The following is a 72,089-nucleotide window of genomic DNA, read 5'->3' as shown; positions in this document are numbered from 1 at the left end:
CAGTGGCTTTGCTTCTTCTCTTGCCATTATCCCATTCCCCTGTCACTGCTGCTTGTTATGCTCTCTCATCTTCCTGAACAGCAGCCCAGGTAAAACTATTCAGTTGCAGCCTTTAGGATTTTAAGAAAAGCTTGTGCAAATTTCCAGTGTAATTTGAATTAGGCTCAGTTCTTAGAGTAACCATTGCATCTTTTGGTCCTCAAAATAAACAAACCTTGGAGAGTAGTTCATAATAGCGGGCTTAGAAAAACAAACTGTTAATTGCAAATAAAGGACTATGGTAAATCTATTAAAGATACACCCAACAGCCGTCTTTTAAAATTGGTTTAATACATGGGCTCTTCAGATTTGCAGTGCAGTCTTCAGTCCATTCATGGGTTAGATTACCATGATGAGGCAACACATTTTTAAAACATTTAAATCATTTTCATATCTGTACTTAAAAAATGCAGATGGCAGGCGCTTTCTTTCTTAGAAGAGGTATTTCCTCCTCTGGTATTCATGCAGATCGGAATGCCTCTTCATAGATGGTGCCTCTGTACAACACACATGCGTTGTGCAAAAATGAAGCATGCCATTGTCTTTGAAATTATTAGTTTATTCATATGCAAATATGTGAAGATTAAATTAACCAATTCATTTATTAAAACTCATATGATTAATTCTTTGATTGGATGACAGCCCTAGTATTTAAGAACAATGGCTGGGCTTTTTCCTATGAAATGACTCAGACCTCATTTTCATAGAAAATTATTAACAGATTGAATACCGACCAAAGTTTTTCATTGTAAACTACAACATCTCTTTTGGCTTTCATGCAGTTGCTGTTTTTTTTCTGACAAGAGTTAATATATTCCCAGTTAACCCAGAGTCTTCATAGTTCTGCTATGTCTTTGGTATATTGTAAAAAAAAATGGCTTCTGGATTTTTGGTAATACAAATTCTGTGTATTTTATAATTTGTTTAATCATTTTCCCCCTTAAAACATCTTAACTCTCAAATTGTGAATCTTTTCTGTGGGGCATTTCCCCGATAGTTAGCACGTATTTCCATGAATGTTTATTTGGAAGGAAGTTCTACTGTTTTCAGAAGAATTATGTTATTAGGAAGTGAACTGAGGATTGTAGATGTAGGATGAAATCCCTAGTGGAGCTGGGAGTAGGCGGGATTTGGGGAGAGAGAGGGACCTCAATGGAGTATAATGCTATGGAGTCCATCCTCGAAGGCAGCCATTTCCTGCAGGGGAATTGATCTCTATCACCTGGAGATGAGCTGTAAAACTGGGGGATTCCCACCTAGGGATTGGCATCACCAGCACCCACCAGTGTGTTTCCTAGTTCTTACTAACTTCTTCCCAGAGCAGTTCTTCAAGGAAGTGCAAATCCTGGTTTTCCTCAATCTGTTTGGAGCAGAAATGGCTTTCGTGTTCTGTTAAAATTTATGGAATTAGGTTTTCTCTAAATATTGTTCATACTCATAATGCTAGTGTTACAGATATGATTCTGAGTCTGGAATATTTTAAGATTGTCATTCTTCAGGTGAAGTCAGAAATCTCTTAGAACAACATCTTTCCCATTGGAAAGAATGTCAGCTTCTTATCCCTGCTGCATCTTATCCCTGCTGAACTCCACCCCCAAATAGGTAGGAATTTCTGAAACAGGGAGTTGGCAGCCTTTTCTGTGGGGCTGATGCAGCCTGCACTTTATGAATTTTCCCTCAGGTTTGACTTGACTGTGTCCAAAGGGCATTATGAGGTATGCATATGGGCAATCTGTTACACTAATTTCACCAAGTGCCTCATATTGAATAGACGGCCAGCAGCTCTCCAACAGAGGTGTTTAATACCTGAATTTCATATGTCATATGTTGACTGGCATGCAAAGTGTATACTTTAGCTCTGGTCTTCTTTCCAGTGGTGCTATCAAGGCCAGGTGCTTGTCTAAGGCTTGGTGTGCAGGGGAGACAAGGATAGTTTTGCATACTGATTGCCATCTAAAGGCCATTAAGGTTGGAGTCTAAAATAACCTAATTGCACCATGGTCTGCCCCTTTACCTCACATTTCCTTGATGTGAGGAGCCAGCTTGGTGTCATGGTTAAGAGCAGTGGCCTCTGATCTAGAGAGCTGGGGTGACTTGGGCTAGTCACTGTCCTGTTGGATCTGTTTTCAGAGTTCTGTTCTGTCAGAGCTCTCAGAGCTCCCACCTATCTCACAGAGTGTCAGTTATGGGGAGATTCAAATGAGTAGCGGTGCTGGTCTGAAGTAGCACAATAAAATCAGAGTCCATGTCAATGCCAGTGATCAACGGCTTCCACCCCACCTTTTACTGCTGGCCCCATCTGTCTCCATACACGTGTGAAACATTCCTACAAGTAGAAACTAAGCTGGCAGCTATTTTGTCCTGGGATCATAGAGTTGAATTCAAAGTTACATTATATATTACTAACAGTAACATAATCCCAATTAAAATAAATTGTGAGGAATGTGGATACACAAGTTAAACAAAGTTAGCATGCATAGTGAGACAAAAAAACGTTGTCCTTGTTGAGTCCAGAGTATGTTATAGTATTAACTTGCATTTCTGCAACTTCAAGAACAGGCTAGAAAGGGAGATTGCATTGATGGTTTTATTTCTCCTATGTATTTGTGAACTACAGCTGAATTTGAGGGGTCTGATTGGCTTGTTTAGCAAAGAATCATCATCTATTTGGATGCTGTGACACAGTTTACTAATGTAACAGGATTAACTTTTGCTTGTATATTCCCACTGTCATGATGGTCAGTTCATAGTCTGACAAAGGGTACTTGCACTCAAAAGCTCATGCCTTGAATAAATCTTTGTTGGTCTTAAAAGTGCTACTGGACTCTGATTTTATTGTGTTATGGGGAGAGAAAGGGAAGCCGCTTTGAGACACCTTCGGGTAGTGTAAAATGGGGTATAAAAAACATCTCTTCTTTCTTGATATAATATTGTTTAGCACTCTATCAGTGGATTGTTTGAAAGGCCGGTGAACACAAATAGGCTGTAAACAAAGGAGGCTAAAAACACATGAGATAGGCAAGAATCTACAATGTGGATGTAGACCTAAGAACACAGGTTTGTTTGCATTAGTTTGTGCAGACTGGACAACATTTCTTTGCACCAGTGGCTCTGGAATACAAGAACAGTGCCCTGTATCCTTATATAGCCATTTACCCTATCTGGATTGTCTGTTTTTCTCCAGTGAGGAGCAACTCTTCTTCTTCTTCTAAGCTGGGAAGTGGCTCCACTGCTTTAACTGACCATTTTAAAGATCCAGTCCCATGGCTATTGGGTTCATCACTCAGTGTGCATTTCAGCCAGCTGCTTTGTAATTGTGCAGTCAATTAATTTTGTTCCTGCAATGTGTGTGACAAAATTTATCCCATTTTGGTAGCATTTTTATATTCAATAAAACAAAATGCTCCAGACCTAAAACAGATGTCCTCATTAGGCAACTGCACGTGTCTTCCTGGCTCTACCTGTTTTCTGTAATCGTGAATGAAAACTGCAGCTCACTGGTGGAATGTCAGGTAGAATCTTTCATATGGGATTCAGAAGCATTGAATTATTCCCACGGACTCTACAGAAAGGCTTCTGTACTCCCCATCTGCATTTCTAATGACTTGGGGCAAGAGAGGTATGCCAATTTCCACATGCCCATCCATGCTTCTTTCCCTCATCCACTTCCAGCTCTGTTTTTCTCCCCTTCCCTTTTTGTTTATCCGACCTCATTTGTCTATAACAAAGTAATTTAATACTCACTGGGACCCAAAATAATGACCCTTTGCGTTGTTTGCATCAGATAAGTGGCATATTTCACAATTGGCCAAGTACTTGAGTGATGGTAGTGTACCGTATTTATTAGAGAAGAAGATACTCCCTAAAAAAGTTGTATGCTATTTTTGTCTTACTGGATATAACTTTAACTTGCAAGATGTCTCCCTTGTAAGATGTATGATGACTCCCCCCTTTTTCTCTCTTTCTTTTTTTGTATGGCATTTCAGGCAGAAACCTGATCATGTACTGGAGTAAATACTACATAGAATTTGGCATTTTTACTTGAATGGAAGTTATCAGTTCATACTTCTAGGCAAGTGTGAGGGTAAACTAACATACAGCATAATGAAAATGGTTAATGGATTTCAAAGATAAATGGGGAAAACAGCAATTTGGATTTGTTTGTATTCACTTGAGATTGAATTGCATGGGAAAAATCTTGGGTTCAATGAATAAGTCCATATTAAGAGAATAATGGGTTGATTAGGTAACCAGTTGCTAACAGCAGTTATCTGAGACTTTGCCCTTCTGTCCCCTGCCTGTCCTCTCAAACATGGAAGCATCTTGGGACTTCATTTTCACTGAAGTAGAGCATTTGGCTGTTTCTGTTCACAGTCCAAAGTAAAGTTTATATATAGCATTCCAGATTGCATTGTATTATGCGAGTCATAGTTTCAGATTGTATGTAACTATTCCATCATATGGTTTCTGAGATAGCGTGCATACACATGAAAGTTCATACCTTGAATAAAACTTTATTTGTCTTAAAGGTGCCACTGGACTCTAAATTTGTTCTGCTGCTTCAGACCAGCTTGGCTACCCACTTGAGTCCTAGGCAGCAGGTCAGCTTTAAAGTTAAGGAAACTACTGAATATGTAGCCTGAGTGTGTATGCATATACACCGTCCCAGGGGAGGGTGGTATATATAATAAATATGCTGATGTGTGTGAGTGTTTGTACAAGCAGCTACATACGTTGCTACAACGCCTTTACCATTAAAACAGAAAGCAAGTAGATACGTTACTGTAGAAAGGACATATGTATTGCTTAAACATTTCCCTCTGATCATTACTGGAAAAACCTTTACCTTCTATATGCATTTGTTCTCTGATTATACAAATATGGATGCTTATTGCCCCCAGTGCTTTTTGGAGACTATGCATTTGACCTTACTCAGGGGCAGGATGCATTTTTAAAGACGTATAGTCTATTTATGTAAGGCATATTGACAGAAATTTTATAGCTACGCTGTCCATGCTCTGTTAGAGCCAGCATATATGTACAAAACTGCAGAGGAGGAGGAAGAGGAAGAGGAAGAGGAAGAGGAAGAGGAAGAGGAAGAGGAAGAGGAAGAAGAAGAAGAAGAAGAAGAAGAAGAAGAAGAAGAAGAAGAAGAAGAAGAAGAAGACGAAGACGAAGACGACGACGACGACGACGACGACGACGACGACAATCCTAATAAAGGAACATCCTATGGGAAAGTGTGATAATCTTTCTTTCCAAATACTTCCAGCATTCATGAGTAATGCACTGCAAAGGAAATTGCTTTGTGGGTGTACCCTACACCTGTACTGAAGAAGAAGGAGAAGGAGAAGGAGAAGGAGTTGGTTCTTATATGCCACTTTTCCCTACCCAAAGGAGGCTCAAAATCACCTTCCCATTCCTCTCCCCACAACAGACATCCTGTGGGGTGGGTGAGGCTGAGAGAGCTCTGATATCACTGCCCAGTCAGAACAGTTTTATCAGTGCCGTGGCAAGCCCAAGGTCACCCAGCTGGTTTCATGTGGGGGAGCGCAGAATCGAACCTGGCATGCCAGATTAGAAGTCCGCACTCCTAACCACTACACCAAACTGGCTTGATTCCTTTTTCTGTCTACATAGAATCGTGGAATCAGAGTTGGAAAGGGGCCATACAGGCCATCTAGTCTAACCCTCTGCGCAATGCAGGATCAGGCTGAATTTTCCATTTCTAAAACTATTTACCCATATTTTTAACCTACTCTTCCTGTTATTGTTGTTGTTGTTGTTGTTGTTGTTGTTGTTGTTGTTATTATTATTATTATTATGCTCGAGGAGGGTCACAGTAGTCGCAATCCCCATTAAAAATACCAACACAACGGCAAAAAAGAAAAGAATTCCATCCCTCTCCCACTATCAATGGGGGGAGGGATGCCAGCCTCCAAGTGGTACCTGGGGATCCTCTGGAATTACTACTCATTTCCAGGCAACAGAAATAAGTTCTCCTGGGGAAAATGGCTGCTTAGAAGGTGGTATGGCATTATACCACACTGAAGTCCCTCTCTTCCCCAAATTCCATCCTCTGGAGGCTCCACCACCAAAGTCTCCAGGTTTTTCCCAACCCAGAGCTGGCAACCCTACCTTCAAGGAACATATATTTATATTATGCTACCATAATGCCACCATAAACAGAGTTACACCCTTCTAAGTTCATTGAAAGGGATGGGCTTAGAAAGGTATAACTCTGGTAGTTCATAGCAGATGGGCTTTTGAACCTGGGTTATATGGTGTGGCATTCTAACTTCTTCATTACAGTGGCTTACAAAAGTTCTAAGAGGTAATGCCATCTTTGTGGTCTAGCACTGAGAAGAAGGGTTTGTGTGTGTGTGTCTACAGATGATTCCACATGGGCCACCGCCAGGGTATTGCTGTGGATCTGCATGCTCTGCAGCAGTCTGTGTCAACATGGGGGACACATTTCAGCGGGACACCTGGTGTCCCACTAAAATGTGCCCTTCCAGGAAACACAACAGCAGCAGATTATTTCCACTGTGGGTTGCATGAGGGGGGCGTAGAACACAATCCCATTTTCCTGCAAAATGAAAATAAATGCCCCAGTCCAGTCCGCAGTGTCGCAAAGCCAATCAGGGCATTGCTTGCCCCTTCTGGGCCACTGCAGGACAGACCCTGTTGACTCCTGCAGTGGGCTAAGGGAACGCAGAAGCAAGATTTGCCCGGCTTCCATATGGCTGCCCTCGGCCTTTTCCACCCATGCGGAATTGGCCAACATTTCACAAATGTGTACATTCATCTTTTTCCAGCCAGTAGCAACAAACAAGAATGGGACACTCACAAAACACTCTCTTCTCTTTTTCACCAAGTCCCAGTTGTCATGCTAACAATTTGCAGCAGCTGTGTGAGAAGTTAGACCTGATCTTGTCAGCCAACCCACCCAATTGTGAAGGCAAATCTCAGCCCCTTCTTTGTTTTAGGGCTGATCTGGTTCGAGGTATTTTGCCACCTCAAGCAAGGTGGAAATAAACTTTAGTTGCTTGGAACATGGATGTCTTTCATTTTTCTTTAACAATATGTCCATTCATTTTTTGAGAGGGATCTTGGCAGAAAGCATTGAAATTGATTTTACAATTTCTCTTCCTCCTTATTAACAGAATGGAGTTTTGTGGCAAAGGCTAACAGATTTATGTCAAAAAGAAATGCTGAATAAATAGCTTATAAAATTAGGATTTAAAAACAGATGTAATGGTATTAACTAGTGCTTAGACAGAAACTCACAGCTGTTGCATAGTAGAAATGCCAGCCTCCAGATGGGCCCTTGGGATCCCTTGGAATTACAGCTCATCTCCAGATTACCGAGATTTGGTCCCTTGGAGAAAATGGATGCTTGGGAGGTTTGGGCTCTGTGGCACTGTACCCTAATGAAGTCCCAGTCCTCCCCAGGCCCCATCCCCAAATCTCCAGGAGTTTCCCACCTTGAATCTAACAGCCCTACTCTCCATCCCCCGTCAGTGGCAAGGAAAAACCTGGTAACCATATTGCAAAATCATGTGCTTTTTAATATAGAAGAACTGTCACAAATTGTACCACTTTGCACATACCAAAGTTGACAATGTCTCCCCCCTCTGTACCTGTTTGTAGCTATACCTGCTGACTGGTAGTTCATTTCTGAAATTTTATAAAGTAATCTGTAGCCTTAACCCATACTCAACCATCAATCTGTAGTACCATCAAAATGTAGTACAAGTTTCCCTTTTGATTTTGCTACAACTAATTAACAGGGCTATTCTCCTAAATTTGACTCTGAAAGTAATTGCTTGTTCCTTGTCAAAAGCTCTCTGAGGCTTAACCCAGGTTTGAATGCTAGGAGAAAAAGTATGTCTGAACATGTACAGAGTATGTTTCTTTCATCACTGAATAACTGCAGTCTCGTGTCACACTGTACATTAATAGTCCGGGATTAGGCTGCTTCTGGGCAAAGATTTAGGCAGGATTTTCAAATGCCAGGTGGGAGCCCCATAATTGCTTTCCTCCAGGTGTTTGTGGGAGAGTGCATTGACCTATTTGTCTTTTTTTTCCCCATTTCCTTGCCAAGTTAAAAGCCAAAGTTGTAGTTTTCTTAAAAAGCAATTTAGTAGAACAGGAAGCAATGACAATTTCATTTTTTTAAAATATTGTGTTTGATGCTTTATCAATAGATTGAACTGTGTGCCGTCGTTTTGGGGGGAAAGATCCCTTTCCCCAGAGTCTTCCTCTCTCCGCAGTTTCATTTTTAGAAGCTTATATTACAGGCAGCGGCTGACTTCCTCACTTGGTACAAGGCTGGAGTTGAAAGTAGCAGGTAGTAATTAGGCATCTAATATGTGTTTAACATTGATACTATTCACAGAGAAGTTTGGCAGCAAATTTCTTTAAAATATGTTATACTTTTTAAAAATGTTTCATTAATTGATTCATCATGATCATGAAGGTTTTGAATTAGAGTGGTATATATTTCTTGGGTATGGTGCCTGTTTGTGAAGCTCTTCACTTCATTGGGAAAAGCAGTAGGATACTGAAGGAATTTTCCATAGTAGTAGTTTTACAATGAGGGCAATGATGAAAGAGGCAGCTGAGCTTGTTCCTTTTGATCTGGCATCACATAGCCAGGGAAATTACCTTTCTTCAGTAGCCTGGCTTGGGGCAGTCTCCATATTTGGCATGAAACTCCTCTTCTGGCAGGTAGGGTCACAGGGGGAGGAGCTTCTCCCAAAGTCCCCAGTCTTCGGCTCTGCCTTTGGCATTAGGACAACACTCTACCATGCTCTATTTGTCAGTACAGAAATTCCAGCAATTGTAATTGTCTTAATTGTATTTTTCTGTATGGGTGATTTTCAAAGCAAGGCCCCTATTCTGCAGAATAGAGGGGGTGGGGTATTAAAAATAATCTTTGGTTGACAAATAGGCTAGGTATGCCATTAGCTCTCAAAGAATGGTTTTCCATCATTTATGTGACTGTCTTGTTCTGCAATGCATTATTAACAAAAATAATGCACAGCTCTTTAGTTGTAAGATCCTAAGAAAGGTATATTGGAACAGGTGATAGTTGGGAATTGGTGCTCTGTTCATAATGCTAGCAGCTGCTTTTGCTATTTATGGTTCTGTGTGCTGTTTGTTTTAGGTGTACTGTTGCATTGAGGGGGATTGTTTATATCATCTCTTACTCAGATCATCTGAGCAAATTGGCCCATTCATTTTGTATTGTCTCCAACTTGTTCTTCAAATTACACTTTTCCATAGCCTGTGGATTCAGCTGAATTTTAAAATAATTTAAGATTAAAGTCAGGACAAGAATGCTGGCCTATTCCAAATTGTAAATTAGCTTGAAATATTGTTTGGTTAAGCATTACTGGATACTAATAACATGAAGTAACTGAAAACTCTGGTATACAACCTCAAAGAGGCAAGCAAAAAATATGGTTCTGATGTATTGTAAAACAGACCATTGACTCTTGATATATGAAGCATCTAATAGATGAAGACTAAGAGATTCATGTGCTTCATTCTATTGTTTTTTAAGGTCTTTCCACACAATTGGTTTTTTTTAATTTACAGTTTTGTAATAGGTAGCATGGAATATAGATGTCTTCTCTCAAAGACGGGTTGTGATGAGCTCATACAATTCTCCAGACATCAACGGGCAGCCTTTTGTCAGTGCGCAATTATACCTCGCCACCACACATACATCTGTAACAGCTTGCGCTGTTAAAATAATTGAGTCAGGGGTAGTTGGGCGTAGAGTGGGCAGGGTCTGCCCAGACTTTGGGCCAGTTGGGACACGCACAGCAGCCCCATTGTCTCCTGCAGTGCCAAAAGGGAATGCAGAAGATACTACATTCCCTTGGCACAGGACTTTTGGGGCCAGATCTGTGCCAGGCCCATGAGGGTGCCAGCTTGGCAGCAATGTCAAATAGACACAGCAATTAACCCTGGGTCCAGACTGACACCGTCCTGGTCTTTTCCACTCATGCGAAATCAGCCTTAGTGTTTAGTAGCATTTGCTGATCTTAGACAGTGCGGTTGTTTGAATTTATAATCTCTGAGGCAATATTTGTTTTAGAACAGGTGAAAGAACATCAGTTATGAAGTAGCCTTTAGACCAGTTGTTGTGGCATTCAAGCTGTGTAACAACTGCTCTTTGTGTTGCACACCTTTAAATTTACAACAGTTCTTGTTGCTCTGTAGAGCTGTTTGGTTCTCAGAGATTCTGTAGTCTTTGGCAGAGGAGGATTCATGCACAGTTCTTACTTTAATTTATTGTTTGTACATATAAAAGCCTGTATATATAGAAACTGTATTCAGTTGACCTTGGTTCAGGGGAGCATGGATTAAGTCAGGCAAAATGTTTGCTTTACCAAACCCATATGGTTCCACCTCCTGTGAATGCTTATAGCAAGGTGGGCTAGAAAGGTTCAGTCTTTTCACGGGCAGTATATAAAACACTAAAGTAAGGTCAGGAATTGTCTAAATATGTACTTATTTTTGATTTTTGATACTCTGGGGCATCATGTTTTTCACTGTTTTTCTGGCCTGCTTTAACCTGAGAACTTAAAAAATGAATATTGCATTATACTGTTCCTCAGAGGAAATCTTCAGCAGATTGCCTCCCCATGAGCTGCTCCCAACCCATTTCACCCTCCCTCTCTGAGGCGCTTCTTGTCTTGAAGCTGCCTAGGACACCTCAGGGTTCCTGTGTCCCAGCCCACTGCACTGCAAGAGGCCCTCCACCCCCTGCCATCTTCAGCACTCACTAAATTATCAGCAGTCAGCAAGCAAGTGCTTTGGGGAAATAAAAATACCAGATGTCCTCCAGAATAAAATTGTTTGCACAATTTGTCAGAAGGACAAATGGGAGAGTTCATGACAGACCTCCTGGGGCAGATTAGTTTATAGTCTCATGGCCCACATCTAAAATGCTGTTTCCCACCTAGTCTCATGAGTTAATGCTAGCACAAAGAGCAGGGCACCGGTAGCTACTCTGTGATGATTCACAGGCTTATAGTAGAGCATCCTGAACCTAACCAATTTCAGGCTTTAGAGGTCTAAAACAATACTTGGAACAAATTGACAAGTCAGTGCTGTTGAAATACTACATATGATACGGCCTCGGCAGTATGTTTCAAGTTAGAACCCTTGGCAGGCCCATTTTGGACCCACTAGAGTTTCTCAAAAGCAAGCTTGTATAGAAAGTGTTGAGGAACTATAACCTGGGTGTTCTCAAGGTTTGCCAGGTCACTCTACATTTCCAATTGCATGCTTGAAAATCTTTTGTGTACATCTAAAAATTATGAGGAATATCCGCGGCATTAAATTTGGAACCATCCATATCAGTTTGAACAGAAGGGATGTGGTTAGGATTTTTTTTAACTCTGCCCTACTACCCCAAGGTAATGCCTGCTCAGTTATACATTTGTGCATGAACAAGTGGTTATATAATCTGTCATATCCACTTGCTCTCCTGAGATAACTAAACTGGGGCTATTTTGGGCTTCCTAACATTTGTAGAAGTAGAACCTTGAATAAGTAGGTATCCTTGGTATTTTTTAAAACAGTAGGATAAGATGGCACTTTCTGACTTATGAACATTGTTTTCATGTGTTGACACAAGTATTGCAAAGCCAGGATTTACTGAGGAGAATCTGAAGGAATTAAGATGAAGGATTCATTTCAGATTTGGAGACAAAAGCTGCTCAACTCTCCAAAGGCACTGTCATGCTGTTTTTTAATATAAGAAAACAGATAGGACTTGCCTCACATGGACAATACATTTTCTTGTGTTCTTGTGTGCATAACAGGCCCAAGTAGAGTTGATCTTGGCTCTTTATTACAGGGTTTTTTATAAGGGCAAATATGCTTTGTGGCTACAGTTTCTTGAGTGATAAAAAGGAAGTCCTCAGCTTCATAGGTGCTCCCCTCCCCCAGTTCTTCTTTGTTGCTCAGTGAAGTCTGATGAGCATCCTGCCACTTCGTTCCATGAGGCATGCAAGATGGATGAAAGTTCTCTTATTGCAGACATTCACAACATTTGTTTTGGGATTTACAGAGTACTAAGACTGAGCTATACCACCACACAACTGTACCATCACAGATACTTTTACCTTAGGGAATTCCATACAGCCACTATATAACATTTATAACCACTGAGAGTTGGGGTCCTTATCGTAGTGTTGTACTTCCAGGGAAGCAACTGTTGGTTGGCACTAGAACCGGCCTGCTGTTTGGACTAATGTTGTAATTTTCCTTGCAGTGGTGCAGCCAGATTCCATCTAGAGCACATTGTTCAGAATTCCCTTTCACTGCCCCCCCCCCCCCGTATCTCAGGTCAGCTTCCATTCTGTTTTAGAGCTTGACCTCTTGGTTTTATATTCTTCTGTTTTCCCTTCTGTTCAATGTGCTGGGATTAGAGAAGCTGGCTGTACAGCCAATCAACTGTTGCTATGGCTAAGAAACTTTGTTTATTTTACAGTCAATCTGATGACAAAGGATTGAATGTGGGATATGGGGAATAAGACAGTGCTGTGATCTCATTGACGTGATCTTCACATAATTATGAGTTTGCTGTTTCTACTTTTCAAGAAGACTTTCATAAGGAGATTCACTTGCTTGCAAGTAAGGTTGGCAGGTCCCAACTGGCAGTCATCAGAGGATGAGGGGAACTTAATAGGGAAAAAAGAGAAGGGCTCAAGCCACATTGCCAGAGTCACATAGGAAATTACATCATTGTGCCAGTGATGTTTTTCCTGAAATACCAGGGGCTTTACGCACCGGGATCTTTGTAGCAAATTGGTCACTGAATGAAAAATCGCCATTTAAAATAGTGGAATTCGTCGTTATGCATACCTGCCTTTGTAGTGGAATCCAGTTGCGTTTTGTAGCGTTTCCCACAGGCTTCCGGTCTCGGCAGAAATCGCTAGAAAGGAAGCGCTATTGCCGAGCTCGTCCCGCCCCTGGCCGTCAAGCAGCCAATGGGCAGCCGTTAGCATGCTCCCAAACAGCCCCTTTCCCTTTAAGAAAGGTTTTTTTAAAAAAAAAAACAGACCCATTGCAACGAATCTGTGTTAATTCGTTGCAACGGAGAGACCCATCCAGCTGCCTGGTGTGTTTGAGCTGTCGTTTGATCGTTGCCACGCTCCCTCCGAGTGAAAAAAAAAATCCCCCCTCCCCCCCCTCTCACGGGCCCGATTTTCGGCTGAATGAATGTGTAAAATGTGTGTGCTTAGTGACTGAAGGGGAGGGACTGAAGCCAGGGAAGCCTCTAAACTGAAAGAGGCTCGCTGGTGCGTTATCCCCGCTCGCTCGGAGAAAAAAAAAATGGCGATCGCTTCGCCGGAAGATCAGAGAAGAGAGCCAGGGGGAGGGACTTTGTAGAAACTGCAACAATGTTAACGCACAGGTCTTTTTCGCTAGTGTTGCAGATTGGTTGCAGGAGTGTATCGCTTTCCGGAGGGTGAATCCACTTTTGGGGATTTCCCTGAAAGCGCTACAAGGAAGCGCTTTTTGCAGATTGGTTTCAGGTGTGTGGCAGATTGTCGACGACGTTGTGCAAAACAGCAAATCAGTAGCGTTTTCAATTGGCAACCATTGTGCTATTTTGAAGGCGTGCAAAAAGCCCCCCAGTGTTGCCTGGAAGTTGCTAGCTAGATGATGTCACTTTCTACGAGATGCTAGCGATGTGGCCTGGTCCTTTCTCCTTCAAGTGTTGAGTCCCCATCCCTACTGGACAACTGATCAGTGGCTTGAGGGGAGAGTCTGGTTGTGCCCCCCCCACTGGGGAGTCTGGTAGTCCTATTTAAAGGTGCTCCCTGGATCAAACTCTTTCTGCATGTAGCTTATATGAATTTGACATTTAGCCTAGGCTTCTGTGAGATGTGTTTAAGTTGCTTTGGATATGCAGGGACTGTTGAATGTAGGAATATTTTAAGACAAGCATCTTCCCTTGTGTGCTTTATGGAGGTAGGAAGGTCCCACATAGAACTGTAACCAGGTCTTAGGTTGAGAGAATGTCTGAAATGAATGGATAGTTGAGAATTTAAAGAATGTATCTTCCAGGAGATCAGTTGCACTTAATTCAGCAAGGCTGATCTGAGGCTTTTGGAAGATTCTGGCCTCTGTTTGGAGACTTTCCTGGTGATTTCATGAGTAGAGACCACTAATTGTTAGTGGCTGGAACTTTAACTCTGTGCAGTGTGCCGTGCCCATGTTATAGATTTACATTTCAGAGCAGAGACAAAGCGTAAAAGAACACATAGTATGGCATTAATATAAAGGGCAGGGGGTTCATGTTCTATAACGACTTTCATTATGAAGCTGTTTCTTGACATGGCCACACACTTATATTTCATGAACCTGAAAGCCTGCATATGTCAGCTATTTTTGAGTCTTCTCTTAAACCTCACATAATAATGCTAATGGTGTGTTCAGCATGCTATTGTAAGCTAAACAGTGATACGAGTCTGTAAGACTCTTGGGAGCCTTACAAAAAAAATCTGTAATGTGCAGGGGGGGGGGATGATCTTGGAGTCTAGTGAGTTATTTTATTATTATATTTGGGAAATGGGTCTAAATTTATTTATTATATTTATATACTGCCATCCCTGAGGCTCAGTGCAGTTTACATAAAACGGAAACAATACAGATCATTCAGTAGTTGTAAACAGTAACAATACAGATGTAACAAATATAACAATATAACAATGCTGAGAACTACAGCACACTGACAGCCCTGTGGGCTGGATGAATCAGTGGTGGTTCTTATGGAAGAGAGGCTCGGGGGCCAATGGAAGGTGATTGGTTCAGGTTCTGGCCCTGGTAGAGGAGCTGCCTTTTGCAGGCCCTGAAGAACTGTTCAAATTCTGTTAGGGTTCTGGTCTCTTCTGGGAGCTCATTTCATCTGGTGCAGGCCAGGTTGGAGAAAGCTCTGGCCCTGGTTGAGGTCAAGCGAGCTTCCTTGGGGACAGGGATCATCAGGCAGTTGGAGGTGGTGGAGCGTATGGCTCTTTGAGGGGTGTAGGCAGAAAGGTGGTCCCTCAGGTACACTGGTCCCAGGCCACATATAGCCTTAAAGGTGATTATCAGAACATTAAGCCTCATCCAGAATTCGATTGGAAGCCAGTGCTGCTGTTGGGAGGATGGGCTGAATGTGGGACCTCCATGGTGTGCCTGTGGGGACCCTGGCTTCTGCATTCTGGACCAGCTGTAATTTCCGAACCAAGGTTAAGGGCAGGCCTGCGTAGAGCGAGTTGCAGAAGTTCAGTCTAGAGGTGACCGTTGTGTGGATCACTGTGGCTAGGTGTTCCAGGGCCAAGTAGAGCGCTAGTAGTTTGGCTTGGCGAAGGTGCCAGCCGCACTACTTTCATGATCTGAGCCTCCATTGAGAGGAAGGCTTTGAGAATCACGCCCAGGTTCCTGGTGGAGTGGGCCACAGATAGGTGTACTCCATTCAGGTTGGGTACGCATGCTTCCTCGCTTGGACCCTTCCTGCCCAGCCACAGGACCTCGGACTTTGAAGGTTTGAGCATAAAATGACTCTGCTTGAACCACCTCATCACCTCTTCCAGGCAGCTGGCTAATGCTTTTGGGGGAGAATCAGGGGCACTGTCCAGCAGGAGGAAGAGCTGGGTGGGATGTTTTTTGTTTTCGTTCAACATGTGTTGAAGAGATTAAGAGTTTGATTGAGGCAGGAGTTGACATAGTCAAGAGCCTACACGACATGCATGTGATAGAGGAAGATAGATACATATTCACACGGGATGTACACACAAGATAAAGCATTGGGCATGAAAAGAGGGGTAAATGTAAGAATGAAAGATAACAGGAATGCGGTTAACACATCCTTCTACCCAGAGTGTGTAAATGCAATAGTATATGTAATATAAACAGTCTCCAAGTTTACACAGCTTTTTTGTGTGTGTGTCTTTCAGCTGCTGTAACCTTTTTGGCTTCGTATGTACATCTATAAACTGTTCCCTGTAAACTGCCCTGAGCCTTCGGGGAGGGCGCTATATAAATATAATAATAAAACAAAATAAATAAAATATGTAAGCTATTCCAATGCATATATTACAAAATACACATGTAAAACTGATTAATTCCATGTTAGTTTTTCCCAAACTAACTAGCGTGGTATAGTTGTAAAGAGTGGTGGCTTCTACTCTGGTGAGGCAGGTTTGATTCCTCACTCTTCCTCTACATGCAGCTAGCTGGGTGACCTTGGACTCATCACAGGCCTGATAGTGCTGTTCAGACCAATCAGTCCTGTCAGTAGCTCTCTCAGCCCCACCTACCTCACAAGGTGTCTGTTGTGGGGAGAGAAAGGTAAGGTGATTGTAAGCCTCCTTGAGACTCCTTTGGGCAGTGAAAAGCAGGGTATAAAAAACAACTCTTCTTCAAAACACAGAACTGACCTTAACTCTATGCAGTGTGCCATATACCATTGAGAATGTACAGCAGGTTGAAAAATGTATCTGTTATAAGTGATTCCCAGATAACATGTTAATAGTTTTCTGGATAATTTGCTTTAGAGCAGTGGTCCCCAACTCCCGGTCCGTGGACCGGTATCAGTCCGTAGATCTGTCGGTACCAGGCCATGGCTCCTCCTCGTCCTCCTCCCTAGCTGCTGCCTTATGGGCTGCCCTGCCACTCTGCCACCTTTGGTACTCTCTGGTGGCTGCCATGGCTGGGGCTTCCCCTCGGTGTGGCACTGCGCAGCTGTCTGTTTTTAAAGTCTTATATGATCCTGGCACCTGTCTTTGTCATGCTTCTTGTGTTTTCATAAGCAAGGACAAGAAATTGCGAGAGCCATGCCAAATCCCAGGTGGTTGAGAGACGGGCAGATTTGGTGTACCTGACAAGAGACCAAAACACTAATTTTTAAGGAAGACTTTGGGGTCACTTGCAACAGATTTGGCTAGGGAGAGAAGTGGTAAGTGAGGCTAGAGCAATCTGTGTTAAAGCCGTCTATCAGGAGGGAATAACTGAGCAGAACAATTGGAGCTAATAGACAAAAGTCACAACAGTGAAAAGCCACTGCCTGGGGCAAGGAACAGTTAGATGAATACGAATGACACTCTATCCCATTTTGTATGTGTTATTCTGTCTGGTGCGCAGTTTCTCTCTTTTTGGGGGAGTTTTGGTCCACAGGCTCAGTGAAGACAAAAAGAAGTTGTTTACATTTGAGTTGAGTTGCAAAACTCTAGATGACGTTAACAGCATTGATGATTTAGCACTTATTTATAACCACCCACTGAACAGATGATAGACAATAGCACTGCTGGCAAATCTGTTGTTTAAAAGAGCCAGGCACAATTTCATGCAATCATGGTTTCTTCATGTTGTTGTCTCAAAAAGCAATTAGACGTTTAATTAAAATCAGCGCTGTCTTTCTCTCTTTTGTTACTGGCTACAACTGTAAATACCCTCGAACCATCAGACATGAGTCTATCACCCCCACTGAAACTCTGTGTTTGCAAGTGAATCACAAGTATTGCCAAGATTCCACAGAGGAGAAATGTATTGGCATTCAGTTAAAAAGCTATATAAATCTTAAATTGAATCTTTGAAATTGAGTAATAATAATCTCCACATTTTCAAAGCTATTTTAAGTATGTCTGTCTCGCTATACAGCAGAAAAAAGGAAGATGAGTGTACTTTTTGATTGAAATGCATTATTTGTCATATGTAAATAATCAAGAAGGGAATCTCTCAAGTATTGTAATACAAACCATATTTTAGGCTGGATGTTTGGGAGAACAAGATCCAATTGTTGCAAAATATAGTTAAACTTGTAAATAGAAAACTTTAGAATATGCTGAGTTCCTCCAAGTATGCTGACCGTGCTAGGAAAGATGGCTATGAGCTATTTACCATAATTAAGATGTGCCACTATCTCTGTTAATTAGGGCCCTGTCTGTTGAATGAAATTGGCTATATTCTCTTTTCTTCCTAAATGTTTTACATATATACATGTCTAAGACTACTTGGTGAAGGGAAACATTGTTTAATTGAGTACAGATGTCCTGATTGAAATCTAGTGCAGATATACAAGAAATATAGAGCAGATACATTTCCCTATAAGGTCTGATCACATGGCCAGGGATTCTACAGATATAAAGCTTTAATAAGAGAGCCATTATGTTGGTGAAAGAATGGAGCAAGCAGTGAAACATTTATTTATTTATTTATATTAGATTTTTATACTGCCCTTCCATATGGCTCAGGGTGGTTTACGTATAATGTCATGGAGGGATACATGGAACGATCTAACATATAACATAGTCAAAAGTAACATCAACAGTAATCCAACACTGTTTCTGAATCTTAATCAACAATGTAACAGGAATGACAAATAGGCCCCCAGAGAGACTGGCTTAGGGCATGGATGTCTGAGGGGGGGGGGGGGTTGTTGGGTTTGGTCAGTCTCAGGCAAATGCCTGGTGGAGGAGCAAGTTATATAGGTCTAGTAGTGCCTTATATAGACAAGGCATGACCATCGAATCCAGTATGGTCTACAATGATTCTCCAGGGTTTTTGTTGATGTGTAATATGTGTCAGTAGGTCCTAAACCTGGTTCCTTTTACTCCTAAACTATGCTTTACTGAACAGTCTGTCTGTGTTCTGAGAGGCTGCAAACAAATATGGGAGCAAAATCTGTAGTGAAGGTCAATGATCAACTATGATATTGAAGATTCAAATGACCAGCCGTGTTGGTCTGAAGTAGCACGATAAAATCAGAGTCCAGTGGCACCTTTAAGACCAACAAAGATTTATTCAAGGCGTGAGCTTTCGAGTGTAAACACTCTTTGTTAGACTATGATCTTCTTACATGACAGGGAATATATAGCAAGCAACATTCAGGGGAGGTAATAGCCTTTGATCTCTAATAGCAGCATTTGGGTTTCTCTGTGTAAAGTACACTGAATTCTAGGGGATTGATTGGCTGTTTTGACAAAGGATTTTCATTGGCTGGTTATGACACAGTCTACTGATGTAACAGAATTGATTTTTGCTATATATTCCCTGTCATGTAAGAAGATCTTTGTTGGTCTTAAAGGTACTACTGGACTCTGATTTTATGATATTGAAGGAGCAGGATACCCTTGGATATCTGAAGGTGAAGAAGTTCAAAAGCCTAAGACTTAAATCATTACTAGCAAGAAATAATGTTGGCCAGGTAATTGGGTTTGGGAAACCTATTTCCCTAAACAATGGAAATGTACCTTATTTTAAACCAAACATCACATCAGTGGATGTTGTCATAATAGTGATGTTGTCATAGGGACAACTATAGGGCATCTCAAAATTATAGGGTCGTCAGTGACCTCTTCCTTCCCTTAAAATTACCAATTTAACAATAACAGAAATACATCACGGATGCCTCTACATGAGACCTGCATTCCTCCATGACGTTGGCATTCTGGAAAATGTAGCTCTCTGGAGCATCAGAATTCATACTGTGGAGATTAAGCACCCTGGCGGTTTCACAACATGGTGCTCTGTGGGTCTGGGTTGCAGATTCCCAAGTATCTTTGGAACCTGTAATGACTCCTTGGCAAAAGTCTGACAATCATAGTATTGAGTCAGGCACCCTGAAGAGCCACATTTGCCCAGGTTTCATGCTGTCTAAGACACTTCCTTTGCTGAATTCTGTACTCCAGAGAGAGTGGAAGGGTGTCTTGACTCAGAAGCCTTACTAGCTACAGCAGCCAGAAAGTACATTAAAAAGAATGAGGCTGCCTATGATGATAAGGGGGTAGAGCCAGTATGCTTGGTACAAGTAGTACAAGCTGATTGTCAAAACTCTGGAGGAAGAGGAACATCTGGCATTCATAGTATTAGGAGTCTGTTTTCCCAGATCTTGATACCATCATCACCGAGTATAATATGGTAAGGCAAGTTATAACAAATATAAAGTCATTGGCAACCATTTGAATTGGATTTGAAAGAATAAGAGTTTAAAAAAAAATATTTCAGTGCAACAAGCATTGCGCAAAGGTAGATTATATTACAGTTTATAGATAACTCTGAAATACTCATTGTTTGGCTGTATTTCACATCGTCCTTCCTGTGCTGTCAGGCATTTGTACGCATCTACAGTAGCCTTTTTCATTATCAGAGACCATCTCAGCTAATTCCTTATTCACCTAATGCCTTATCCACCCATCCACCCTATTGTTTGCGGTGACCTCTTTTTAAATATGTGGGGTGTCATTGGAAAAATACTACTCACTGATGAGGTGTTCTAGCAGCTATCTCTGGTGAATAATGATGGATACATGAACCTTCAGAGGATCATTTGGGCTCAATGGGGTCTTTTTGGATGACAGCAAGAACAATGGACATGAGTGTGTTTTGATCATCTTTATAAAGAATCTTTATAAAGAATATAATCATGGTAAGCAACAATGATCTTACGTACTTGATAAATGGTTCATCTCATCCTGCCTCTGGACACTATACTTTTCTCAGTCACTTTCAGCTTTCAAATGCCTAATTTTGGGGCAACTTGAGAAACTAGACTTTAACTGGTCAATGTAGGATCCATTCATACAACATTCTGGAGAAAATGAATGTGCATGTTGTGGGGATGTGGGATCACAGCAGAAAAGTCTGCTTAGAACCTTGATGTGTTGTTGAAAAGTGTACAGAGGTCCTGTGTATATACATTGAACTTCCAAGCTGGGGACTTTGTTTTTCCATTGTTTCCAATAGTGCAGATTGTTGCTTCATATTAGTAAGTGTATAGGTCTTCAGCATCACTTTCTACTTCTGCATGGAGCACAACTTGCTGTGCCTCGCCCCCCAAATACATGCTGTTTGTCTTTCCAGAATATCATATCTAAGACTGGAAATCCAGTGAAAAGAGTACTGGATTCAGACCTGTGTTCAAGTCTAACTTTTGCCATGTAGAGTAGTAGAGTGTGAGAGTAGAACCAAGGAGATAAGGGGGGAGGGTCAAATCCCTGTTCTACCATGAAGCTCATTGGATAACTTTAGGCCAGTCAGTCTCTGTCAACTTAACCTTCCTCACATGCTTGTCCCTACAATAAAATGGAAGAAGTAGAGAGTTGTGTAAGCTGCTCTGAGCCATGGAGGAAGAATGGGATAATAAATACTATATTCAGTAAGAAATCCATAGACCAGTCTTTTTTTTTTTATCTCAGTACTCTGTTTCTGAAATATAATCACTTCGGTAATAGGAGGACAAAGAAAGGTTGACAGGATATTTTTTACATAAAAAGTGTAATTCCATGGATAAAAAGATGCCTTTTTATAAGTTTCAGCATATAAATATCACCTTTTGGTCATGTTGTATTTTGTATCTGAATTTAAAAATATGTCTTGGAACAGCCTCTCTAAACCTTTTTACTATTGAGAAACCCCTGAAATATTCTTCAGCATTTGAGAAATTCCAGAAGTGATATCAGCAGGCCACACCTTCCTGCCATGCCCCCAGAAGGCATATGTCACTAAAAGTGACATAACCCAGACACTTCCACGAGATGTGACATCACCAGGCCACTCCCACAGCGCAGGAAGTGATAGCACAAATATTTTCAGATGATTTCTGAGCAGAACTGCACCTATACTCTGGGCTGGCTACCAGTTTGTTGTTCTTCACCAAGGGGAGCCTGGGATGGGAGCCTGTAGAAACAAGGTCAGGGCAGGTCTATGCCATTCCATCACCTCCCCCACCCCCCCATATGCCAGAAATGGCTCAGCAGCCTGCTCCGCTGGGCTAAAAACAGGGCTGGGGCAAATTTATTTATTATTTATTTATTATTTTTCACATTTCTATACCACCCCTTGTGACAAATCGTCTTGGGGCGGTTCACAACAAACCAATAAAATACAGCATAAAACCCATTAAAACTCCTTAAACATACAATAGCTAAAAATAGAAGCCAAAAGGCAAGTGGTGGCATATTCTTTCCAACCCAATAACTACACCAGCCCAGGTCAGCGTCAATGATCCTATAATCCTGTCCATCCAGGGGTGGATCATACTCATGGGGGGGGGGATCCACAGATGCCATCTCCGGTCACTGCCCTGGCCTCAACCAAATGCCTGGTGGAAGAGCTCCATCTTGCAGGCTCTGTGGAATATAGCAAGCTCCGTTAGGGCCCTTGGCTCTTCTGGGAGCTCATTCCACTAGGTTGGGCACAGGGCCAAGAAGGCCCTGGCTCTGGTCGAGGCCAGGAGAATATCCCAGGGGCCTGGGACAGCCAGCAAATTTGTACCCACAGATCGCAAGGGCCCACTGGGGGCATAAGCAGATAAGTGGTCCCTCAGATAGTGGGACCCAGGCTGCGTATAGCTTGCTCCATCACCCTTTCTAACAGTTAACTTAAAATGAGAGTACTTAGCTCTCTAGATCTAGTCACTACTACACCATGAGCCTCAGCCAGCAAGAATTTATTTGTCCAGGGCCCCTTCCCAACCTCTCCAAGTCCATCATTGGTCATTTTCAGCTGTTTCTTGTCTTCCAAGATTTCTTAAACCAACTTAGTAGAATACTTCCTCATTACCAGACCACACAGTTTCTACTGCCCTTCATACTCTTAATTATAAAATATTCCCACCAATTTGCTCAACTGAACGGGGGTGTAAATTACAATCCAGTTTTACAATTCAGCCTTTTTGTTTGGGAGTGCTTTTTTCTTTCTCTGATTAATTTGAATGGGCTTTTCCTCATGGTTGTAAAGCAAGTGTGGGATTGGGGTGAATATGGGAAAAGAGCTGCTCTTTGACAAGGGAGAGAAAGCCTTTGGAGACAAATGGGGAACAAATACAGTCACTGGGAGTGACTGCTGCCTAGGAGAGGCTAATAGACAAAACTGGCATTTGAAGTGTGATTAGGATAAGCAAACACTGGTTCTTACCCATTTGTTAGTCACAATCTTATCCAAGCAGTTCAGAGTAAAAGTGCAGTTTTGGCTTTAATTGATGTTTTACTAATCTGGGGGCACAGGCCATCATAATCACATTTTTGCTTTGACAGCATAAATCCCTTGTGTAAAATTTATCTGTTCTATTTCAACATAAAAGTTATTTTTTGGCTAGCCTAACATAAGCTGAATGTTTGAGCTAAGGACTGGGTTGCCTTGATGGGCTAAATGGAGCTGATTTCCTGGCTTGAAAGCGCGATTGTGAATGCTATCTTGAGGAAAATCAATAAATGTTTCTCTTTCACTAACTGGAACCACTTGTGTTTCTTTGAGGCTCAGTCCAATAGGCTTGCTTCAGTAGGGAATTCCTTAAATATTAAGAAGTGAGTAACTTACTCAAAGACCAAGCAAGAAGTGGCCTTCCAGTCTGTTCAAGGTGAGCAAGCAGCCTACTGCCAATACAATTAATGTATGACCATGGAAGAATTAAATATTTTTAAACATTGATAAAGCAAAAACATCTATGTTTCATTGACCCATCTGCCTTTAGAGTGCTCTTATGGTGTTTGCCACTATAGTTTTTCATTGGGATTGTGGAGTCAATGTTCTTTTTTTTTTAAACATATATTTTCTCAAGTGGTTGACATGTCCACAGTTTCCCCACCCATTCCCAGCAAAATACTGTCTTCATGTGCCCCTTTTATAAGTTGAGCTGTTTCAGTACTTGTCACTAGAGCTGCCAAGTAACACCATGGGTCCTTAGACATAGAAAAGAAATTAAAAGAGGAAAGGTTGTTTTATTTGTACAGCTCACTAACAGCTACCACTTTGCAAGATCCAGATGAGGAGACATAAATGTAGAGCTCGGTGGGACAAAAGGAAGATGACAATCATAGACTTCTGGAAACAACAACCTAAATCAAAACACCCATCCTATGTAATCTTGACAATCAAATTATAGTCAAAACTTTCAGGTTTAAACTTGGCTAGTTTTCTTGAAACGGTGTATGAAATTTAGTCCATTGCCTTCTCGGCCTTTCTCTTCCATCCAGGAAAATATCAAAGATTTCCTGACCAACAGATTATGAATATAGGCTTCCGTTGACCTTAGATCAAGGCATATTACATACATTTCCCAGTGCAGTTATGACTCTTTCAATATCATATGCTGGCTACTGATGTGGTGGCCTGTGACCACAGTGGCAACATTTGAGAACATGATTGTGGTGTATTCTCCTACCACCCATCCTTCCAACCATGAGAACAGGCACTGGTATTTTAAATTTTGACTTGGATCTTTGCCATTATATAAAGTTCACATTGAGTTTGAAAAGTGGCATTCTAGGACAAATAGTTTTGTTAAGAAAAAAAACATTCTTGATGGAAGTTGCTCTGTTTTAAATTAGAAAAAAAACACTGATCTGTGTCATAGCTAGCAATTGCTGTGTTCCCTCTTACCTCAACTGACCAATTTATAGTTCTTCTGTTAGTTTACCTGAAACCTGGTGTATAGCACGGTAACTTAGAGGGTGTCCAAAAATGCCAACCAAAAAGGTTAGATTCAGTTCTTATATTGTTTTAAAACTTGAACAGGGTTTTATTTTTGGAATGAAAATTAATTGCATTAAGAAATCAGTCCAAAATGTAATTTCCATTGGTAATGTAATTTCTATCCTTTCCAGTAAGAATGTCAGCCTCCTGGTGGGGATCTCTCGGGATTACAGCTCATCTCCAGACTACAGAGATCAGTTCTCCTGGAGAAAATGAATTTGTTGGCGGGTGGACTCTATGCATTGCACTCCACTGAGGCCCCTGTACTCCCCATTCTCCACCCCACAATCTCCAGGGGTTTTCTTAATTGGATCTCGCAGCTCTACCTCCCATCCCTCATTGGTGGCCTTGAGGAACCTTGCAGCCCGAATTTCCAGTTGGGTTGAGGTTCCCTTCAAGAGGCCCACTTCCCCCTATTTCAGACAAACAGCAAGAAACATCCGGATACTTTTCTTCAGCAGGTTTGGGAAAACAGCTATGTGAGTGACCTTTTCCTTCTTCCCCAGGATATTCTAGCAGGGGTTGGAGGGGGCGTTTTTCTTTTTCATACAAAAATGGTATTTAAGAGAATCTAAACTTTGTCCCTTGTATGGCTTACTTCACTACACTTTCTTTCAGCATTTTTCTCCTGGCTGGACTGATTTCCCATGTCAGAGCATGGCTGGGAGAAAATATGCTTTAGGCTAGGGGTTTCCAGAGTAGGTGATACTGCTCACCTGGGGTAGTGGAAGGATCCAGGGGTGCAGTGAGTAATTTTGGGGCAGCAGGAGGCAGCAATCTGACTTTTCCTGCTGTGACTATATTTGCTGAGGAGGAAAAAGCCTTGTTGCGCTTATGTGTCTGGCCCCACCTACTGCTTCCTGTGTTCTGTTGCCTGTCCTAGTTCTTGAGAAGAGCTCAGTGAGGATGCGCTTGTGGCCTTTGACCTCCCTCCTAAGAGAGAAGGAAGGAAGGAAGGAAGGAAGGAAGGAAGGAAGGAAGGAAGGAAGGAAGGAAGGAAGGAAGGCCTCTGCCAAGAGTGTCACCTCATCAACCCCGTGCAAAAGCCATTGAGTCTCAGGCAGGAGGAGAGGTTTCCAGCTTCTTCCCTCCTGCCCTGTGCTTCTGCCTTGGGTGCTTTTCCCAAGTTGGGAAGTAAAAGGAGCTCCTTCCCCAGACTCTGTCCTTCCCATGCTCCACCCCAGATCCCCAGGAATTTCTTAACCCTGGATGGGCAACTCTTCCCCAAAAGTCTCCATCTTCAGGAGGCTGTTTGCCATGGGATTTTCTACTCCTTGCTTCTCTTTCTCTCTCTTTCTCCCCTCATCTGTCTTTCTACTGAGAACCCAAAGAGACTTTTACAAATGACTTTTACAAAGAACTTACATATCTTTTTCAGAATAAAATATGGCTGCTTCACAATAACAAAAAAAGAACTGTAGGTAATATAGTGTGTTTTGAATGTCCGAAAGAGTTGTGTGAGTGTGTGTGTGTGTGTGGGGGGGGGGGTTACTAGGGATATGGACTGGGAACCAAGAGCAGGGGTAGTCAAACTGTGGCCCTCCAGATGTCCATGGACTACAATTCCCATGAGCCCCTGCCAGCCCCATACCAAGAGGGTAGCAGCTGAAAAAGTTTGGGAATCACTGTAGAATGCCGTGAAATGACATAGTGGGGGTAGGTGGTGAGAATGCTTGTTACTGTTATTGTTATTCAATTTATTTCCCACCATATCTCATGGGAACCAGGACAGATTACATCATAAATTCAAATCTAGATAAAATATAGCAATAAAACCATAAAATCATTAAATTAACATTAACATCTAAAGCATATTACAGTCACCCTCTGGTAGTTCTTTTCGTACTAAAAAAGGCGAGAGGAAGTCAGAGGATCTTCCTAGTCCTAGATGGCATATGAATAAGGCATTGGTGGGAGGTCAGTGTAATTCAGATGTTACTTTCAGCCTCAATCATAGGCCTGGTGGAAAAGCTCTGTTTTACAAGCCCCGTAGAACCATTCAAGGTCTCACAGGAGTCTGATGTTATTTGGAAGAGCATTCCACCAGGTCGGGGCCAGGACTTGAAAGGCCCTGGTGCTGTTTCAGGCCAATTTAATCTCCTTGGGACTGAGGATTCTGAACAAGTGCTGCTCACTAGAACTTAAAGCAGTCTGGGGGATGAACAGGGAGAGGTGGTCTCCCACTTACAATGGTCCCACACTGTTTAGGACTTTAAAAGTTGTAACCAAAACCTTGAATCTGATTTGACCTCCAATCTGGAGCCAGTGCAGCTGGGAGAGCATAGATCTTATATATGTATTCCACTGTAGCTGCATTCTGGACCAGTTGGGAGTTTCCAGAGCAGCTTCAAAGGTCACCCTCATAGAGCGAGTTGCAATAACCCAGTTTGGAGGTGACTGTTGCATGGATCACAGTGGCTAGGTTGGATGTGAATAGGGTGCTAACTGCTGTGCCTGGCAAAGATAATAAAAGGCCTGGCATGCAGCATTTGTGACCTCGGCCTCCATGTTTAGCTTCCTTTGCCAGCACATACTGTTTGATTAAAATAAGAACCCTTCTTTTGTTTCACAGGAAAATTCATGTATATTTGATCCCTCCAGGGATGCAGTGTTTTAAAATACAATGGAAGCATCAAAGAATCAGCACTTCTTTCTGTCTCTGCCCCACCAATTGCCGTGGGTTCATAAGACAGGTGGCTGAAATATTATTGAAATATTATTTAAGTACTCTGAGCACTTATGGGAAGCATGTATACAATATTACTGTTATCTTGTGTTTGATTTCTGTTTCTTTAGTGGGCAAAGTTGAAGGAAGTTGCTGCCGTGTTTTCGTGTCATTATTCAACCTTAAGAAAAGGGAAATATTAAGATTCGATGCAGCATACTCATGGTGATAAATGATTAAGCAGCATTATGGCCCCATATGGAGGCCATTAAAAAGCCTTTCCCTGTGACAATGCTGCATGTGTTTTAAAGCCCCTTGCTGTCTACATCACCTCAACTACTGTATTTCAGTGTTGCTAGGATTGGTATATCAATTGGGAGCTGTGTATGAGACAGAAGGATTTATGGACTTCTGCTGTACATACTACTGTTCCAGGGAATGATGCAAGTAGTGAGTTGGTTCGCAAAGAAGTTGTCAAATCAAAGCTATTTCAATCAAAATATCACAAAGGGGGGTACAAGCTTTTGAGTTCTCTAGAACTCTTCATCAGGCTAGATGCTCCATACAAAAATTAAAAAGAGAGGGGAAAAATATAAGTTCTAAATTACATTCAGAAGGTGGGATAGTTCTTTTAAAAAATTTTTTTGTGCTAATGGCTTTACTTTTATTTCCTAATAATTTATACCCCAAATGATATTTATCCTCATCAAGAGGCAGATACAGAAATATTTACAATGTTTTCCTCACAGAAGGACATGTGGATGCCGGACTCTTCTCAGTGGGGACAGGAATTCCCCACTGCCAGGCTTCACCTCTCTGCTGCCGATCAGCTGGCCATTGGGGGGAATTATCCCCCAAACAAGGGAGGAACATCCAACATTTCAGCCATGAGCTTGCGTGGTGTAGTGTTTAAGTATGGCGGCTTCTGATCTGGTGAGCCAGGTTTGATTCCCTACTCCTCCACATGCAGCCAGTTGGGTGACCCTGGGCTAGTCACAGTTCTGTTAGAAGCTGTTCTCTAAAGGGCTAGAAAAGTAAACAAGCTCCTGATCTCTATTGGCTGGCTGTTCTGTAAGATTGGCATTGCTACTCAGTAAGCTTGTGAGTGGGTCAAGGCAGTTGGCAACCTGGGAGTTGGTGTGGGCTGCTGATCAGAGGAGTGTAGCTAGTGTGTGAAAATGATGGAACCTCATGTTGAGAGCACTGATTAGATACATGAAAACATGCATATGTGTATGAGAAAGAATAGATAATTTAGTTATCTAGATTAGTGATCCCCAACCTGTGGGCCGCAGACCACATGTGGTCCTTCGACTAATTGGAGGTGGGCCCCGAAGGACGCCTTCTCCTCTACCCGGCCCTTTACTTCATCCCCCCCCCCAGCCCTTTACAACACACTTTGGGTGTCATTGTCTCCCATCACTCCCAGATGGGACTATCTCGTTGCAGAGAAACAAGCTCAGGGTTCCCATTGATTTGTCATTGTCATGAGTTAACATTTCCATGAAAATAAAATGTTCCTTATGTTCGTTGTTGTGGCGTGTCTATATCTTATTTTGAAGGGATGTTTAAACATTACCATAGCGATCAGAGAGCGTTAGGGCAGTGGTTGAGAGTAGAGGAGTAAACTACCCCCCCACCGGGCCTCAGCAAAAGGCATTGAGTGGTCCCCGGTGTTGAGTGGTCCCCGGTGATAAAAAGGTTGGGGACTACTGATCTAGATTACAATAGGCACTTAATTAATATTTCTTATATATTTGTTTTATATTTATTTATTTATATTTTTATATTTATATTTACATACCGCCCTCTCCCGAAGGCTGAAATTATTAAAATGAACAGTTGCCTTACAACATTCTAAACTACAAGCAGTAGCAAAAAAAAAAACCCCACAACTTCTCACGCAAACAAACAATTGACACTTAAACAATTCTCCCTTGTATTTCCTTTTGATTATGGCTCATCAGGAAGTACATGGCTGACTGTCTCTCCTCCCTTCCTAATATTACCTTTGGTAACAAGATTTTGTTCCTCAGTCTAAGTGTAAAGTGGACATAAATGTAACTGTTCTGTGAAAGCAATAATGCAAATGAAATATTTTGCGTGAATTTGGCTTATTTTGTCCGAAAAGGGAGGGGTGGGGGCTCTTTAGCTGTTGCCGAGAGCTGAATCTACAGAACCACATTCACTATGGTTTATGTACAAGAGCAGTCGAGTTGGAATTGTAAATAACTATGAAATATGCCCAGGACATGAGTACGCTGACTTGGGCAAGTTCATCTGTGTGTCTGAATCTTGTGTCAAAAACGATAGGTCATGCTAGGGGAAGTCTCTGCATTACTTTTCCTGGATAGCTTCCAGGTAGTTTGGATAGTAAATACCCAGAGCAGTGAAACTGAGGACCTGATTCCAACCATAAATTTAAGGAGATTGTTTCTCACTATTTCTAGCTGTTTCTTCTTTTTCTCTTGAAAGGAGGAGTTGATTTACCATGCAAAAGACTTATTATTGTCAAAGCCTCGGAGCAGGGCTATGAAAACAGGAGAGTTGCTGTCAAACCTTTATTTTATCTTCCCGCTGCAGCACACGGCAGGCCTGCTGGTGTTATCGCTTGCTTGAGTTATCTGCAGCTGTTTGATCTGCAGGCACTGCTTTCTGGCCCAGCTGGTCTTTGCCTTGTGACGGGCTTTGGATTGTGGAGGGCAGTATAGACATGGAGTGTCGAGTAGTGGTGGAATAAGAGGGCTGATTGTCCCTCTTTAATAATATTACAACATTTTAAGATTTGGGATTTAGTTCAAAATTGATGGCCTTCAAAGGCATGAAAGCGTTTAAGTTTTTGCCTCTATCTCTTAGGAAGTCTGTAGAGAGAAATTGACTTTGTTGGGTGGGGGCAGGGAGGGAGGGAGATAATGCTGAAAAGTGCATTTATCAAAGGAAAAGGTAAATTGCCCATAACTTTTCAGCATGATTGACAGAAACCAACAAGATAAACTGGTTAAATAAATGAATGGGAAGATGTTACAATTAACATCATATGGTGAACAAAGTGGCTTGGCTCCTTGTGAATGTGCATCTCCAGATACGTTTACACAGAACAAAAGTAATAATAACAACTTAGCATGCTGTTTGAACAAGAAATAAGGACCTTTAATTTGTGTAATCAGAGATTAGATAGAGCTGAGTCAGTGAGACTGTGCTAACAGATGCAAGTGCTTAAAACAATGTCAAGGTGTACCTGATGACTCTATATCTGCATGTCTGCAGTCTGTTCTTAAAATGCATTTATGTGTCTCCCAGATGATTGCAGGAGGACGAGAGAGACAGCCATTTGCCTTGGATTTAGGATAAGGTCTTGCTTCCACCAGTGCCTAAAGGATATCCAAGGCCTGATAAGCACTTATGTCTACTTGTCTTCTTTAATTTATTGGGATACTTTAAACCTCCCTGGTTATCCTTAGGGTGCTCTGGGAAGAAGCAGACACAGGCGTGATAACAAGCTGATATAGCTGTCTCTCTTGCCGGTAAAGTCATGTCTCTTCAATGAGCTAAAAGAAAAATGCACACTGACAGTGGCAGAAGGAACAAAAGATATCCACTGTTTGCAGTTGGAGCAATTAGGCACGGACTTATCAGCAAGCTCAGCAAAAATTCTCGAAGTTTTGTTTACGTTCAGTCTATCAAGAAAACCACTGCGATAACTTTTTGGCCTTCTGTGCATGGCTATTTTTGCTTGTACTATCAACTGCTGTCAGGAACTTGTATATGATTGAGTAAAGCTACAGTATGTATGTATGTATGTATAATTTGATTCCTTAGATTTGCCATCTTGGGGTGGCGTATAGCTAATTCCAGCAGTGGTTACAAGATTAAAAAATAGAATAGTATAAAATAAAAAATTAAATGTCAGTCATCAGCACCAATAATAATTTAGTTCTGGTCTATGGATGTTACAAGGTGAGGAAAGTGGTGGAAATGGGGAGGGAAGGGAGGCGTGATGGATGTTTTGATGGATGTTCTGCTGGCCTTAAACATAAGCCTGGTGGAAGACTCCATTTTGCAAGCCCTGTGGAATTTAGTAAATTACCCCATGGGCACAATCTGTAGAATGTTAAGTGCATGGAAGTTCCACTGGTAAATGCTCCCCCCCCCCGAGCCCCGAATGTTGGCCTTAGCCTTGTCCTGAATGTATGTACTCAAACACAGATAATAAACACTGTAATGATGATTGACTTCTGAAGTGTTTATTTATTAATAATTCAGTGTACAGTGGTTATATTCCTAAAGTTGGAGGGAGGGAGGAAAGAAGGAAGGCAAGGTGTGTGTTTTCCGGTTGACAGTGGGGAGAGAGAAAGACTGCTCATTGGATGAAGAATAAAAACAGGTGTTGGGAAGCTGTTGAGAAAGGTTGAGGGAAATTCTTTAAAAGGGGGGATCAAGAGAGAGGTTTTAAGAAAATGTCTGAGGAAGTTGTTAGTTTTGTAGAAAAAATTATATTTAGTGAGTGTTCCTGTGTGGAATATAGTAGAATGTTTACAGATTCCTGAGTGTGGAACTCATACAAGTGTATGAAGACAGAATCCTAATAGATTGTGTGAATTGTGGGTAAGGGTGTGTGTGAATGAAAAGTAGAATTCTGAGTGGAATGGCTGTTATACCTTACCTACTATCATCCACATATTATATCTATTTGACATTAGATGGAGCTTTAAAATGGTACCTGAATGAAAACACCCGGTGTAATGGTCAAAAAACAATAAGGAGAAATCAAGCACTCATTTTATTTCGTTTAAAACATTTTTTAAATTTTAGGTCAGAATCTTTAGTGTCATCCCTCTAATCCCACCTACATGCTGACTGTAGGAACAGGAATAGATAGACACTTTATTGATTAAGAGGGATAGAGCGGGAGGTGGGGATGGCAGTGGAAACTCAGTAATAAGAAAAGCAGAGGAAAGTGAGATCTGCCTTTCGAACCCCTCCGAAATCTAAAATACTACAAGCACAGTTTAAGAACACGAGCTTTTCATAGTGAGGTAGAGAGCAAGCATCACCAACAAATCACTTCAGTGGAATCTCAGCGCTGATATGACCTAGCATTTAATCATAGCTGCTAGGTTATGACGTGCAAGTAGTGTTTACTACCCTATCTACAGTGGATATAGAAGGAGGAGACAATCAGATGGGCGGTGGTGGTAAGAACAGAATTAAAAAGGGAGGGGGGAAGGTCTTTCATAGAGTAATAGTAAACTATTGCACAACAATAAAAGTTAAAACTGGATTAAATTTTGGAGATCAGGAATTCCATATTCCAAAAAACATTTTGTAAGACTTTATTTCCAAATACTCATTTCCTTGCTATCTAGAGAACCCTGTAACATTTAAATATCACAAAATCATATGGTGATGTGTTAATTTAATACTCAAAGAATATAATTTCTAGAATGTCAGAATTCTGTAGATGCCAGCCAAATACCATCCCTATTAACTGGAAATGTTTCCCTTCACACTGCCTGTATATACAATATATATGAAGCACTGCTACCTCTATGCAAGTGGGAAGATGATTAATGATTCAACGGACATATTTTTGTTCATTCTTTTCTGCAATATTTTGAAGGTGCTTCTTTAAATCAAATATGTATGAGGTTACTTTGTTCCTTCCTTAGATTTCTTTCAGGAGAACATAATATATTTTCCTCTTACATTGCAGTCAAAATCTCCTGCTTTTCTCAGTGAGAAGTAGCACCCCGTTTTCTCAAGCAGCAGCAGATCCTATCTGGCCGACCAAGTGGGCAGGAGAACAGAAAGCAACAGTGGTGGTAGTAGTAGAAAATGCCATTCTCACTGCAGGCAGCACTGATCTCCCGTCCTGGCTACTTTAAAGAAAAGGTTAGGAAATCTGCTGATAGATTTCTCACATCCATCTGTTTTGGCCTTGTGATAGAAGATACGATCTCACTTTAGGGTTAGTATCTCCTGCACAATTCTCCTGTATTTTGTTGTGTTTTGCTTCCTCCATATACCTTGCACAACATTAAGAAGAAGAAAAAATACCCTGATAAACACAGTTGGCTCTCCATTGCTAAAACCAGAAGTGAAATAGAGTGAGTTATCAAGATCTCACAATACTATTTATAATACGTTCCTTTTATGAACCCATAAATGTCCCTTCAAAAAGGATCTATCAAAAGAGGTATAATCCACATCTTTCCAATTGGATTCAGATTGAATTTTATTAAAAATCACCATTCATTGCCTTTATTAGTTGGGTAAGCCTTTGTAATTAATTTTCTGCCTTCTCCATAGTAGGCAGTTTATTAGAATCATTTACAGACAAAAAATCCCTTTCATGCAATGCTATGGATTTAAATATTTTAAAATTGAATTAAAGTATACATAAATCCTTTTAGATCATAAAACATCTTTGGAGGCTTGTGACTGAATCTCTAAGAAGGTCAATGAACCCTTGAATTACTCTTGGATTATGGATCTCTGCTGTTAGAAATGTTAATACTGTATTTCCAAAGTGACAAGTGAGATATAAATAGGAAGACAGGGTCTGGGAGCAACATGCTGCCTCTGTTATAATCAGTGCCAAAACTCCCATTTACATTAATGGACCCTGAATTTCTATCATGACGGCTGTATTTTCAGCTGTTGATTTAGGTATATGGCAGCCTTTCTCAACCTGTTTACTGTTGAGAAATCCTGGAAACATTCTTTATGCTTTGAGAAACCCCAAACATTGTGTGATTGTGCAGAATATGGTTGGGAGGGGGGAAGCAGAATATGGTTGGGAAGCATAGCTGTGTACACGCCCACATGGGGCCCTTCCTCATCATTGGCCATTTGGTGGGGGGGTCCCTTCCAGGGCCCAATTGAGGAAGCCTGGTATAGGGAAACAGAATCACAGAATCATAGAGTTGGAAGGGGCCATACAGGCCATCTAGTCCAACCCCCTGCTCAACGCAGGATCAGCCCAAAGCATCCTAAAGCATCCAAGAAAAGTGTGTATCCAACCTTTGCTTGAAGACTGCCAGTGAGGGGGAGCTCACCACCTCCTTCGGCAGCCTGAAATATAACTGAGTAGTGGTAGCGAAAGAGGGCTGTCAGTGGGAGGTCCCCCATTTATCTGGGAGACATGGCAGTCATAACTTCAATGGAACAAAAACCAAAAGTGGGGGGTGGGGACTGGAACTGGAACCATAAAAACCCAACTGATGACAGTTAGAACCTTAAAAGGTTGAATGTCCGTATTAATATTAAAATTATGTAACTTTTATTGTGCTCTGTTGGTACCACACTCCAGTTTAAGACATTAATTCACTAGACACTTTTAGAAAACTAATACTATCCAGAACCTAATATGTGCTCTCCTGCTCAAATGACCTGCCTGTTTATTTTATTGGAAGGGGTAGCTTCACATGTTAGTCAACTTGCTTTTGTGAAACTGACTCTTCCTTTGAAGTTTCTAGTTAACAGGAGCACTATCAGTTGGGGGAATATGCTATATTTCTATGCCAATATGCATACTATTACTATTGTAATACTGGACAGAATCAGCACATATAGCCTGCTGGGAGTTGGATTGCAGTGGAGAATGAAGTAAGCGGGAAAAATCAAGGGAAATATATTTTTCATTCTAGATTAGTCCTTGCTATGAAAAGATGTACTATTACAGTACATCTTTTTGTGACTCTTGCCGCAACTCCTCCAACAGAATGGCTTTTCCATTTGCAGATGAGGGGAAGAAGATTTTTGTTGATTCATTCCCTCCTACCGCAGACACTTTCCCCTCTACCCTGTTGGGTCAGGAAACCCGATGGGAAGGGTGGGCAAAAAGACTGCAGTGAGAAGGATGAGTTGGGGAGGTTGCATTTGTTATGCATGGGAATCAGTCTCATGCCAAAATATTAGAAGTTTATTTGCTGTAACAGTGGTTGGATCTCCAGCTACACCAAAGGAACAGAAGGGCATGACTTTTAGGGTGATGCATGACTTGGGAAATTCTGGGCAGCCACTGAAGCTTCTGCTAAGTTGTTGTGTTTTCTCTGATGGAGGAACAAACCTTTGCTGCTCAAAATGCTAACACTGTCTCTCCCTCTTTTCTCTGTGTTATACAGTGCTCTATTAAATTGCAGCCTTAAAGCATCAGACTTCTATCCTGCCCACTGCTTCCCAGAAAAAAGTCTGAATGAAGCCAAAACCCTCCCCAATGTTGACTTTATGGGTTCATGATTCACTGTGATTTGGGCCACTGAGAATACCACTGCACCACTAAACAAACAAACACACACACACACACACACACACAAAGTTCAACTCTTGCATCAACCAGTAACAAAATATGTCCTCCTCTGTTCGATTTGAGTAATAAGAAAAGATTGGTTTTCAGATGAAGTTCAATTTGACTAGCCATAATGGTTTTTCCATAATGCTTTCTAGTGCTTTTGAATGCTCTTTTTCCCAATAATGGCAGCATTTTCAGGATCATTGTTATCTTTCATGTGCTTGGAAGGTTTACTGAGGCTTGTTTCCTCAGAGTGGCTTTTAAATTAATCCCCTTCAGTTTACTTTTGTTGCAAATTCAGTGTTATGCAGCTACTTGCTGTTTAACAGGATAGGGATTCTTATATTAGGATAACCGGTCATTGCCAGATTGATCAGTTTAATATTCCTGCCACCAAGATGAGCCCGCAAAAACCTGACCCAGTCCTGCCCCAAATGTAGAACTGCAGTCAGGATCTACCACACCCCCAAATGATGGGCCCGAAGGTTGCAGAGTAAAACCACCCCCCTGTATCATTGTTGGAATCTGCAGGGTGTGTGTGGGGAGGTTAGAAGCCTCATCTCTCCCACCTAGACACCCCTTCCTCTATCAAGGTGGAGGATCCCACTGCCACACATCTTTGGGCATGACGCCTCTTTGGGTGCCCTGATGGGAAAAAAGAGGCTGAGCAATGTCAGGCCATCCTTTTAACTGATGCCTAGTTCACCCACACCCTCTGTTGCAATGCCAGCACACACCCTGCCCAGAGAATGCCAGTGCTGGGAGTTCTCTCCCACCAGCCAGGTCCCTGTCGGCGTTCCTCCCCCGCAATGGCAATGGCCCCCTTTAGATGAGTCTTGGGGGCTTTACATGGGTTCATGGTGGTTCACAGCAATAAAACTTTCAATAAAAGCAATTACAATAATAAAAATTATAATACAATTCTATTAAAAACCTCATCCCCACCCCAACCCCTTTGTGTCCTCAAGCAACTACCCCATGTGTCCTCAAGCAATTATCCCAAGATGATATTGCAATAGGGGGTAGCCAAGAAGGAAGATGTGGAGGGAGGCAGATAATACTTTGGGTTGCCCGGATCTCAGCCATAGGCCTGGTGAAAGAGTGCCATCTTACAAACCCTGTGGACCTTTGACAGTTCTGTAAGGACATAGATCTCAACAGGCAACTCACTCTTACCAGGTTGAAGGGAGGGAGCAAGCTGGATTTAGGGAATTGCTTCCACCTTAGATCACTGTTTGACTATCCAGCATCTAATAGATAAATATACCTCCACTAGTCCCGCCTCACTATATGCTGTCTTTATAGACTTCAAAGCAGCATTTGATTCTGTCTCCAGACTACGTCTCTGGGAAAAGCTGGAGTCCACTTCAATTGATTAAAGGCTTCTGATTCTTATTAGATCTTTATACCAGAATACAGATATAGCAAACAAGGACATCTACCTGGCCCAATTAATACCTTCAAAGGGGTCAAGCAAGGCTGTGACTTAGCCCCTACACTTATTAATTTCTATATAAATTATATGATCCAAGTCTTCCAAGATCCTGACTTGTATCCTCCAATATTAGCTTGTTGCCCGATCCCTATACTGCTTAATGCTGATGATGTAGTTCTTCTTCACTATAGAGATTAGGCAGATGCCTAAAAACTTGCCCTATACTGTGAAAAAGAACATCTTGAAATTAACTACCAGAAGTCCAAGGTCATGGCATTTGGCAAATGGCCAAGACTTAGAATATGGTAGCTAAATGGTAATAAAATTAAACAAGTGACCAAATTTAAATATCTAGGTGTATATATTCAAGCCTCTGGAACAAAGAGCATCCATTAGACCGTTTATGCACTGGAGGTTTCGTGCCAGGCTGCAGACTGGAGTTTTAGTTGTGGCAGGTTGCCCCACCTCTTCCTGCTCCCACATGGGGGAGCATTTGGCCTGGTGCACCTCATCTGCCCCCGATTTGAGCTCCTGCACAGGAGCTGGGGCAGTGAAGTTCCCAGTGCGTAAACGGTCTTATTCATATACATCAGAATTAGGGCAAAGATCAGCAAATAACATATTAAAATTATATCAAACAAAGGGCAGATTCTTTATATTAGGAGCCCTGAAAATATATTCTGCTAAGTGTCTAGCCCAACTCATTTATGGTGCATTTTAGGGTTCTCCAGAGCCAAGACACTTTTTCAGCTGCTATATGGCTCCTTTTCAGGAGCCCCAACATCTAGTTTTATGCTACTGGAAAGGGTGCAGTCAACATTTCTAAGGAAGATCATCCAGCTCCCCAAATGCATTTCAAATGTCAGAATGAGATTGGAAAAAGGTATGCAAAGTGTGGAAGATAAGATCTATATGCTATCGATCCTCTATTGGCTGAAGCTAATCTATGACCCAAAGCGATTGTCTGCTTTGATCTTAAGAGATAACTTTCAGTCAATTTGGCTAAAAACTGTGAAGCGCAAACTATCACAGCTCGGCTTTATGGAACAACAGCTAGCCAACTTACACCAAGATCAAGCTAAATCCATAATTAAACAAAGGGCCAAGGACATTAGTTGGCAAAGTGATCTAGCCAAAACACCAGAGTTTCTGTGTCCAGATAGGATCCGATACAAACTTGTTCCAGCCCCATATCTGTCAGACCTAGAACTTAACACCCATAGAAGGGCCTTCACCCAAGCAAGATGCTCAGCTCTTACCTACAGCTATGTTAGAGGGGCGTGACAAAAAAAAACACCCTTGCTCAGCGACTCTGCCCTTGTGCCAGCTGATGGATAGAGTCAGACGAACATGTGCTTCTGTTCTGCCCCATCTATGATACCATCAGATGTAACTTGATTCAGCCAATTTTGAACACCTACCCATAATCTTCCCCAAAGGAGAAAGTCAAGGTGCTGCTTCAAGACGAAGACAGGCAAATAACTCTCTGCACAGCTAAATTTTTCACTGCCGCCATGAAATTGCGTACTATGTATGTGGATCAGAAAATTTCTCTGTGATCCAATCTGAAAAGTACAAAGAGCCATTTGTCACTGGCAACTTAAACTATGTTTTAAACATTGAATGTAACATCTTAAAGTTTTTATGTTGTCAGATCTTTTAAAATAAGGTACTATTACTCTTTTTTTCTTTTTTTAAATTGTCTTATTTTAATTGCTTGTATTTTAAATTTGGTCTGAATGACCATAAATAAATATTGATTGATATCAGATATTATCAAGCTTGAAAGTGTCCAGTATAAATTCCTTCAGGCACTCCTCCAAATTCCATGTTGTGTAATCAACATTATGGTAAGTCTGGAAATAGGAATATTAATTATTCAAGTAAAATCTGCCTGTCAGCAATAGTAACATGGCTGAAATTAAACTACAATTCATAGGGTATAGCTTTTTTTTAACCCTGAAAGACAACTTCAATCAACATGGACTAAGGCTGTCAAAAGTGAAATCTCCACACATTTTCTATCTAAATTAGATAAAGATCAAGCTGCACCATTAGTTAAACAACATATACAGGACAATCAACATCAAGTGGACCTGAGTAAAGCGCACACTTTTTTGGCCCCAGTTAAAATGAGATATATTCTGGACCCTGCCACTCAACTGTCTCAGCAAGTAATAAATAAAGAAGGTCTGTTACCCTTGCAAGATGCACAGTCTTGCCCTCCACTCTAGTAGAGGCTTGATATAAGAACATCCCCCTCACACTAAGGCAATGTTTTTGTGGGAGTGGCCAAACTGAAACACGAGAGATTATACTGTTCCACTGCTCTGCTTATGCAGATATTCATGGCAATTTGATTGAACCACTCATTAAAAAGTTTCCAAAACATTAGGACTTAGATTGAGCAAAGAGACTACTAAGTGATGAGACCACCCAAGTGACAATTCAGAGGGCTAAGTTTTGTGCCACCGCCATTAAAATCTAATGTTCCAAAGTAATATAGTTTTAAGTTTTATTTTATAATCTGTTTTAAATTGTATTACATTTAATGACCATATTATTTTGGTCACTTATGCTTCTGTCTATATATAATGTGGTCTGAACAAGTGTAATGAAGTTTGACTGACTGACTAGGTTGAGAGCTGGCTCTGGTTGAGAGCAGGTGTCCATCCTTGGGGCTAGGGATGTTCTTCAGATATGCAGAGCCTAGACTGCATAGAACCTTAAAGGTCAGCACCAGAACCTTGAATTTGACCTGGAATTCCACTGGCTGCCGATGAAGCCGATGGAGGCCAGGTCATGAGTCATGAGTGCTCCATGGGGTCCCCATGAGAACCTGTGCCATTGCATTTTGTACTAGCTGTAATTTCTGGATATCTAGCCTATATCATTGTACTTGTAGATTAAACCCATTACTGTGCGTCCTTTCCTCTGCAGCCAATGGGAACAGTATCCTACCCTCCTCCAAGTGACAACCTTTCAAATACTTAAAGAGGGCTATCATGTCCCCTCTCAACCTCCTTTTCTCCAGGCTGAACTTTCCCAAGTCCCTCAACCTATCTTCATAGGGCTTGGTCCCTTCGCCCCAGATCATCTTCGTTGCTCTCCTCTGTACCCTTTCAATTTTATCGACGTCCTTCTTGAAGTGAGGCCTCCAGAACTGCACACAGTACTCCAGGTGTGGTCTGACCAGTGCCGTATACAATGGGACTATGACATCTTGTGATTTTGATGTGATGCCCCTGTTGATACAGCCCAAAATGGCATTTGCCTTTTTTACCGCTGCATCACACTGCCTGCTCATGTTTAGCATACAGCCCACAAGTACCCCAAGGTCTCGTTCACACACAGTGTTACCTAGAAGCATATCCCCCATCCAGTAGGCATGCTTTTCATTTTTCTGACCCAGATGCAGAACTTTACACTTATCTTTATTAAATTGCATCTTGTTCTCATTTGCCCATTTTTCCATTGTGTTCAGATCTCATTGAATTCTGTCTCTATCTACTGGAGTATTTTCCAGTCCTCCCAATTTGGTGTCATTTGCAAACTTGATGAGTAGTCCCTCCACCCCTTCATCTAGATCAGGGGTAGTCAAACTGCGGCCCTCCAGATGTCGATGGACTACAATTCCTGGCAGGGGCTCCTGGGAATTGTAGTCCATGGACATCTGGAGGGCCGCAGTTTGACTACTCCTGATCTAGATAATTAATAAATATGTTAAAAATTACCAGACCGAGCACCGAGCCCTGAGGTACCCCGCTACTCACCTCCCTCCAGTCTGATGAAACACCATTGACAACAACTCTTTGAGTGCAGTTCTCTAACCCATTCCCTATCCACCTAACTATCTGAAAATCCAGATTGCAGTCCTTCAATTTATCCATCAGAACATCATGGGGAACCTTATCAAACGCTTTACTAAAGTCCAAGTAAACGACATCAACCGATTTTTCACGATTCAGCAAACCTGTTACTTGGTCAAAAAAGGAAACCAGGTTGGTCTGACAGGATCAAGTGTGGCTAGGTCTTCTGGGGCCAAAGAGGGTGCTGGTAGCTTTGCTGGTGCAGATGATAAAATACATGGTGAGCTACATTTGTGACCTGCATTTCCATTGATAAGGTGTCGAGGATCACCCACAAGCTCTTGACAGTGTGTAAAACTGTTAATTGCCCTCTGTCGAGGCAGGGGGGACATGTTTCCTCTTCTGGCCCTTTCTTCCCTAACCAGAAGACCACCTTGTTAAGGGGCTTGAGTTTTAGCTGACTGTACCATAGCTGCCCCACCAGACCTTCCAGACATTTGGCCAGTGATTTGGGGGTGGGGGGTGGCATAGTCGACAAGTTAAATAAAACAAATAAATAAGATAATTTTCTCATTCTACTTTGCATTTTGCAGCATAGATAATTCTAGCTAGCAGTGGGCATGAACTGGAAAATTCCAGTTTGGCTTGGGGTCTGAAGAGGACCTAAACTGAACAGGAACAGAAACCTACAAACCAAACCACCTGGGACAGGGGAGAGAAAGGGAGGGCTTCAATGGCTTACTGCTGTGAACGCCTAATGGTGGGGTGTGTGTGACCATTCCCTGCTAGGCTCTCATGCCTGCGATCCTTTTCAGCCCTTTGTTTTCCTCCCTCCCCCATTAGGGGAGAACTTCAGAGGTTTATGAAGTTTCATCTCTTTCCTTAATGATGTAGAAAGAATTATTCTGGCACGTTGTTATTAACAAAAGAATTTTGGCTCACACATGCAGCCTTTAAAAAAATCTGTAGACTGTCATGTATCCATTGTACTATGAGTTATTTCACAGACAAATAGAGTAGTATAATGTTTTTAACCCAGGCAAATATTAAAATAAATAATTAATTATATCAATCATAATGTGAATTCTGGTTATATATGAATAAGAGGCTGTCCTTGGATTTAAATGCAAATGCAATATATATTGAGAAACGGTCTAATAATTTTATTTGTTTTCTTAACTCTGTAAGATGACTTCAGAAACAATACAGACCTTGCTTTCTGTTTAAAACAGTAATCATGATAATGCAAGAAAAGTAGGCTACTGTGCATGGATTGTGCTTTGAACAGAGAAGCATGTCGTGCATTAAATAAGATAACAATTAGTTCCCCATGCTGTATGTCTGCTGTATGTTCTACATTGGGTCCATGTGCAAATTCTGTAGAGTCAATTTGGACAGTGGTATTTTGGGGGCATGGATAACTGAATCTAAGAAGATTGCTTCAGTGCATTAGGTCATTTGAGGGATCCAGTTGAATTTTGTCCCAAAGAAATAATCTATGCATCAGTGTAAAGACATTGTGGACCCAGCTGGATTCCCCCCCCCCCCCGGCACTCATTTTTGCCCTCTTTTTTGTGTGTTCATCCTGCCACACTTCTCCATGCCTATTTTCTCTTTGCTTTCATTGTTCTTTCTGAAGTGGGGAAATGATCTCCCACAAACTTTGGATCAATTGATATGTCAGATCTTTACTTTATACTTTCTCCATGGAGTGCGGGGTGGCTTACATGATATATCCTTCCTTTTTGTCCTCACAACAACCATTAATTCTCTTCTTGCTACCTCCAAGTTGGTTTGCCTTATGTGTAAAGGAAGGAAAAGCAGAGGTGTGTAATCACCGTCAGGACAACTGCCAGCTTCAAATTTGCCAGAGATATTCAAGGAATTACCGGACATCACATAACAAAGTTTGAATCCAGCGGCACATTTAAGACCAACAAAGTTTTAATAAAGTTATAAACTTTTGTGTGCATGCGCAGTTCTTCACAAAAGCTTACACCTTTAATAACAAAGTTTACACCTTCACCAAAGCTTACACCTTTGTTAGTCATAAAGGTGCCACTGGGCTCCAACTTTGTTCTGCTGTTTCAAACCAACATGGTTGCCTGCCCGATTTTTTTTTTTTGCATTGGTTCTCCTGCCTTTTGCATCCTTATTATTCCACTTTATGGTTGACTTCCATTCTTTTAAAAAAGGCTTTTGGTTGGAGTGCTTTGTCCAGAATTTACAGGAGGCCTATGCAGGACAGTTGTTGTTGTTGTTGTTGTTGTTATTTCGATTTATTTCCCGCCACTCCCAAATGGCTCGTGGTGGGTTACAGTGTCTTAAAACCCCATTAAACTCCCATTAAAATACTTTAAAATAGCACAGCATGGCGGCACAATAATAAAATCCCCTTCCTACCCCCCCTTCCTAAAAAAGGGGTGGTGGAGGAGAAGGTGGTCAACTGTGTTCAAGAAGAATAATGTTTCATTGTCTGTTAGCAAACCACAAGGCACTCGCCTTTCTTTTGACTGCCCTTTTACCAAATGTCCCAATTCATACCTGCTCTTTTGCCCTTAAAGTTCAGTAAGAGTGTGGGCACAGCAATTCAGTACTACGCTGTGCACACCTTATTATGTGAACTGGTTCCCCTGTCATGACTTTGGTACACTTGCTAGTGTGCCATAATTGGCAGCCTGGGATCTCATCCTCTGTGGTGCCTGAAGTGAAGGGGTCAGGATTGATATCTAGAGACTACCCTTAACTATGGTGAGGTGTGCTTTGAGCTACTCATTTTTCTGTGCATAGTACTCTGATACAAGGGGTGGTCTGCAGCTTGTAAGGTGGCCAGTATACTGGCTAATTTGGCAGTTTCTCCGTTCCACCTCCTACCTATTCTCTTCTACCCCATTTTGTCCTGATGCTGGCATAGCTGTGAGAGTGCAGCAACGACATCAGAGCTATGTAGCATGCTATTGCAATTTGACTTCCATCATGATGCACCATCCTAACATCCTTACAAGGGAACTTAGTAACAACAATTTCTCACATAACTGGCATAATTGAAGGTTAGAATCATGCTGTAAAGCTTGTTTAGGAGTGACGTGACTGCATTTTCATGGGAAATGTTTGATTGCTTTGTCTATATTTGTTGTTTGGTGCATTAATCTCATCTCCAGGAATCTCAAAAGAACAGAAAGTTCTGCAGAACATCATCATATAGTCAGTTATGCATATATTGTTGGGTTGGAACACCTGCTTTTAATCTACTCTGGGTGGTGATTCGTGAGCAAGATAACCATAAAAGAGGTTCTATAATGGAATCCCTGCTATGTTCTGTAGAGCATAAATGCCCTTCTGATGTACCAAGAGGATCCTAATGTTCTTTCAGAGTGTTGTACTGATTGTTAAAGGGCAGCAGTGGTTGCTGGTTTGACAGCTGCTAATGTGACATGTTTTGTCTGTTAGGATTGCCTCATTCTTGTCCACAAAGGGGTGAAAGCTTCAGTATTTCCTGGAGGAACTGATTGACTGTAGAGCAGTGTTCCCCAAACTTTTTATCACCGGGGATCGGTCAACGCTTGACAATTTTACTGAGGCCCGGGGGGGGGTAGTCTTTTTCCAAGGGACATCGCTACTGCCACCTGCTCTACTTGCTTTCCCACCGGCGCCCCTGATTTCCCACCGCCCTCTGGGGGTCACTGCCAGCAGCAGCTATGCAGTGCCACGCCAAGGGGAGCCCCAGCCATGGAAGCTACCGGAGAGCACCAAAGGTGAGCCGGTGGCAGAGTGGAAGGGCAGCATCCAGGGAGGAGGACAAGGAGGAGCTGCGGACCGGTACCAGCTGATCTACGGACCGGTCCCTGTCCCCGGACCGGGGGTTGGGGACCACTGCTGTAGAGAACTTCTAGAAGTTGCCATCTTCTAATATGAATCTGCTGTAAAATCCTTTTAGCTTCCTGATTATTTTTTTAATCCATTGACCACAATGCTCAGATGTTTTATGCTTGTAAAAGTACTTTCAACTGGCTTAGTTTGTCCTCAGTGATGTCATCATATAGCCAAATATGATTGGCTCTGTAGGGGCGTGACATCCTTGCATGCACTATAGGATTTCTGGGGTCTATTCAGGAAGGTAAAAGAACCCCTTAACAAGAAAAAAAGAGAGAGAGAGAGAAAGAGAGATAACACTAAGGCAAGAGCAGGAGTGGGGAGGAAAACTCTCCAGACCTTGATTTGGAATGGCCATAGCAATATTAGAGAACAGTTGGGAAGGGTCTTTTTCTGAGGATTTGCAGTTATTCATAGTTCTGGCCCTTTCCAGTCACTGCCTTCCAGCTACCTCCCACCAGCGCAGCTGCCCCACCTAACTTGTAGCCACTGGTATAACTACTGATGTAGCTGACAGTCTGGTCTTTCTTCCCCAATCTCTCATCCTTCTCATCCATTTTCCCAGTGCCTTAGGCAGAGGTTCAGCTATTTAGTTCCCAGGGAACAACTTGGCCCCTTGGACATTGCTAAAATTGTATTTGAAACAGTGAATAGTCTCCAGGAGACCATCCATGTCAACTGGATGGCAGCAGCACTCAGAGCAAGATAGGTGAAATGACAGAAAAAGGAAGCAGGAAAGAAGAGTTCTTTGGTTTGGAAATTCAATTCAAGCCAAAGAGGATTTGGGGCTGTATTAAAGATGAGCATTGCAGAGCAGCAAAATTTGTGATCCAAATCTAGGAAACACAAGTTTCAGCATCATCTTTAATTCACCAGCTAGCCTGACAGTAAAAAGTGAACTCATCGCTAGGGATGGGGCAGGACCTCAGTGGAGTATAATGCTGTGAAATCTGCCGTTTTCTTCAGGGACCTGATCTTTGTTGCCTGGAGATGAGCTGCAAAACCAGGAGATCCTCAGAACCCACCTTGGGACTGGCATCTGTATCTGTGGTGTGAAACATCATTATTGGGTCACCCCAGTCAATTTTCTTTTGCATGTAAAATCAGAATGACTCTCTTTTTAAAACCTTAGTTGGCTGATCTAGGGATTAATTTGTTAATAGTCAAAGGCAACTTGGAGGATTTTATATTCTTGAAGATTAGAATCATAAATAGCTGTTAACTAACATGGGTAGGAAACAAAACGGGTACTAAGTGAATCTGAGTGCTGGAAAGATTTATGATTCTGTAGCAAATCTCTTTGTTATCTGTCTCATCTGACTTTGTCACGAGTACTGAGGGCAAAGCTGGGTCTGCCTCTGAGTCAGCAAATCCTTGTTCCCTGATGAGTTTGCATGCATGATCCACGTGTTCTTTGTATTCAGGCCACATTTTAGATATATATTTAAAATATGTGCACACCTTGAAAATGTATGGAGAAATCTTGAAGGCAGCATCTGATTCTAATGTTAACCAGTATTGGAGATAAGATACGAAGCATGACAGACTGTTGGGTTAACTCACTGCTGCAGTTTGCATGGACAGAGCCTTAATAAATTATCTGTAGAGCTAAGGCTTGATTATAAAATGGATGGATGTAGTGAGAATCCTTCTGCAATACAGGCGGTGAATTCTATGATAAAGCAGGGTGATAACTATGGGTATTATAAAGTTTATTTCACACCATCCAAACCTGCTAATATCTTAAGCTGCAGTCTCTAGAAATGATTTACTTCCATTTCTTCAACTGCAATAACTGCTAAAATAAATACTGGAATTTGGTTCCAAAATAGGGCAGGCAGTTTTCACTTGGAACTTGCTCATTGCTCTATAGGGACTAATAAAAATTTAAGTCCTGTATCTTGTGTAAATCATTAAGTAACCTTATCTAGTATTGTGGAAACAAATAGTCAGATTACCTACTTTCTTTGAAGTAGGAACTTTTTTCCTGGGGTAAAGCTTTTTTAAAAAACTTTTTTCTCTCCATTAAAGCTCATTCATGTCACTTTTTTATTAGCATTTTTTGTTTTCACACGTGGCCCATATTATCAGCTTAGGGACAAAATACTGCTTCCTCCTTTCTTTATAAATGCCAAGCTCAATGAAAATATTATTAATCTTTCTGGGATGTTTACCCAGTTTTACTAGTAGCAGATCTGTGGCGTCGGTGTTAATGATTTTGTGTAGGAAAGAATGAAAGCCTTCTGCTGACCCTGAGGCAATGCTGGCGTGCCAAGTATTACTCTGTAACACAGACTTTTTTACTACTGACCATTAGAGTCTTGTGGATGGGTGTTCACACTCCAGGTTGATTTTCTTATCCCTTTATGTGGGCAGGGAAGAATATCCATTTTTGGAGAAAAGGAAATTTTCTCCAATCCCTTAGGTCCTGGCTAAAGTCCATTGAATAAATAGGACTGCTAAGTGTCCAGAAGAGAAAAAAAAGACCCGTCCTTTTAGTAGAGATATAATAGGTTGTTATTAACCTTCATGCAATGAACAGCTTCGACTGCTGTTTCCACTTATTAAGCCAATGTTAAAGAGACAGGGCATTTTTCTACAGGCCTATAACAAAGGGTAAGTGGGTTTTAGGCATCTAAAAAGTTTGACTTTGATTAGGATCACTTGGAGGCCCCTTCATAGGGTACACACCCTGAGTAGGGCTGATGGCTCTGGGTTGGAACATCCCTGGAAATTTTGGAGATGGGTGCTTGAGGAGGGTGGGCTTTGGAGAGGGGATGGCTTCAAGGGCTTCCTCAAAGGGCCTTCCTCAAGCTGTGCCTGGGATGTACCACATTCCTGCCCTATCCTTGGTACACAACTGCATACCTCTGGTCATTGCTATATATCCTTGGTCCCTTATGCCATGTGGGTAGAAAGACTTGTTTTGCATCTGGTGTGTTTCAGTAGGAAAAAACTGCATCTGGAGCTTTTGAGATTCATAAATATCAGAATTCTTATGCCAGCTGAATATTCCATCTTTTTGTTTCCTTGTTATCTCAGGGAACTTTGTGCACACACCAGCTGAAATCTCCTTATAAAACCCATGCTGATTCCCATCAAAGTTGTTTTCCCTTTTTGATTATCAGTTGCTGTACTGCTCTGAGGTGAGGAAAACCAGGTCCTCAAAGCAGTAATCACAGGCCTGTGCCTGTCAGATAGAGATATGAAATTTATCAGATGGTGTTGGAATTTGCTCTCGCTTTCATATCATTAACACAACTGCCTGTCAAGCTAGCACCAGGTGAGGTATATGAGCTGCTAATTACATCTGCCTGAGGATATTGGCAACAGAGTGCCAGGCTGTTGTTGACTATCATTGTGAATCTAAGTGACACAGTTATTTCTTATCAAAATGTCAGCTTGTAAAGTAAGCACAATTTATTTTTGGCTTGAGTGTGGGGGAGGAGGTGTGAATCAAGGAAATTTGCAAATTGGAATCCCCATTTATGAGCTGTCAAAAATGGTTTGTTAACAGAAAGAAGTTAGGCTTGTCCAGTAAATTATGTAGATGAAAACAAGGTGAAGATTCTGCTGACCAAGGTCCGTTTTGTGTGTTGCTTTTTCCATCATGATTATTGACGCGTGTCATTAAAAAGCCAACTTAATACTCATTGGTTATGGGTGGGCTCTCTTAGCTGTGGTATGTACTCGGTGAAAGATCAGCAGTGTTCCATTAATGGGTTATTGTGCAAGCATTGTTGCTACAGATGGCACAATCCTTTCACATTGATAAGCACATACCCTGTCCTACTTTGGAAATGTATTCCTTAACTGCACATTAGTTTATGAATTAACATGTCATATAATAAAACAAACAGATGCAGACAAATATTGGAGATGTTTTAATGAATTTATTGCAGTGTGTTACACAATGACCCTTCATTTGCCGCCCTCCCTTCCCACCAGCTTGACTTTATGTAGGTCTATAAAATCAGAGTCGTGTAGCACCTTTAAGACCAACAAAGATTGATTCCAGGTGTGAGCTTTCGAGTGCAAGCACTCTTCCTCAGACTAATCTTGTCTAATCGAGTGCTTGCACTCGAAAGCTCACACCTTGAATAAATCGTTGTTGGTCTTAAAGGTGCTACACGACTCTGATTTTATTGTGCTACTTCAGACCAACACGGCTACCCATTTGAATTTATGAGCTGCACTTTTTCCTCTTCTTTATTTACATCAGCATGTGGTTGATAGCACTCTGCAGGTTCAGTGGGGTTCTCCTTGCACAACCAGCTTATCACTATTTTTCAAAAGTCCTTCTGTGGAAAACTTAACAACTGGTATCACTGAGTGCAGGTGGAAGCTTAAGGGACATCTTGCTTAAACCTGCACTGATCCTGCCTTGTGTGGAACCCTCACTGTAATACACCGGAGAGTGTCACATCCAGTCCAGCAGGGGTACAGGCCCAGAGGCTTCAGATATGCAGTGTATCTAATGAATGGTGAGACCTGTAGGTATAAGATGCCACCCTGAGGAGGTTTACAGGGAACCACATTCCGATCTATACTCCCAGGTGCATGTTCTTAGGATTGCAGTGTTAGTATGGGTCCATCCAGTCCCATCTTTAAACCGCCCGTGGCGCCACGGGCGCCACGGACTAAATAAATCGTTAAGTGGCTCTAAGGCAGGATGTGTCCATGATGAGGAAGGGTCCGGATTGGACCCTTCCTCAGGACAGACAATTGCAGGGACCAATCGGCAGGCGCAAAGCGCCTGCCAATTGGTCCCTCTGATTCCCAGCCCCAGCAACTGCGAGCCGTGCACAGCGCGGCTCGCAGTTGCTCCTGGCCTGACGCGGCGAGAGGCGCGAAGTGCCTCTCGCCACGTCAGGCCGCCGCCCGAGGGAGCCCCCGGCAGTTGCGCGGAGCCTGGCAGCCCTGCCCGGCGGCCTGATGTGGCAAGAGGTGCGAAGCGCCTCTTGCCGCATCAGGCTGCCGCCGCCGAAAGACCGCCGCCCAGGGCAGCCCACGCCGCATCAGGACGCCGCAGAAGAAACACCGCCGCCCGGGGCAGCCCCCCCCCGCCTCAGCCCACCGCCGCCACCGAAAGCCCGCCGCCCGGGGGAGGACCCGGAGCCCCCGCCGACAGTAAGTGCCTAGCGCCCGCTGTATTAATCATACAGCGGGCTTGATTACTAGTTACTCATAATCAGGTAGGAACCGGTGTCTACTTGGGAAGCAAATTGGGAAGAGCCAGTTTGGTGTAGTGGTTAGGAGTGCGGACTTCTAATCTGGCATGCCGAGTTCGATTCTGCGCTCCCCCACATGCAACCAGCTGGGTGACCTTGGGCTCGCCACGGCACTGATAAAACTGTTCTGACCAAGCAGTGATATCAGGGCTCTCTCAGCCTCACCCACCCCACAGGGTGTCTGTTGCGGGGAGAGGAATGGGAAGGCGACTGTAAGCCGCTTTGAGCCTCCTTCGGGTAGGGAAAAGCGGCATATAAGAACCAACTCTTCTTCTTCTTCTTCAAATGGGAATTGTTGTTCCCACTGTGAGGCAGGACTTTCAAATGCCTTTTCACTCTTACACGTTTCTGTGAGATAGTTCTTTTCTCTCTGATGCAGAAATCCTAGCTAAGGTCGATTATGCACTGGGTCTTTGAAGCTCAATAATAATAAAAAATCTGCACCTGACCATGGTGCTCACTCTGATGCTTCTTGCTCCCCCCCTCTCCATCTGCACTGTTCAGGATCAATCATGGAGTCACTCCAACAAAAAGGCTCTCTCTAGTGTGCCCCCTTAGATTGGTTGTACAGTCAGGAGATGTTCTACCTGTAATCTTAATTGCTCTGCAGAAACATATTGGAGAAGATGGTCCTCTGAATACCTGGTTCCAAGGCAAGTAGGGCCATAAAGGATAAAACCAAACACCTTGAAATGAGCTGTGGAGCAGATCAGTTGCCAGTATAATTGCTGTAGTATCAGAGTCACATACCTCTTGTCCCTGGCCCTAGCAGTCTAGCAGTCTAACAACTTTGTTGTTAGAGGTAGGGTTGCCAGTAGGGTTGCCACTCTTGGAGAGTCTCCAAATACATCCTTGTGGATTTTGGAACTTACATGATTGGAACAAGCCACCAACATCTACTGCCCCCCCTGAATCCCTCCCCATGAAGCAAATACCCTGAACTGGCCATGGGACTGTTAAATGTTGATGTTGTTAAATTGTTATAATACTGATGTTGTTAAACACTGTTCTCTGTTATCACTGTTACTACTGTTACTCATTTGACATGGTTACCGAGGTATACTGTACTGTTCCTAGTTCCCCATGTTCCGTGTAAACCGCCCTGAGCCACAGGAGAGGGAGGTATATAAATATGATAGACAGATAGAAATTAGAATAATTTTCACTTAACAGATAAACAGAAACAAAAGTCAGATGAACTGGATATTGGTGCAGTTCAACTGTTGTTTCTTAGATTTGTTATTAATGATGAGAAAGATACATAAGTGGGCATGCTTTCGCGTGGAGAGCAAATGATGCTATAGTTAGTGGTGTGCTGATGCATTATTTAAGGATGATTCGCAATTAGTGGCTGTTATAAGTTCCCTGCTGTTCTTATGTATTTTTCTTCCCATGTCTGTTATTTGAATTCAGCTTTATTATTTGCAAATGGAAAAGGCTCTGTGGACACTGCTCTGTTTTTCCAAAGTGAAGAGAGAAAGTGGAAGCTGCTACTATGGTTACAGAGAGAGAGAAAGGAAAAGTGTGTGTGTGGGGGTGTGTTTCAGTAATGGTACCTAGGTGCTGTCTGTGTGCAGTGGATTTATAAATAAGTTGTGTGATACAATCAGTTTTATAGCTCACCCACAGGAGAAGATGACTGGGGAGGAACACTCTGTGTAACTCCTAGTTCTTTTGAGAGATTGGCTGTCCTTTGCAGAAGAATACAGGGTAGTCTACAACTGCACATACAGAAAGAGAGAAAGAGAGACTGTGTGTTACACCAGTGACTTGCTTGGAAACTAGGAGCTATACCTGTTGGACATATCTAACCTCAGCACATCATGACTGTGCCCCTGGACTGTTATTTGGCTTTTTGTAGATTCTAGAGTATTAATTGGGAGGTATTGAGGAAGCTTATTATTAGCAGTTGGGAGAAATCTTTACCTGGAAAAGGATGTTTGAGGAATGAACTGTTTCACTGCAGATGGGAGCTGATAAGTATAGGAGTGATATTTTTCACAGATAACCAGTCTTTGACAAAGACATTCTCTGCCAGAATAATCTCCACAGCATCCTGACAGCTAATGAAATAAGGGCCCCTATTTCCTCCTTGTTTACCCTAATATTGTGCAATGCCTGATCAGTGTAGCGCCAAACTGCATACCTCTATGACAGACTTTCTCAACTAGAGTTTCATGAAATCCTGGAAGGGATGTATGTTGGTCTTCCCTCAAAAGCAATGCAGAAATTCCAAATGACTCAGAATGCAGCATTTTGTATATTAATGGGTACTAGATGGAGCATGCATATTACTCCCATTCTGCAGACAGTTCATTGGCTACTTATCTGTAATCAGACTCAGTCTAAGGTTGTGGCTATCACGTACAAATCCTTTTATGGCCCCTCTTATTTTTGGAACTTTCTTTCCCTATGCTATTGCGTGACAATTTTGCTCATCTCAGCAAGAAGGGCCAACCTACTAATGTGAGAAATCGACAACTGCCCCTGGATGTTCTTTCTCCATTGTGGAATAGCCTGCCTGAAGAGGTCTGGAAAGCTCCCATTCTCCTGCCTTTCCACAAACTATGCAAATCCAAACTATTCTGATCAGGTAACTAGGCTGACACTGTACAAGATGGTTCACAAACTTGCTTGCAGTCATGATTGGAACTGTGGTCTATACTGCTTTGCGTAGTTTATTGTAAGTAGCATCTCATCATGCAATTTCTATACTGCTGAATGTATCATTTGAATACTTATGCTATGCTATAGTTCGTTCTCATGGTTCCAGACTTCTAAAACCTTAACGCATTAGTTATTGTCTCATTTTGTTGATTGTACTGACAGTGTGTGTAATTTGCCTTAAGCCCCTTGAATTAACTGAAGAGGAATTTTGTGCAGGTGGTATAATAAGCCAGAATGCAATTTCCATAAAACCAAATAACTTCTTTCTGAAATGTTGATAGAATTTAAAAACACAAATTCTGGCAGGTGTTTTGGCTAATCTATAACCAAAGAAATACCCTTGTAGGAAGCAAATTTGAGAAAAATAAAATAATGCATTTTCCCAAGAGAAACAAATAGGAACCTAATATATGATTCTCATGGTCTTTTAGGATTTAATGAAAAATTTATGTTGAGATCCAACATTTTAGGCAGTTAACCCTTTTACTGCTCCTGAGTGGACTAACTTTGCTTTTTAAAACAACATTAGGGATCAGCAAAATAGAGTGTGGAATTGTAAGAGTGTGAGCTCTCAAAAGCATAACAACTCAATCATGGTTCCAGCTGGTAGTTTCCCCCTTTATGATTTCCCCCTCCCCAGTGGCCCATTTCTAGCTGACTTTTTTTTTTACCTGTCATTCCAAGCAGCATTTACTATATTTAAAATACATTTTGGATCATGGCTCTACTTATCACACGAAGAAGTGGGAATGCAAAGAAAACAAAATAAACATTGTAGCCCTTTCTGTGAGAGTGTTTTCACATATATTAAATGTAAAATAGATTACCACTTTTTGTTCCTTTTCAAAGTTAGTATAGCCGGCTGATATCGAATTCTCAAAAAGGATGTATTTTCTTCATGTACTATGTGGATCTTACCTATTGTGTGTTAATTTCTCGATTTCCTCAGGTAACTCTTTTTCTCTGAATCTGGACCAAGATATATATTTCTTAATATAAAAGACAATCATAGTTACATGTTTACACCAGCCAACAGATATTTATTCAGGATGTTTCAGTATGCTAGTTAATGCCTTGTTTTTTTCACTTTTTAGAAGAAGTACACTTATAGTACTTTCCTGAATTGTTAAATTATGATATCAGTATATGGTAATATTTTGGCAAAGATTTGGATATATATTGGTTCAGAGAGTAAGAATCATGTAAATTCTGTCCGTACAGTATTGTTGACCCTGGTTGACCCTGGTTCAAATCCCTGCTTGCCATAAAGTCACTGGGTAACTTTGAGTGAATCACTCTCTCTCTCTCTCACTTGTCTTCTCCACAGGGTTGTTATGAAAGTGGAGTAGGAGCTTTTGAAGTAGAAACCCCCAGTAGCAAGAATGGAAACTGAGACGTAGAATTGGGTGAAACATTCAGCTGTGAATTGGAACATTCACTGTGGGGCATTCTGTTGTTCCTTGGCTGTGGTCCTTCACATGATGTATTGCGTAGAATCTTCCACTCTCTGTGGTCATGCAACCCTTTTACAGACTTCATTGCTGCTGTACAAGTGGTATATTTTGTCAGTCAGACTCAAAATAAAACTGGAAGAACATAACTGAATGCAAGCAGCTACATTTGGAATGTTTACTTGGATATTAGAGTGCTGAGGACCAAAGAAAAAGCATATGAACTGAGAACAAGCCCCCAGGGATGGTTTATATTGAATTAGTTTGGAAATCAGTCATCTGGTGTTGCTTTTTTGTTTCATTCCAGAAGTACTTCTTTTTTTGCTGCCTCTGAGATTGCATATTTAGTGATAGATACATGCAATTAAAATGACTTTAATTTTTCACAAATATGGGAATGTTAAGCGATAAGGGACCTCCATGCTCATGTTGTTTGACCTGCTAAGTAACACTAAATGTGGAAATTCATTCATTTATGCGCCCATGTATCAAACACGCAAGTTCTTCCTGAGCTGTTTCATTTTACGTCTTTAAAAAAGCCAACAACCTGAGAATTCAAATCTTGCTCACTCGTAATACTATCACTTACGAGTCACAATAGCTGAGAACTAGGCCACTGCCATTCACGGCTTACAAACGGGGAGCAAAGGTGATCTTACCCAAAGACATACTCAGAATCCCTGAAATGAGAGTGAGCATCCCAGAACAAAATTGCCTTGTTGGACCTCTTGATCATATAGGTACTTCATTTTGGACTGTCTATTGCTCTTCCATCAGTTTTATTGACTTGACCAACTCTGCTTATATTTCTTTATAACCCCTTCCCCCTGCTTTCCTCCAACCATGCTTGTGAAAACAGTATTTGCCAGCATTTTTACCACAAATGCAAGTAGGCATGCGGAACAGTTCTGCATAAACGCAGTCTCTAGGCTTACTCGCCTTTCTTAACTCTCTTGATTACACACTGGTTGAGCTTCTAATGATATCACCTCTCTGCTCCCTGAAAAACTTTGTATCAAGCATAGCACTGGGTCCTACAGCTTAGGTCCTATTTGATATCTGTGTGGTGCTGAGTTATTGCAATTTTTGGCTGATTTTGTCCTGTCTGGAGGGAGCAATCATAAACAGGTGAGAAGTAAGTCCTATGTTATTTAATTACTCTCAGGAAAGCATCTTTAGGACTGCAGTGTAAATACCATGGATGTGCTTGTCAGCACCTCCTTGGATGAGGAAGAGATGGAGGAAGCTTGTCTCAGCCCTCAGATGCTGCAGGAAGACCCACCAGACAAGGCAAAGACTCCTTCAACAGGAGTTGTCTCAGGCTGGCCAGTATGCCAGGCCCTCCGCCTTGCAGCCCAGGAGCTGAAATAGAGGCCCTGCAGTCAGCAGAACCCCTGGAACACTGGAGAAGGCAGGCCTGGAGTGACTCTGCTGTACACAGCTGGCAGTCTAGCACCAGTCAACCTCTGCCTATGAGTTGAAGTCACTGCAGGATGGGGGCTGGTAGCCCTGAAGGCTTCTCAGTCATTGATAATTTGCATGTCCCTGGACTGAGGAGCAGGCTGAGGAGTTGCAGTTGACCTTAAATGATGCCTGATAAAAGTAGCCATAAAAGGGAGGGCCAGTGTGGAAGTAATGTGTTCATGCAACTTTGTTTGGCCTTCTGGCCTATGGCCTGGCTTGTGCAATTTGGATTTGTCCTTTTGGTTTGAGGCTATGATCCTGGACTGTGTTTGGACTATACTAATTTCCTATTGCCCCATGTGCCTGCCTGAGCCTGGACACTAAATCATTTAATTTATCAGGGAAAAGGCAGTACCTTCTGGGGTCATGGTTGGGTTAGTAAATTTACTAACTTGTCTAAAACAGTGGTCCTCAACCTTTTTATCACCGGGGACCGGTCAACACTTGACAATTTTACTGAGGCCGGGGGGGTAGTCTTTTGCCAAGGGTCACCACCACCTGAGTCCCTGCTCCACTTGCTTTCTCGCCGGCGCCCCTGACTTCCCGCCGCCCGCTGGGGAGCACTGCCAGCAGCAGCTGCACAGTGCCATGCTGAGTGGGAGCCCCAGCCATGGCGGCCGCTGGAGAGCACCAAAGGTGAGCTGGCAGCAGAATGGCAGGGCAGCCCCCGAAGCAGCAGCTGTGGAGGAGGACAAGGACGAGGAGGAGCCGCGGCCTGGTACCGGTCCCGGACCGGGAGTTGGGGACCACTGCTCTGAAATGCATATTTAGTGCCCCCTTCAATATATCTAACTTCTAAAATTTCCTAAGTCACTAGCACATAGTTTTCTGCCTTTCTGAACATCTTTGGGGACTTGACATTTATTTTTAAAATAATGAAATGCAGGATTCTCAGAATATAAATTCTGCATCTAGTATCAAATTCCGTACTTCGCAGAGAATTATGACATACACTGCCTTGACCAGAGACCACCTGTACAACAGTAAAGTACTTTCCCCCAATTTAGTTAGTGGAAATTGAGCTAAATCATTGCCACTTAGCTGAAATTGCTTTTGTGTTCAACTCATAATGGCTCAGGATGGTGCTATGGATTTTGTTCTCCCTCTGCCTTCAAATGTAGGCAGAGCTCTTTGTCTGAAGCCCTTGAAATCATGTAAATGCGGCAGTACAGCAAAATGGTCTGAACCCACAGGTGTTCCTCTCTGAACAAAACCATTACAGGTGGTCTCTATCCCCCCTTTAGTTGTGCAAGGCACCTTGCTGCTAGGATCTCTGAAGTTTTAAAGAGTGTAAATTCAGATGGTTTTGCTAGCATGTCATGAAAGGTTTAGTGCAGTAAAACTAGGCTGAGGAAATAAACAAATAAAATTCTAATTTGTGCTTCATTCCACTTGAACCTAAATGATGCTTTGTTTTACTGTCCAGATTTTTCTTCATTTTATTTTCACAGTCCAGTTAGTTTTTTCTTGTTTTTTCCTCTTGTTTCCAAAGTGCTGGGCAAAGAGTAAATGGATTATGGTGTATATGGTATTTCCTTTCTGTTATTGTATGAAACACAGCACTAGAATATGTAAAGGGGCAATTGTTTTGAGGGGCTGTAACATTTTATGTAAACTTACAATGATCTTTTCTGTTTTCTGTCTCCTTGCAATATTTTTTAAACTTCTGGCACTGATGCAAAAGAAAAATCATAACATGTGAGGGAAGGAGGCTTAAGCTGTCCACACGACCTGTCTCTTTCTTATGACCTGAAAAGGCTCTGGGAGCCACCGTTTATTCTGCTGGGAAAAGTTCTGCATACTGAATGAGGTGCCGGGGGGGGGGGGGCTGCATTCCATTAAGCGACAGAGCAAGGGGTACCAGAGGTACCAGGAATTTCCCAGTAGAAGAAAAGTGTGTCTAGTGTTTGAAAGGGTCCCTTTACCACTGCAAATTTATTTATTTTTTGCATTTATACTCTGTTCTTCCTCGAAGGCTTAGGGGAAATGTTGCTTAGCAGATGGTTAAAGATTTTCCCAAGAGGCACCTTATGTTCATTTTTTGTGATTAAAAAAAAAATCTTTACAAAAAACCTCTCTAACTACTCAGATTTCAAAGAGGTGTTTGTCCCATTTGGTTTTATTTATGGTTGATTAGTTTGCAATTTTCCTTTACAACAGGAACTCCAAATCTTTCAAGGTTTCAGCAAACAGTTTTTAAAAGGCTTGTTTTAATATGCAATTTTTAGCCCATTCAGGTGACCTCCTGCTATTCATACACAGGGAGTATATTAAATAGTAAGAATAACAAAGCTGAACTAAAAGAGAGTCTCTTGACTGTAGTAAAGGATTGGCAACATTTCAGCTGCTAGACCTCTATAATGTGAGTCAAAACCATACCAAAAGAGAAATCAGTCTTACTGTACCTGTGTGAGACATGATAGGCATATCATTTTTCATACCATGTGAAACTAGTGAAAGGGAGAAGGAAGAGGTTACAAGGTCAAAGGAAAACTGCTTTGAGCTTCCTCTTAGTAGCAAGAAGCAGAATGTATCTGAAGCATACAGCAGGCATGGAAAAATATATATAATTGAAAAATCAATTAGGTAAATAAACGAAGACATGGGCTGCTTTCCCCTCATAATAGAATTTTGTTGGGTTTCCTGCAGTATTCCTTGTGTTTCTAGCTTGGAAAATCCATGATGTTGCTTATCTGGATTTTTGTCCATCATATGAGACATTTTTATTGAATGTTAATATCTTATTCCTTTTTGGATGGTGAGTGAGGGTTAATGGTTATCAGATTCTTTCTCCTACTATCAGCACTGTGTTTTGTTTGAGAAATGTGTTTTTAATATTCTGAAACGGATTTTGTATATCAGTGTTACAAGAGCTGCAGGAAACTCATCCCTCACTCGTGCTTCCACCTGGAAAAGGAATTCCAGAAGCGTCCAGAAATCAGAAAGGGTAACTTTATCAGTCTCGAAGTGATAGCATGAGAATATGTAGACTGAATGGTACTAGTACTAGTTGCCATTGGAAAAGTATTTTGAGTGTATCAAAAATAAGCCCTAACACAGAAGGAAAGGATGTGGTCTGGTACAATGTTCTTTGTTCTTGATGAAAGAGACAAAAGAAATTATCATGGGCAAGCAAGTAGAAAACAGATCGAAACCAATGTCTTCATGATACCTAGTTCAGACTCTTTTCCCCGCTCTACTTAATAAGCAGGATTTTCATTTTGCGCTAGCTGATTGGAGAGGGTGACAGGGAAGAGGACCAGAGGAGTAGCATGGTGGTAACTACCCTGCAGCTTTCCAAGCTACAGGCATTACCTTAAGGTGGAGGGCTGGCAACTTCAGTCTTTCTGCACCCACAGAGGCCAGCAGGGCTGTGGCAAACCTACACTTGGCCCACCCACCCTGCTGTGTTAAACTCAAGTGCAGCACCATAGAAACTGCAACATGCTGTCCTTCCAAGCTGGCCATTAAGACTGGACAAGAAATAGTTGTCGTAAACGTAATGTAGTATATGGTTTCCTTGCCCCTACGGCAAGTTCTTGAGCTAGGGTAGGAAATTTTCAGGTTAGCTGCATAGGGGAAGCAGGGAACCGGTAACAGCATCAGCACCTTCTATGTGATATAAAGGGATGGTAGAAAATAGTTGCAGAAAGTGAGCAGATCTTATAATATTAATGTATTAACAGCGGCTAATCTGTCTAAAGAACTGTGCCATTAAACAAACAAAGCACATCTCGGTATGTATCTGTTTATCACAGATCTATCTAAATATCCCCTGTACACATCACCTGACATGAATTTAGGTATGATGCTGTAACATATCTTATTCTGACTGTTGAATCTGTGGGTTCAGGAACACACAGACACTGGAATCATTGCAGCTTTTTATTGGTGCCATAACATAGAATCATAGAGTTGGAAGGGGCCATACAGGCCATCTAGTCCAACCCTCTGCTCTACGCAGGATCAGCCCTAAGCATCTTAAAGCATCCTAAACATGATACAAGTAGTACCAAGACCACACAGAAAACCACCACAACAAACCTCCCAATATATACAAGAGGAAAAAAATTGATCATACGTGGCTGCAGGTGACTGGTTGCAAACATATCTAAACTGATTGGATTCCTGGAGGATCCCATTACTAGCCAGCCAATCAGGCCGCGGCTATGCTGTCCAAATCCACTGGCTCCTGTGGGGAAGCAAGCTGCCTCTGAGCTAATCAGAGGCTGTGGATCTCGCCCCTGCCTTGGACCTTGCTCGGTTCTTGGCAGGGCTGCATACACAGCACTAACATTTGTGGCAATAGTGTAAATTCTGGTGGTATAAGAACATATGGATCAAATTATGAGGTGTTGAATTCTATATCTTCTCACAACTAAAGTCTTCATGGGGGCCCTTTAAATCGCATTGGGGGAGGTTTGTTGGGTAGAGCCATCAATTTTTATAGATATTTGTGTGTTGCAAATGTTGGTGATTTTATTCATATCAGTGTATTCCAACCCACTGCCCTGGACATCTAGTCTAGATGTTAAAATAAAGCTCATCAGTCTGAGCACGAATACCAGGATTAATTGTATTAATTATTTGAAAGGAAATCAACAAGAACAGAATAACTGAGCTGCAGCGTTATTTAGAGTTGCACTCTTCTGTCCATTGATGACATTCTTAGGATTCTAGTTCATTCTTAGGATTGCACTGTTTATATGTTGTCTGAGTTACTAACCTCTGACTCCAAAACAAGAATGTTCTGTTGCTATAGTAACTCCTTTATAGGCTCACAATTTGTAGTGCAGGATTCATCTTTCCAGTGTGATAAATGGGCTGGAGAAAATAATAAAGATTGACTTGTAGATCAATGTATGAAATGATAATCTTCCAAGGTGAAAGCATAATAACATAAAGCAAGGTAGAACCTGCATAATATTGAAATGTCTCTATGTTATTTCCTCAATGTATGTGTCATACAGCAGATATTTCTCCTCTGGGAGTATGTAACCTTTTTTTTTAACCTTTGTCTTTTATAAGTAGCTTCAAAGGGTTACAGTTACATAATGCATTTCACGATTCTCAATAAACTTTTGCAATTGCCTGTTTATTAACAGGTTTTATTCAAGGCAGGTGGAAAGTGAAACCTGATTTAAATTATGAGGGATTCATCTCTTGCTCATCAAAAATGTTGTTCCGTGTATCTGACAACCCTGACTGTTCCTGCTTATAGGTGAAATCCTGAGAAACTGATGACAGTTGTTTTGTTCAGTTCTTACATGTCAATTCAGAATATGGAGTGGAACCATCATAAATATAGATTTTATTTTTATTATATTTATTATATTTATATACTGCCCTCCCCGAAGGCTTAGGGTGGTTTACATGAAACAGAGTCAATACAGATAACTCAGTTTATGACAATAATATAGTGGTTACGGCAAGTAACATAGTAGAACAATAGAATAGTAAAGGACATTAACTCAAAGTGTATGATAGCCCAGTGGGCTGGGTGGATCTGCAGTGGTTGCCATAGGAGGGAGGCTCGGGGGGGGGGGGGAGGCTATAGGAAGTGATGGTTCAAGCCACCCTCAACCAAATGCCTATTCAAGTTCCACTGGGGCTCTGATCTCCTCTGTGAGCTCATTCCACCAGGTGGGGGCCAGGATGGAGAAAGCGCTCTGGCACTGGTTGACGTCAAGCGAGCGTCCCTGGGCCAAGGGTCACCAGAAAGTTGGAGGTGGTAGAGTGTAAGGCTCTTTGAAGGATGTAGGCAGGGAGGCAATCCCTCAAGTACACTGGGCCCAGACCACGTATGGGCTTAAAGGTGATAACCAAACCTCTGCATGATGTCGCCAACCTCCCGTGTCTGGCCAGCAAACTGCTTGCTGCATCAACCATTTTAAAGCACGAGTTGGTGAATCCCAAAAAGTGGATTCACCAGCCTAAAAAGCGCTATCTCCCAGCAGACAACCAGCATGCCAGCAGAAGAAATGTATGGAGGCAAAGAAGCACTACCTCCACCTCCAGTGTCCTACCTTTGCACCTGCCTCCCTCTCCCTTCTTCTGGGGATGGGAATTTCTTTCTTTTTTTAAAGGCAAACTACCTGGAGCAAAAAATAGGTGGATAAGCATGCAGGTGATACCAGAAATAAAAATTATTTTCCGAAGTTGTAACACGAAGAATGCCTCTCTAAAGTCCCCCCCAAAAAAATCATGAACAAGATTAATGTTTAAAAGTGATTCCATAAGGGGTGGCATTCAAATAACACTATACATCTATGATTATACGCATATGTGTTTAAATGGAGAACGGTGAATTAAAAAATTAACTTTCTAATTAAAATTACTGGGATAGTAAAGTGCTGAAGTCTGTTTCTTGACTACATACATTATTTTTCATAATGGTAGGAATTAGGTTTTGGCATTATAGATGGCCAAAGGAATGTTAAAACGCATGTCAGACATCTGTATTCTACTCAGAGCAGATACTTTCTTGGCTATACAATTTTTGTATCTGGATTGTTATGTATTTCTGTTATGTTTCCCATGCCTTCTTCTTTCTGTAGCCAGTAAACCTGTGAGCTGTTTTCCCATTTTGTGTCATTTAACTGCACATCTCTTGCTGTAGTAGCAAGTGATTTAATTTTGATATTCCTAACCAAATTTGTGTCTTGACCCAGATGGCCCACTCTAGCCCAATTTCATCAGATCTCAGAAGCTAAGCAGAGTTGGCCCTGGTTAGTCCTTGGATGGGAGACCACTAAAGAATTTCAGGATTGCTATTCACAGGCACACTATGGCAAACCACCTCTGTTTGTATTCCCTGACCTGGGCTGATTCTGCACTTTGTTTATTCCATTGTGGATCCTGCTGATTTCAGAACAATTTGAACTCGGCTCTTCTTCTATTCCCTCCCATTGAAACAGAAAGTATTCTGCACTCAATTGTGGAAGCAGCAGAAGTCACTTTCTTTTCTTGAAGGGGGGGTTGGAGACAGCAGAGAAGGGGGGGGGAACTAAGAGACAGATCTCTGCTGAGAGAAGTTAGAGCTTCTGGAGCGCAGTCACTTTAAGGGAAGCCTTGCAACTTGGAAGACTGAAACCCTGGCCAATCAGGGAAGACTTCCTTGGAGGCATGAGACAGAGTTATTTCACAAAGAGCACAGATCTGGACATTTACTCATGGTAGTTTTTGAAAATTGAGGCTTATATCCACTCCAGGATATCACAGGGGAAAGATAGGGTCACCATGTATTAATCATGTTTGTTGCAGAGGGAAAATTTAAAACGCCCCAAATCAGAATGCAGTGTAGACTGGAGGGATTCATTCGAACTGGGAGTGGGTGAAAAGCACCGTGCAGCTTACACCCCGGATGGCCCAGGTTAGCTTGATCTCAAAAGCTAAACAGAGTTAGCCTTGGTTAATATTTGGATGGCAGACTACCAAGGAATTCTGGAGCCACTATTCAGATGAAGGCAGTGGCAAACCACCCCTGAATATCGCGAAAATATTATGGGGTTGCCATAAATCAGCTGCAGCTTGAGGGCACTTTACACACAATCAATTGTGGTGCTTTTGAGGAGCATGGTAAGATCTGCAAGAATACCTGTCTTGTTCCACAGTTATCTCTCACTATTGCATAACTTGTAACCTATAAATTTCCAAGTGCTGCAGTTAATGTCAAAGACTGATACAGTTGGAAAGACTTTCAGAGAAGAGCTACAGAACTGTCCTGGGAATAGAACAAGGTAGCCGGAGAATATGCATGTTCCAAAAGCTTCCTGGCTTCAGTACTAAGGAACTACGTAATAGGATGGGAGATTTCCAGGTTCTTTATTTACATTTGAAGTAAAAATGTACTCAGAATTTATGATCCCTGAACTAGATGGAGAATGTAAAATGTTGCTGCTGTTAATCAGTGATCCCATACAGCTGACAGGTTGTATTGAATGCTGGCAGTCCAGGCATTAGCAGAATGTCTCCCAAGGGCTCCTTCTCCTTATGTTCCATTTGAAACACATAGTCTGGATCTCCTGAACTGTTGCTACTCTGGGAACTCTTACAGAAGAACTACCAGTCAGGAGTCAAATCCTCAAGTTGGGAGGCAGTTTGTATGTGTGTGTGTGTGTGTGTTTGTTTGCAAAGAAGGATCAGTAGGTATGGCAAGAGTTAAAATATACAGCTTCTGCCCACCCATTTCCTTCCTACAAATGAACCTAGTTTATTTTTTGGCTCTGAAAACAAAAATAAGCCATACCAAGGAAAGGAAACGCTCATTTACTGAGGAAATGTTGTGGCTCTGGGAAGGGTTAACAATCCAAGCTTCCACTTCCACTTTCTCCCTTAATAGTCCCTTTTCATTTTGTGTTATTTTCTTTCTCAAATGCAGAATTGGACACACTATTCTGCTAAGGTAACATATAATTATGCAAATACACACACTGGTGTAATGGAATAGTAAACTATGTATAGTTATTATGTACTAAAAATTGAAAACCACTTGGAAAGTCTGGTAATCTCCATTTTAAAACTCCATTCCAATAACACCAAGGTCTGAATTGGAAGGGATTCGTATTTATGTTGGTTAGAACACTATTTATAGAAGAAATTGGCCAAATAATTGGGTGTTTTAAGGTGTTCTAAAGATCATTCAGGACAGGAAGTGCAAATAAAACACAGTTGTTACTCAGCTTCCATTGCAATATTTATAAAGGAGTGTGCATGGGCAGGAGCATTCTTTGAATTAAAGGTATGGATTTTTATGTATGAATTGTTCTTCCCCAATTTATATTCCTTTTCTTATTCTAACAAAATATGACAGGAAACGGCACAACTTGAAAGTAGTTCCTCTCATACTTCTTGTTTAAAATACCAAAATATACTGTCAGGAAAGAAATTGGGAGATGTGTCACAGTGAAATGTGTGTAAAATCTATATAAGGCATACTTGATTGTTCTTTACACGAGTGTTGAGTCATTCTCAGTTACATTCAATGCATGTTCAGCTGAATGTGTTATTTAAACTGCACATTTATACTGGTATTAATCCCCTGTGAAAATGCATCTGCTCTTTCTTACAAATTTGTTTACATACATACATGCAGGGCAAATATGTGTTTACTGTAACACGTGAATGTGCCTACAGAAAGGTAAGCAAAGAGAAATCCCAAGAGTTCTGAAAAGCAACTCATGTGAATATAGGGGTGCCAGCTCAGGCCTGGGAAATACCTGGAGAGTATGGGATTTAGGGCAGGGAGGAACCTCAGTGTAGTATAATATGATCCCAGGTCCCACCTGAGGACTAGCATCCCTAGGGAAATGCCGGGGTTTATAGAAGGCCCAGGGAATAAAATACTTTTTACCAACTTGTTCAGTATCTGTTTGTGAGCTAGCTAAAGTATTTGTGTGTTTGCATTAATTTCATTGAAAAGCTATAACTGAAGAGTCAGAAGACTTCCTGTAATCTAGTTGGTCAAGACATGTCTTTCATACATTAGTATGCAAAACACTTAAGCTGTGTACTCTTATTCCAGTGAATCCCTCATAATTTTTACAATGACAGTGCTGCTTAAAACAAATCTGCAAGGTTGAATTTATAATGGTGGAACTAGCTGAAATATTTGTACTAACAATGGGGAGCTATGAAAAGTATTAAACAAGCATTCTTTAAGCATAAATATATGAATAATCCCCCACCCCACCCATGCATTAGTTCAAGTTCACTGGCCTTTGACAGGCAATCCTAAACAAAGTTATGCTCTTCTAAAGCAACTGAAATCAATGGGTTTAGCAGGGTCGAACTTTGCATAAGATTGTAGTATAATCTCTTTTCACATGGCTTATCCTGGACTGCAGTCTTTGTACTCTTCTTTTTAAAAATACATTGGTAAATTGAAAGTCTGGCAGACACAAAGGAGCAGTTTGTCTACATACATTTGATTGTTAAATTACATTTGATTGTAAATAATATAATGAGAGAGAGCCCAGAAGTGTTTGGATGTGCAGTCTCATCTCCTTCTTGTGTGTTTATCCATCTGCAATTTCCCAGAACTTATTTAGCCTAAATGAAAATGAAAACACCAGTGTCTCCTGCCAGACTGTTTTGGAAACAGCCTTTCTTGCAGTCTTTGCAGGGATCAGATCTACTTTGGTTTAAATGTTAGTAATCAATTAACATTGCAAGCAGGCAACAGCAATTTCCCTTTCCAGAAATGTAACATGTATTGAACCACTCTGATCTCCTTTTCCAGTGGAGAAAGTGGGCCAAAGGTCTTCTAGCATTAGTCAGCCTCAGAGGAAAACTCTAATTACTTCCATTAACAAAAAGTAAGCTTTAGTTGTCTTCTTTATTCATTTATGAGTCCTTCTGAACATTAGACTGATGCATATGGATGCATTTCTATATTTGAATACAGAAACCAGTCCTTCAAATTCTATATTGGAGCCCATTTTCAACTTTTTGATTTACTTGTAATGATAAGCTTTGGCGTTACAAACATGCAATCAAGGAATTTATGATTATTTACATGACTGTATTTTTTTTAGAGCCCAGAAAATGTTTAGATTGAAGTAGTTCAGGGGCTGACTGAGAAATTAAAACAACTCTGGAGAAAAAGCATCAGACTGTTACTACCAACATGTTCAGTTTGAAAAGAGGATCCTTCAGTATGACCCATTATGCACGGGGGTTTTAGCGCACATTCGGGGTGGAATGGCGGCGACTAAAATCACGGATAACGCACGGAGCCGGCTGCAACCGGCTGCAGCTTCGGTGCATGCCGCCGAAAAAGCCGCGTCAGTGAAACGCGGAAGAAAGCGCAGCTTCCGGGTGAGCGGGGCGCAACCAGAAGCGGCGCCCGGATCGGCGCGTGCATAATCGGTTACTCTGGGTTTTGCCGCCGTCGCGCCCCGCCCCGTGTATAACTGGTATGCGTCGCGTCTTCCCCCTCCGCGTTTTCCATGTGACCCGAAATCGCCGTTTCGGCGGCCGTGCATAATGGGCCTATAAGGTAATTAAGGCTCTTTGAATATTAGGCCAAGAGTCCAGTAGCACCTTTAAGACCAACAAAGATTTATTCAGAGCATAAGCTTTGAGTGCAAGCACTCTTCGTCAGACTATGATCTTCTTCGTGCTCCAGGACTCTGATTTTATTGTGCTACTTCAGACCAACACGGCTACCCATTTGAATCAATGTTAGGCAATAGTCATATCCACTATGTGAATGCTTGAGAGTATTTAAGAACTAAGCATAATTTCTCTGGGCTCACTAAAATATGTAACTTAGAGACCCTTGTTCACACACAAACTATCTCAAAATTAATAAAATAATTCATTTGCATTTCTGGAATAGACCGTACCGTGGTTAGAACCTGTGAACCCCAATGAAGTACAACCACACCCCATATGTGTCCATTAACTAATAACATTGGAATGTATTTTCAACAGTGTTTTAATCCATCATCCACTAAAGATCTCCAAATACTCTTGCTCTTTGAATAAGAAGAATTACTCTTTGCATTTGCATACTATTTTTCCAAGTGAGGACAATATTAGTAGGGTTGTCCACCTCCAGGTAGTGTGCATTCCTGGCTAATGTTGGCTTCTTTTGAAGTCTGAATAAAAAGCCCAGGATACATAGATCTTCATTTGCAAGTTACCCTTAATTAACAGTCCTTGTTTGGTTAATTTGTGATGACTGTGGAAGCCGTGAGAAATGGAAACCTGATTTACCATAATCTGGTCTTACTCTGAAGCCATTATTGATTTAAAAATCACACGAAGAAAGTAATTAAAATGAACATAATTTCTGAGTTCCAAAGTGATCGTTCAAAAGTTACCTCTTTTTTTTTAACTATATTAAAGAGAAGGCATGGTTTTGTCTTGTTTAGGCCCATAGAACACAGACTCACATCTGTGAATGATCTAAAAACAGGTATGTATTTAGCTTTGATCACTGAACCAATGGACAGATAGGTTCCCAACTATATTCACAAAGGTATACTGATTTTCTCTTTGAATGAAATGTGATGATAAGCAGTGCACCATATATCTGAAAAGTGGGGAAATAAATATTTATATTTGGTCATTAAGACAGTCACTGGGGTTATCAGCATTCACATTCGGGATTGAACCTTCATGAAATGTTGGAGATTTGTTTTGAATGTCCATAGAACTACAGGGATGCAAAAAGGGCTTAGTGAGCTGTGGTGGCTAAGGCCTCGTTTACCTTTCCTCTGTGTGTCTGCAGGTAAAACACCTACATTGCAGGGCAAAAGTTAGCTTGCAACTTTTCTCCCTGTCATTTATGCATAGGGAGATTTTGTATGGAATTTAATAACGTGAATTCCTACCTGAAGCTGGGATGCTCGATCACCCCTCTGTAGTGTTTAAAATTCATTTACATATTGGAAGCAGAACCCTCAACATGGCCTGATGTTTATTTCAGATAGTTGGAATGGAATTGAAAATATTCTGCTCTTACATATTCTCCTTTCCCCATTCTCATCCGTCGTGCATCATCTTTGTTATTCTTAAAAATCAGTTACAAAAAAGTGGTATTTCAATCCTGTTTGCGTGGAGGAGAGATTTGCATTGTATCTCTATCCTAACCTTGTGCATTTTACCTAGCTAAGTCAATCTTGTGAGATTCAGATTGCAAATGACTCAACGCAGCTGTGTCTCTCCCCACCCCCCATTTGCCCAATGTAGCAACAAGGAAAACAATCTGAACAACAGATTCTGCTAGGGAAAGCTGGGAAAGCTGCATGGTGTGTACCTATAGTTTTCCAGTCCTGTCCATTTTTTGCCTCCCTGCCTCAGTCTGTAAACCAAGCATGTTCATCAATCTTAATTGGATTCTTGCGTGTCATCCCACTGCCATCTGGGAAGTGTAGTTTTAGCCAGTCAGTTCTGAGCACATGCCAACACAATTAGTGCTGCCATCTGTGTGGGTGCAGCACAGCACCATGCACTCAACATAGTGATCCTAGGAAAATAAACCAGAAATCTGGTGCCACTGTAAAGACTACCAATGTTTATTTAATGGGTTTGGTAGAAAAGTCACATGATATAAATTACACTATGAACCTTTAATGTAAGTAGAAAAGGAAGTGTTGATGTAGAAAGGATAGGTGTGAGTGCTGTCATAAATCAACAGAATTAGCAGTTGCACATAGTGAGCTAGTGAGAGGATATTTGAACAGGTAACCATATCGTTTAAGTAAAAATAAACTCATATTGGTGCAAGGTTTTAGTCTGATCAGGCAACTGAAATTTCCAAAAAGTGGGTCCTATGGAGCTATTTAGGGATGGGCCAACAAAAGGGAAGCAGCCTGTCCATTGTCTGTGCTCTGGGGAGGGATTTAAAGTGCTTGGTGCACCTGTCGTTATCTGTTGTTTGGTATATGCAATCTCTCTCCCCCCCCCCCCTTACTCAGGCAGCAGAGACTAAACTTTTCAAATTTGGCAGAATCAATTTGGCCAATTTCAAAAAAGTGAAGGGTTATTTGTGCTTTAGATTTGACCCAAATAGGAACTTGGAATTATATAACTGATATTACTAGGTCTTATATTACTAGGTCTTATATTGCCTAAGTGTGTCCATAGGATATGAACCTATGGACAAAAATCATCATAGAAAACCATCAAATTGTGAATATCAGCAGCTGCTGCTTGGCCAGCCACAATACTCAATGGTGCTAGAGTGCAGATGGAAATGTATGAAAATGCTGTGTTTTATATTGAGCAAATTACCAATGTGGTTGTATGAATTGTTTGCTTCATCACAAAACAGGCATTATGAAGAAGGTTAAGTTTTAATGCTGACCATATTTTTTGTGAAGTTCTAAGCATTTCTGATCTGCAGTGGTCAAGCCAGTTTACCCCAGTAAGGGTTAAGCCCTAATGTCCAGACAAATGGAAGTTAGACTCCAGCCCCCAAATGTAGCATTAAGCCATAGTTTTGTATAATGTAAGCATTTAAATATATTCCCTCAGAGTTCTATGCTCATATATGAAAAAAAAACAAGGTATGCATGTGGAGGCAGGGGGAAAGTGTGGAGGCCTTTCAGTTCAGCATGCTCCATTAAAAGTATGTTCATAAATCAACCACTCGCCTCACAGTATGCTCCTGAAAACATGTTGTACGTCAGATTTTGTTTCGTTAAGAATCGCTGCTTGCTATCGCGGACCTTCAGGTGAATGTCAGTAAGTCTTCGAGGAAAGCAGTAACAAGGCAAACCCCTAGGGCTCACTGCTGGGACCACGTTCCTATTTAACATCTCTGTTAGTGACGTGGAAGGAAAATGAGGCCTAATTGCCAGATGATAGAACTTGGCCGCATGCCCGTTGTTTGGAGCAGGCATGCCAGAGGAATTTATATTCGGCCTTGGGATGACATGAAGCCTTCCGCTGTAGCCATCACACACAACTGAATGTCAATGAAGAGCAGAATCTCTTCATACTATACAGGAAGGCTAGAACACTCAATAGCAGTTTCCAGATGCTGAGACTCTTTGATATAAATCATATGACTTTTTTGAAAATGATACATTTTAGTCTTTGTAGCTTTCTTTAGTAATTGTGGTGACTTCTAGACATTTTAATTTTAAGGCATTTCCCCCTATATACAACCAGTAAAGGCTATAAATTAACTTAAAGGTGAAAAATAAAAGTTTTGAAGTATTACCATAGCCATGTTGAGTGGATTTCCACTTACAAACAGATATGTCACATTTACTGCTGCAAATCCCCCTTGCCCTTTAAAAGCAATTCCTGAAATTTGGATACACTGAGGAACACAGTGCATGAAGATGCAATTTACAAAGGAAATATATGGAAAGTACAGCCTCTCACCCACATAGCAGAACTGTGGTCTGGATTCAGTTGATTGTATGTCTTGGCAAAAAATAAAATAATGATAACCAAATCATTCATGTTGTCTATGAAGTATTTTAGTGAGATAAGTAGGGATTCTGTAACTCTTCATAGCTCATTATTATTATATAATATAAATTGCAGGATTTGGCTTGTTATCTGCTGATACTGTAAACTTCTAGCAATTACAGTTTTTATCAAGAACTGGTGAATCAAGTGCACCTAGTCCAGGAGACTACAGATAAATTCCTCAATCAACCTGCATAGGGACTTTAAACCCATTTACAACCCCCATCCAGCTTCATGTTGATGGCAATTATTTCAGGGTCAACAAAGAGGTTTTACAGGGAAACAAGCCTGTTTGGGGCATTCCACATTTCCTTGTATGTACTCCATCACCAGTTTAGGGAAATTGGCAGTTGCTAAGTGGATGTGTAACTACATGCTGGCCTGTGACCTAACTACTTTTCTATAAGCCAGTCTCACAAAAAAGTTTGCAGTTTATAGCAGTGGTGTGCAAAGGGGAGGATGTCCTTGCAGTCTTGGCCTGGAGCAGCTTGAGGTAGGCCCTTGAGGGGACTCATGAAGCTGATGTCATGCTGCATCCAGCTAAATGTCTGTCCTTTTATTTTAAAAAAGAATCTGTTCAGGAAAAAGTTCATTAGGATTGGCTAGACTTCCCTTTCTCCAAGACTGAAGCAAACTTGCTTTACAGATCTTACTACTCAGCCAGTACATGGATAGCTCCAGTAATTGCCAGCCTGCTGGTCATTTTTTCCAATAGTAGCCTTTCTCTCTCCTTTTCCTTGCACCCAGGTCAGCCAGATCTTACAAAGCGGTAGTGAGGTTGTGGCAATAAGATAACCTTTCCCTCTCTTGCCTCTCTCCCATATGTTTCTTATTCATTTCTGTCTCCTTTCATCTCTCCCCCCCCCCCCCCCCAGTCTCATTCCCTCCATCCCATTTATTTTCACTTCTGGGTTTCAAGGCCTTTTTATCCTTATCTTGGTTGGTGACAATGTATTTAAGAATATTATAGTAGCAAACCTTTGTTAATATTATAAACAGTAAACACTAGGTTTGCTAGGTATTGTACTTTGCACAGGTTCTGCTGGGTTTTCATCCCCTCCCCTTGGTTGGACCAAATCTGTGCTTGACATCAGCTGGCATTGCCAAAATATACTGGGGTTGCTTAGCACTCTGTAATTGCACTGGTTCTGCTGAGTACTCTGTACTTTGCACTGGGGTAGTGCCCTGCCCTGGAGAGCCCAATCTCATCAAACCTCAGAAGCTAAGCAGGGCCAGTGTGGAGGCAGGCAATGGGATGCCTCTTGCCTTGAAAACCCTACAGGGTTGCCATATGTCAGCTATGACGACAGAAAAAACCGCCCACTAATGTTCTGAGCAGGCAATTGGAAGAGCTTCTATTCTCCATTTTTAAGCCTGAGAGTTGATCGGTCCAAACATCTACAAAGTATTTTTGAGAGCTCAGAATTTACCTTTGTGCTAACTTTTACTAACCCTAGCAAAAGATCACAAAATAGCAATAGCATGCTTCATTGGACTGGATGATGCACGCTATCCTCCCCCCAAGGAAGTGCCCATATCCTCTATTGTTTCCCAAGTACTAAAGTCGTACCAGAGAATCTCTGCAGTAGAAACTGAAGTTAGTGGGGCATTCTTGCAAGTCCAGCAGAACCAGTGCGATGTACAGAGTGCCCAGCAGTATCGGTTGAACTCTATTGGATTCTTGTATCAGACAAACTCCAGTGAACTAGTACCTGCAGTATCCAACTGGAGGATTTCCAAAC

Source organism: Paroedura picta, chromosome 2, assembly GCF_049243985.1.
Source record: "Paroedura picta isolate Pp20150507F chromosome 2, Ppicta_v3.0, whole genome shotgun sequence".
Taxonomy (NCBI): Eukaryota; Metazoa; Chordata; class Lepidosauria; order Squamata; family Gekkonidae; genus Paroedura; species Paroedura picta.
This window is presented reverse-complemented; position numbering follows the sequence as displayed.